General features: G+C 37.0%; 4 protein-coding genes across 6 annotated transcripts; all 4 read right to left on the bottom strand.

Moving 5' to 3' along the window:
• Nucleotides 1-2,959: 2,959 nt before the first annotated feature.
• LOC104225291 (flowering-promoting factor 1-like) lies at nucleotides 2,960-3,295 on the bottom strand. The gene has a single exon (XM_009777061.1). The coding sequence runs from the start codon at nucleotides 3,293-3,295 to the stop codon at nucleotides 2,960-2,962; it is 336 nt and encodes a 111-aa protein (XP_009775363.1).
• A 9,415-nt stretch (nucleotides 3,296-12,710) lies between these two features.
• LOC104220186 (uncharacterized) lies at nucleotides 12,711-15,452 on the bottom strand. 2 transcript variants are annotated; one of them, XM_009771007.2, is made up of 3 exons: nucleotides 15,227-15,452; nucleotides 15,007-15,125; nucleotides 12,711-14,512 (listed from the first exon to the last, which is right to left on the bottom strand). In XM_009771007.2, the coding sequence occupies exons 2-3, from the start codon at nucleotides 15,103-15,105 to the stop codon at nucleotides 13,259-13,261; spliced, it is 1,353 nt and encodes a 450-aa protein (XP_009769309.1). In that variant the 5' UTR covers nucleotides 15,106-15,125; nucleotides 15,227-15,452; the 3' UTR covers nucleotides 12,711-13,258. The 2 variants fall into 2 exon arrangements, with proteins under 2 accessions (XP_009769309.1, XP_009769307.1); XM_009771005.2 differs by having other exon boundaries at nucleotides 15,007-15,452.
• Nucleotides 15,453-16,581: 1,129 nt separating this feature from the next.
• Nucleotides 16,582-65,110, bottom strand: LOC104220187 (callose synthase 9). 2 transcript variants are annotated; one of them, XM_009771008.2, is made up of 52 exons: nucleotides 64,941-65,110; nucleotides 64,160-64,355; nucleotides 63,440-63,537; nucleotides 62,872-63,035; nucleotides 60,867-60,990; nucleotides 58,457-58,564; nucleotides 58,266-58,391; nucleotides 50,596-50,685; nucleotides 49,569-49,666; nucleotides 49,272-49,389; nucleotides 48,806-48,931; nucleotides 47,921-47,997; nucleotides 47,772-47,847; nucleotides 46,868-46,990; nucleotides 46,182-46,284; nucleotides 45,966-46,089; nucleotides 45,636-45,825; nucleotides 45,480-45,532; nucleotides 44,689-44,749; nucleotides 44,526-44,607; nucleotides 44,291-44,340; nucleotides 42,875-42,961; nucleotides 42,635-42,720; nucleotides 42,508-42,532; nucleotides 41,519-41,613; nucleotides 41,328-41,409; nucleotides 41,033-41,205; nucleotides 40,796-40,916; nucleotides 39,656-39,753; nucleotides 39,487-39,577; nucleotides 39,217-39,377; nucleotides 39,030-39,139; nucleotides 34,027-34,161; nucleotides 33,668-33,736; nucleotides 33,406-33,583; nucleotides 33,185-33,299; nucleotides 30,715-30,834; nucleotides 28,712-28,827; nucleotides 28,548-28,631; nucleotides 28,359-28,471; nucleotides 22,795-22,847; nucleotides 22,548-22,724; nucleotides 22,345-22,392; nucleotides 21,806-21,964; nucleotides 20,866-20,979; nucleotides 20,656-20,786; nucleotides 20,391-20,546; nucleotides 20,210-20,312; nucleotides 19,305-19,424; nucleotides 17,924-17,974; nucleotides 17,654-17,836; nucleotides 16,582-17,059 (listed from the first exon to the last, which is right to left on the bottom strand). In XM_009771008.2, exons 2-52 carry the CDS (start codon nucleotides 64,350-64,352, stop codon nucleotides 16,823-16,825), a joined length of 5,775 nt encoding a protein of 1,924 aa, XP_009769310.1. In that variant the 5' UTR covers nucleotides 64,353-64,355; nucleotides 64,941-65,110; the 3' UTR covers nucleotides 16,582-16,822. The 2 variants fall into 2 exon arrangements, with proteins under 2 accessions (XP_009769310.1, XP_009769311.1); XM_009771009.2 differs by having other exon boundaries at nucleotides 20,698-20,786.
• LOC104220189 (non-functional pseudokinase ZED1-like) lies at nucleotides 26,406-28,336 on the bottom strand. The gene is made up of 2 exons (XM_009771010.2): nucleotides 26,929-28,336; nucleotides 26,406-26,847 (listed from the first exon to the last, which is right to left on the bottom strand). The coding sequence occupies exons 1-2, from the start codon at nucleotides 27,393-27,395 to the stop codon at nucleotides 26,622-26,624; spliced, it is 693 nt and encodes a 230-aa protein (XP_009769312.2). The 5' UTR covers nucleotides 27,396-28,336; the 3' UTR covers nucleotides 26,406-26,621.
• Nucleotides 65,111-72,089: the final 6,979 nt, after the last annotated feature.

Genomic DNA, 72,089 nt, shown 5'->3' with positions numbered 1-72,089 from the left:
AACTCACCCGCGGTCCGCACAAAAAGAAGTGTGGCCGCGGTATGTGCTGTTCGGACCGCACAAAATGAAGTGCAGCCGCGGTAGGTGTTGTGCGGACCGCACAAAATGGTGTGCGGCCGCGGTGAAGAACATTCTGTTGGTCCTACTTCGGAAGCTCATATCTTTTGATCTACAAGAAATTTTGAGGTTATTCAAAAACTATAATTGTAGCCCTTCGTATCTAGTTTCAAGAAAAATAAAGATATCGTAATTTGGACATCTGTAGCAAAGGTTATGGCCAAAATACTAAAGTCTGTCATTGCAGAGGAAAGCTTGCGCGGCCGCGGTCGTTTTTGTGCGGACCGCACTGGTTTTGTGCGGACCGCGGTCACTTTTTTTGTATGGCTTGCGGAGGTGGAAATCTGTGGGGTACTCTATAAATACGAGGTTTTGGGTTTTATTTGATATTTTGACCTAGAGAGCTCGGATTTTTGAGATTTTTCGAAGGTTTTTCAAGAAATTCATCGGGGTAAGTGATTCTAACTCAAATCATTGAATTCATTATTTAATTCGTGATTTGGGATGGAATTTGGGAAGAAAATTGTGAAATCTTTCAAAAATATAAAATGATGATTTGAAGGACCAAATGGTATTGGAATTGGATAATTTTCGTATGGATAGACTCGTGAGAGTATAAAGATTCTAGTTTTGTGAATTTTGTCAAATTCCGAGATATGGGTCCGGGGTCAGGTTTGACCAATTTCTGGAATTTTGTGGTAATTCGATTGTTTTCGCTTGGGCTTTGTTCTCTTAGCATATTGTGACGTATTCGTTCTGATTTTGGATATATTCGACGCACGTGGAGGCCAATTCGAGAGGCAAAGGCGTCGCGAGCTAGAGAATTAGCCGGTTCGAAGTGAGTAATGGTTGTAAATGATGTTATGAGGGTTTGAAACCCCGGATTGCACATCGTAGTGCTGTATTGAGGTGAGACACGCGCATGTGTGATGAGCGTGAGGTCTTTTACTACTGGGGATTGTGACTTGGTCCGTCCCGATTGATAATTTTACCACGTATTGACTGAAACTTATTTGTTATCATCATGATTTGGGCTGATTGCCATATTTGGGCTTCGTGCCAATTATTTGAACCCTCCGGGGATTTTTATCACTAATTCCTCATTGTTTGACTTATTACTTGAACTCAGTCATGTTGATATTTACTGCTTTACAAACTCAGCCACTTTTATTCGTATTTGAACTTAAATGATATTTCTAAATGATGTTTTGGGCTGAGAACTATTGTTTTACTAATGCCCGAGGGGCTTGTGATGATTTTCGGACTGAGTGAGGATGAGGGCTATATGTGAGGATATACTGAGTGATATGAGCCCAAGGGCTTGAGATACTTTTTATTGCCACGAGATGGCTTGATATTGCGCTTGGGCCGTAAGGGGAACCTACGGAGTCTGCACCCCCACAGTGAGCGCGGGTACCCATCATGATTTGAGGGTGAGCCCGAGGGGTTGATACTGTACTAAGAGTGAGCCCGAGGGGCTGATATTGTACCGAGAGTGAGCCCGAGGGGATGATACTATTCTGAGTGATTGTTACTGTGCCCGAGGTGCGGATTTCTACTTGTTATTCACCTGCTAAATTATCTGTTTTACGTGGTTTAAAGGAACTTCATTGGATTTCTTCATGGATTTACTGCCTTAAGTGATTTTACTGAATTACTTTGTGCCTTTACGTGTTTTCTTGCTTTCAGCCATTATTTATAATTATTACTCACTGAGTCGGAGTACTCACATTACTCCATGCACCGTGTGTGCAGATTCAGGCGTCGCAGAGCCCGCTCTTGAGTGCTGATCCTCCCAGTCTAGGCAGTGTTTTCGGAGATCACGAGGTAGTTGTTGGCGTCCACAGCCCCCGTGCCTTCCTTATCTTACTATTTTCATGTTCTTGAACTTCTGTAACGGATTTCGTATCTAGTAGATTGGTATCCGGAACTATTAGTTGTTCATGACTTGTAACACCCCGGTTTGAGTTGTGTCGGGATGGTTTCTATTGTTGTTATCGTTAATTCCGCAAATTATAGTTATTATATCATGTTTTAGAACTACTTATGGTATTTAACCCTTTAAAAGAGGTGGTCTGTTTTGGTGTGGCTGGCCTTGTCTTCACGAGAGACGCCATCATGACCGGGTTCGAGGAATTGGGTCGTGACAATTAGGCCCCTCATAAAGTTTCCTTTAGATCACAAAATTCGTTGGCATGCCCCTGAATACATATATATAATATCAACTATCAAGTGATACATCAATATATACAAAAATACATGTCGGGTAGAAGGAACAGGATAAAAAATATGTATTTTCAATAATCTTTGTTGACAATTAAAAAGAGAATAATTGAAATCAAGTTGAAAATATGTCATTCAATATGATTTGGTCAGATAATGTTAGATCCTGCTTAATTGAGGTTTCATTGAGTAACTTTTATGACAAAGTTTTCTTATATCTGCCGCCTTTGTGCAATATCTTTTTGTTGCTAACACAGATTATCTCATGGAATTAATTAAAAATAATAGAGAGAATAATAAAGTAATCAAAACGCGAAAAAATAAAGTATAAAATTGTCTCTTGGAATAGTTCGACTTAGTCATGCTTTCTTTCACTAACTAAAACTAATTTAGAGATACACGTGCATCGCACGTGTCCAGAAGCTAGTGAACTCAAAAAAACACAAGGCATTCACATAGGATATTTATTATACATCGCATCTAGAAGCGGATGCAGAGCATAAATTTATGCATAAAAATTCATTAAAATATAATAAATTATAATTATGAACCTGTAACTTCAAAAATACAACGGGTTCAATGATAAGAACCTTAAAGATTGAACCATAAAACTTAATTCGCCTCTGATCACATCAACTTCGACTGAGGCATAATTATTGGTGTTGTTGTTATATAATATTTAGATGTAGCGAACATGAAATATATGACGCGTTTTAAAGACGATGTCGTACATTTGAACTGTGTTAAACTTGGCAAAGTCCTTTGGAAGAGAGATTGATAAGTCAGTGGGAGTTTTCTTGTGGAATTGATAAAAGTCAGGATCATCTCCACAATCATACTTTTCCCATCCCAAATCAGTGAGAATTTTCTCAAGAGAGTTATAAGATGAGACAATTTCTTGTGTTGGTAAATGTACCAAAACCTTTCTTTTTCTCCCAATTGATTGCTCTTCTTCACTTGGATTTTCGACCAAACGAATAACCCCAGTATTCTTGGAAAACCAAACTCCTGACATTTTCTTTTAAAAGATTCAAATATATGTATGTGAAAAATTGAGTTTTGGGTTGGTGAAGGGATCGATAAAGGGTATTTATACAAGTGATCATAAGCTTGTTAATATATAAATACACACGTTTAAGACAAGACTTATTAATACTCCCTTTGTCCAGTGTATCTAGCATCCTTCGGATTTCGAAAGTCAAATGAGTATTTTGTTATCGGTAACTTTTTTATGTCTTTTATATATTTTTAAATTGTTAATTATTATGACTTATAGTACGTTTTACGAAATTTCTAAATAAGTAAATTTTATTTTTAAAAAAATTATTTTAAATTTCTAAATGTATTGTCTTGCTATTACTGTTATCGGTACTTCTTTCATGTTTTTTATTGATATCTTCAATTTAGTTTTTCTAAATATATTGTCTTACTATGAATTGCTATCAACATTTCTTCCATCTTCTTTAGCCGAGGGTCTATTGAAATTAGTCTTTCTGCCCTCCTAGGGTAGGGATAAGGCTACGTACATTCTATCCTCCCCAGACCTCACTCGTGAAATTTTTACTGTATTGTTATTGTTGTTATTTTATTTTAAAAAACTTTCAATGTATGAATTTATATGTCGAAATTAAAATACTTGGCGCTAAAAATCCGAATGGTGGCACAAAATTTAGAAAAAGTGGGAGTAATATTTAAAGGTAGGTGATGATAAGTTTGTTTTATACTCCATGTATTTGGAGTAGAGATTTAAATATTGGGGGAAATCATGAAGAGATAACGAATCTTTAGGATATGAATTTTTTTAAGCCATAAAATTATAAATACCATTTTTGTATGTTTGGTGAAAGCTGTTATTAGTAAAATTATCTAGTCAACAACGTGCTTAACGAGATCACTTTGGGTATTATTTATAAGAGAAAATGATCTGTTCCCAACTCCTTTTCTCTAATAAAGCTAATCACTTTAATTTCCTCAAATTCATATTCTATTACCTTATGCACATTTAACTAATAAAATATTCCCGACAAAGTGGAATGTTAAATTCTATTCACCACCCTTTTGCTTAAGAAAGTTAATCACATTAAGTACTGCAAGTATTCCTCCACACCACCAAAAGATGTGGTGCGCTCGTATGGGACTGTTCTTCTCTTAACTAAAGATCTCGAGTTCGAGCTTTGAGTATAAAAAATCATTGTTAGGAAGCACTTTCCTCGAATAAGACCCTACGCGTCGCAAATTCAAATGTAATCGAGCTCCAATATGGATACCGAACACTAGGTGAAAACAAAAAGGCATTCCTCCACATGGCAATGTGAATTTGAAAAAACACAGTAGATACAAGCGGCTCTGAACTTGGCTTAGTTTTCTTCTCTTTGTTTTTTTCCCTCAACTCTATGTACCCTTACTTTTATTTTTGTACTTTCCTCTTCTTTTTTTTTTTTTTTTGCTTTTTTCTTTTTGCGGCTGCCTTATTCAAACACATTGAAATATTAAATCCACGATTGTTTTGCCACAAGGCAGCTTAACAAACATTAAAGTTAAACCCGAATAAGGAGGTTCCCTAAGCAGTAGTCGCAGAAAATAGCACGACCTAGTCAGTTTTTGGATTGGTAACTAAAAATAGTCAGCGTCTGCAAAGTCATAAAAAATAGTCGTTATTTTGCTGAAACACAAAAAGTTCTAATATAATATGCTAGATTATGTAGCTCCTGCGCAGGGGCGGACCTATGACACAGTCTGAGGAGTCACGGGCACTCGTAAGTAATAACATAAATGCAAATTTTGGTAGAATATAAAAGTGCACCCGTGACCTTTAAATCTTGGGTCCGTCTCTGCTCCTGCGTATAAACTTCCAACATATTATGTTGGAACTTCAGCACGGAAAATTCCAGCATAGTATACTGGATTATGGAGCTCCTCCATTTAAACTTCACGCATATTATGTTGGAATTCTAGGACATGATGAAATTCCAGTATGTTCTACTCGAATCTCATATGTAAAAAATTTGAACTCCGACATATTATGATGGAATTTTTTCGAATTTTTAAGGGTATTTTTGTTCAGATTATAACTTTACATGAAAAAATGGCTAAATTTCGATTACTTTTAAAACTGTGACTATTTTTTAATTACCAGCCGTAAATCTGGCTATTTTTTATTTTTTTCCTAGCTACAACTGATTCTCCCAAAGAAATACATGTATCAATTTTAGAAAAAGAAAAAAAGTCAAATATGTTATGAATAGTTTGTACATTGGATACTACATTAGATGCTACATTGGATGCTCATGTTGTGAATAACTTAAAGATTAAATTTCCTATATTATGTCCATCATCTTTACATTTTACTGCATTGCTTTTATTTTATAACACGTTATCAGCACGAAGCTCTAATTTTATTCTTAACTCCCGCTAAATTGAGCCATATTTTATTAAGGTATGTATCATTATAATCATTTTATTTATGGCAGTACATATCATATGCTCATTGTTTGCAGATTACTTGTGCGCTTGGGCATCTTAAATAGTTTAAGTACATTGCAGTGATAAAATAACTATTTCCTTCCGTGCTCAACTCTTAGAGGACCTCAAAGTCATCAAACTAGCTATGCACTAATGTCATACTTATAATATTCATGGACTCCCTAGATCAAAACATATCTTTAAGGCATTTTGAAGAACTGTGAGAAATAAATTGACAAGCAATAATTTTATAGTTTAATTACTTTATATTTATTGGAACATATAAATAATGTTAGTCACGTTCAGTTCTATTAACACATATATATCAATAATATAAAGTGAAATGAAACAAGTATGTAATTTCTACTTTATGGCAAGAATAAAATGAAATAGTAGATTGTTAACATGATATAGCTCTATTTTCATTTCTTTTACCTTAATCGTTTTGTTTTCATTAATTGTTTATTATTATAATTATTTCTCTAACTTATTCATCTTTTATGATAGTTTTCACTATGTCAAATTTATCAAAACTTGAATTTGTGGCACTTGACATCACCGGGAGGAACTATTTATCATGGGTTCTTGATGCTGAAATTCACCTTGACGCTAAAGGTCTTGGAAATACTATTATACAAGGAAATGAAGCATCAAATCAGGATAAAGCGAAGGCCATGATTTTCCTTCGTCATCATCTACATGAAGGGTTAAAAACTGAATATTTAACCGTAAAAGATCCACTTGAATTATGGATTAATTTGAAGGATCGATATGACCACCTAAAACTTACGGTATTACCGAAAGCTCGGTATGAGTGGATACATTTAAGGTTGCAAGACTTTAAAACCGTAAGTGAGTATAATTCTGCTATCTTTAAAGTAAGTTCTCTATTAAAATTATGTGGAGACACTATCACAGATGAGGACTTATTGGAAAAAATATTTTCTACTTTTCACGCTTCAAATGTGGTGCTACAACAACAATACCGTGAAAAAGGTTTTAAGAAATATTCTGAGTTAATCACATGCCTACTTGTGGCTGAGCAGAATAATACTCTATTAATGAAAAATCATGAAGCCCGTCCCACTGGGTCAGCTCCATTTCCGGAAGTGAATGCTGTAGCAACATATGATAAGTTTGAAAGAAAACAAAATAATTACCGTGGTCGTGGACATGGTCGTAAACGTGGACGTGGCAGGGGGCGAAACAATTATCGTCATTATGGTGGAAATAAATTGGAGAACAATAAGGGTTCTCAAATTAATCATTCAAAAGGTAAAACTAGTATGTGTCACCGATGTGGTATGAGAGGTCATTGGGCACGCATTTGTCGTACGCCAGAACATTTTGTCAAACTTTATCAAGCCTCCCTCAAGAAAAAAGAAAATAATGTGGAGGCACACTTGACCTTTCAAAATAATGATGATGAAGCAGGTCCCTCAAATAAATATGATTCTAAGGCACATCTTGCATATAAAGATGATGATTTTGAAGGCCTAACAAATATTACTCATTTAGAAGTTGGGGACTTCTTTGAGGATATTGACTGAAGAACTAATCATCTTACTGGGGAATGAAGCTATAAAAGTTGTTATGTTTATGTTTGCAACTAGTTTATTTTTCTTGAGTGTATTTTCCTAATGCATCATGTGTTGCTAGTTTCTACATTTCTAATGTATTTCTTAATGTTTTTTTTCCTGCTTGTCTTTCATATTTCTTATGATGTATTATTTGTCTTTTTTATGAAGAATATGAAAATTCCCCAGTCTTCAGTTGGACTCAAGATTAATAAAGATGATATATGTCTTCTGGATAGTGCTACAACACACACTATTTTACAAGATAAGAGATATTTCTCTTATTTGGTAATGAAAGAAGTGAATGTTAATACAATATCCGGTAGTACAAGATTAATTGAAGGTTCTGGAAGAGCCAATTTATTACTACCAGGAGGAACAAATTTGGCTATTGATGAAGCACTGTATTGTAGTAAATCTCAAAGAAACTTATTAAGTTTCAAAGATATTCGCCAAAATGACTATCATATTGCGACCACAAATAATGAAAAGATTGAATATCTTTATATTACTACAATAATGTCCGGTAAGAAATATGTGCTTGAAATGTTACCTGCTCTTTCCTCCGGCTTATACTACACAAGTATTAGCAGGATTGAAACACATGCCGTAGTAAACGAGAAGTTTACTAATCAAGATAATTTTATTATTTGGCATGACCGGTTGGGCCATCCTGGTTCTAATATGATGCGTAAAATAATTGAGAATTCACATGGACATGCAATGAAGAATCAGAAGATTCTTCAATTTAAGGAATTCTCTTGTGCTGCGTGTTCTCAAGGAAAATTAATTATTAGACCATCAACTTATTAAAGTTAGGATGGAATCCCCTGCATTTCTGGAACGTATACAGGGTGATATATGTGGGCTCATTCACCCTCCATGTGGACCATTCAAATATTATATGGTTTTGGTAGATGCATCTACAAGATGGTCACATGTGTTCTTACTATCAACTCGCAATATGGCATTTGCGAGATTGTTGGCTCAAATAATAAAGCTAAGAGCACAATTTCCAGATTATGCAATTAAGACAATTCGTCTTGATAATGCCGGTGAGTTTACATCCCAAGCCTTTAATGATTATTGTATTTCAACTGGGATAACAATTGAGCATCCGGTTGCTCATGTTCATACACAAAATGGTCTAGCAGAATCATTGATCAAACGCCTCCAATTAATTGCTAGACCAATGCTTATGAGAACAAAACTTCCCATTTCAGTATGGGGTCATGCTATTTTGCACGCAGCAGCACTTGTGCGGATAAGGCCCACAAGTTATCATAAAGTCTCCCCATTGCAATTGGCTTTTGGTCAGGAGCCAAATATTTCCCATCTTAGGATCTTTGGTTGTGCGATATATGTTCCAATTGCTCCACCACAACGCACAAAGATGGGTCCTCAAAGAAGGTTGGGGATATATGTTGGATATGAATCTCCTTCTATTATAAAATATCTAGAGCCGATGACTGGAGATTTATTTACGGCAAGATTTTCTGATTGCCATTTTGATGAATCAGTATATCCAACATTAGGGGGAGAAAATAAGCAGCTGAAAAAGAAGATAGATTGGAATGCATTATCACTGTCTCATTTAGATCCTCGAACAAATCAATGTGAACAAGAGGTTCAAAAGATTATTCATTTACAAAATATTGCAAATCAATTGCCAGATGCATTCACTAACCTACCAAGGGTGACTAAGTCACATATTCCAGCTGCTAATGCTCCAATTCGAGTTGATATCCCGACAGAACAATTAATTAAAGCAAATGAGTCTAAGCCATGCTTGAAACGTGGTAGACCAATCGGTTCTAAAGATAAAAATCCTCGAAGAAGAAAAGGAGCAAGTGATCAAAGTGAACATAACACAGAGGTAGTGGCTCAAGAAGAGCCCCAAGACGTAACAAATGATAAGACCTTAGGGGAGGTCCAGGTACCTAAAAATAATGAAAATGAAGAGATATCAATAAGTTACATCTCAACCGGGAAAAGATGAAACCGAAATAATATTGTTATCGATAACATTTTTGCTTATAATGTTGCTGTTGAAATAATGCAACAAGATGAGGATCTTGAACCAAAATCTGTCAATGAATGTAGACAGAGAAATGATTGGCCAAAATGGAAAGACGCTATCCAGGCAGAGTTAACTTCACTTGGAAAACGTGAAGTCTTCGGACCCATAGTTCGAACACCTGAAGGCATAAAGCCAGTAGGGTATAAATGGGTTTTTGTGCGAAAACGAAATGATAAAAATGAAGTCGTTAGATATAAAGCACGACTTGTGGCACAAGGGTTTTCCCAAAGGCCTGGAATTGATTATATGGAGACATATTCTCCTGTAGTGGATGCTATCACCTTCAGGTATCTCATAAATATGGCAGTGCAAGAAAAACTTGATATGCATCTAATGGATGTTGTTACAGCCTATTTGTATGGATCATTAGACAACGAAATTTTTATGAAAGTACCTGAGGGATTTAAAGTGCCAGAAGCATATAAAAATTTTCGAGAAACTTGTTCAATAAAGCTTCAGAAATCTTTATACGGATTGAAACAATCAGGACGTATGTGGTACAATCGCCTGAGTGAATACCTGTTGAAAGAAGGGTACAAGAATGATCCAATTTGTCCCTGTGTCTTTATAAAAAGGTCTGGATCTGAATTTGTTATAATCGCCGTGTATGTTGATGATTTAAATATCATTGGAACTCCTGGGGAGCTTCCAAAAACAGTAGACTGTTTGAAGAAAGAATTTGAAATGAAAGATCTTGGAAAGACAAAATTTTGTCTTGGTCTACAAATTGAGTATATGAAAGATGGAATATTTGTCCATCAATCAACATACACCGAAAAGATTTTAAAGCGATTCTATATGGATAAAGCACATCCATTGAGTACCCCCGATGGTTGTGAGATCACTTGATATAAAGAAAGATTCATTCCGACCTCATGAAAATGATGAAGAGCTTCTTGGTGCCGAAGTACCATATCTTAGTGCAATTGGGGCATTAATGTATCTTGTCAATAATTCCCGACCAGATATAGCTTTCTCAGTAAGCTTATTGGCAAGATTTAGTACTTCGCCAACACAAAGACACTGGAATGGTATTAAACATATATTCAGATACCTCCAAGGGACCATTGATATGAGTTTATTTTATTCAAATGAATCCAAGCCATCATTGATTGGTTATGCAGATGCAGGATATTTGTCTGATCCACACAAAGGTCGATCTCAGACAGGCTATTTATTTACAAGTGGAGGTACAGCCATATCATGGCGTTCGACAAAACAAACTATGGTTGCTACTTCTTCAAATCATGCAGAGATAATAGCCATTCACGAAGCAAGTCGAGAATGCGTTTGGTTAAGATCTATAACTCAACACATTCAGCAAACATGTGGTCTTTCTTCGAAAGAGAATATTCCAACAATATTGTATGAAGACAATGCTGCATGCATAGCTCAATTGAAAGGAGGATATATCAAAGGAGATAGAACAAAACACATTTCACCGAAATTCTTTTTCACTCATGATCTTCAGAAGAATGGTGAAATAGATGTACAACAAGTTCGTTCAAGTGATAATTTGGCTGATCTGTTCACTAAGGCATTACCAACCTCAATATTTGAAAAGCTGATATATAAGATTGGAATGCGTCGTCTTCGAGACATTAAGTGATTTTTCATCAGGGGGAGTAACTACACGCTGCACTCTTTTCCTTAACCAAGGTTTTGTCCCACTGGGTTTTCCTGGTAAGGTTTTTAATGAGGCACAGCAAGCAATGCATATTATAAATAACTATGTACATCCCAATATTTTTTTTGTAAGTTTTAATGAGGCACATTATCTTACATGGACATCCAAGGGGGGTGTTATGAATAGTTTGTACATTGGATACTACATTGGATACTACATTGGATGCTACATTGGATGCTCATGTTGTGAATAACTTAAAAGATTAAATTTCCTATTTTATGTCCATCATCTTTACTTTTTATGCCTATAAAAGGCCATGTAATTGCAATGAAAAATTACACCAAAGTGAAAGAAGAAAACACTTCTTCATTCTCTCTATCTCTTCTTGTTTACATTTTACTGCATTGCTTTTATTTTATAACAAAATACAATATATTAGCACTGCACTAAAGATTGAGAAAATATCTGACAACACAGAAATTGCTCAAAACTTCATCAAGAATCCGCTATACCAGCAATGCATTTCCTCTAACATCAACAATCTTTTATCTCTTCGGAGAATCCAAGAACTAACCAAATTGAGCACTTGTTCGTCCACATCAAAGAGGCCATCCTTGGGACAAAAGCATATGCCCCTGAGACGGGAAAGCAAATGAACTCGCATGGGATACGACATGAATGCTAAAGAAATACTGCAAAAAAATGTATGTATCACTACAGAATTAGAGACACATACACATGCTAATTACAGACTTAGCATTGTAGTAAAAGACTTATTAACTTAAAACAAAATAGATTCGACTTACCCTCAAACTTTAGACATGGATATCTTGATAATCACAGATTTTTCATCAGGACTTCACTGTTGATAAAAAGTCATCCCGGGGTATACTCACAAACTCTTTCACGAGCTGGACTCGAACCAGCATCTCTGGGAGCAAAAGAGAGGCCCAGAGAACAACCTTTCATTTTGATCGTGACCAAAAAAAAAAAAAGAAGAGAGGGAACTTGGAGTAGCTGCTGAAGTACATTGATTTTTGCTATGTTGTCGGATGCGTGTCGGATCCTTCAAAAGTAGTATAGTTTTGGAGGATTCGACACGGGTGCGGCAACATTTTGGAAAGTCAGCGCAACATAGGATTTTTGTCACCTACTCTAACCATCAAAGTAACCCGAGGAAGCTAATTACTTTCACTTCTGGTAGAAGGGATGTTCAAATTCTCATCTGAAGCAAGTTGCCAGATATAGCTGCGTAGAACACTTGTAACTATCCACGGGCTCCTGTAGATTGATCTTGCTCCATCTTTAATCATTGATTTCTTACTTTTCAAACAGAACTTCGTGGTAGTCAGTTAGAGAGCTAGAAAACAGCAAATATTTCTAGTGTAACTATTAACAGTAATTACACTACAAAAAAGAAGTATTTTTTTGTCGGAACTACTAAGAGAAGTTTAAGACAGGCAGCAAATTTAGGTTACAGCAAAGACAATCTATTCTCCTGTGAGAGAAGCTGCCAACCATCTCAAGGGCCTGAAGGCAAGTAAAGGTTGACTTCCTCGAGCAAAGAAGCACAGACCTGCAAAACTTAAACTGATACGCAAGCACTGCAACTCGCACTTTAAAAATTCATAAGATGCACGGTTGAAATTACCCAGAAGAGACACATCTTTGCCAGACGCCCAGGTTAAAGATATGCAGAATGATTAACAGCATATGAAACAGTTTATATGAAAAACTCCAAAGTCACTTCAACGATTATTACAGTCTGATATGATGTAATGAGGAAGACTCAAAACTAATTTACTTCATACAAACAGCTCCAAAAAAACATAATTTTGGAAAAAAGAAAATATAAAAAAAAAAAAAAAGCAGAAAATGACAAATTACGCAATAATGCTACATCCTGTGCACTTGTAGAAGGTCTGCAATCACAGCATACAGAACATTATTTCTCTAGATGTTGCCAAAAGGAAGGCTAAAGTTTATGTACTCTAACTCCAGATGAAATGTCAGCGAAATTGCAAGAAAGAACACAGAAAAGAGACTTACATTACTGAGGTAAACTTAGACAAGTCACCATAGTAAATACTCTTCTCTGATCATTCATTTCCTGGTTCTTCATCTTCTGTATTTGTCTGCACAACAGCTTCAGCATCAGGTAGAGAAGCTTCCTCCATAGTTTCATCTCCTACGCCTGCATTATCTGATGACTCAATGTTGTTTTTATCATCTTCATTTCTTTTGAGTAACCTCAACCTTGTTCTCATCCCTCACATCCGCATCCTCGTTTCTTTCACACTTAATACCAGCATGTGCAATGCTTTCGTTTTTAGGAGGTTCATCATGCAGAGTAAGAATAAATTCTTCATGTCCCTCCACTTTCTCCTCCTGTGCAGATTCAATATCCCCATCATTTGCCTTGTCTTCCTCCGCTTTCACATCCCTGTCTCCTCCTTCCATGTTCTGTTCAAGGAATTCCACATTATGTTCTTCTGCAGAATCGGACTCTCCATGGCTTTCACTCTCCTCAGACTCATTCTCCACTACCTCCTCATTAATCTCGTCAAATCCACAGCCCTGCCTCTCAAGACTTTGCAGCCTCCTCTTCAAATCACCAAACTCTCTCTCCATCAAGAACAGCCTCTCCTTCAATATCAAATTCTCTTCCTCCAACTGAGCAATATGTGAATCCTGATCATCCACACGGTTCTCCAAAACATTGTTATACTCCACACCACTAGAATTCGGGTAAATCATCTCGAACCGGCTCAAGTCATGATCCAATCGCCTTTCTACCTCCACATGTTCTTCCACATCACTCTCGCTTGATCCTCCACCCTCTTCTTCCTCTTCTTCCTCGTGCAATTCCATCTCATGTCCTAGTGATCTCAATCTAATCAAACCCTTCATCGATCCATACCCATCAACCCCCCACTCCTCCTTCGCCATATCCACCAATACCTCCCTCGACGGAGAGAAATTTGGGGTTGGCAACACTGCCGGAGTCACGGGACAGGGTGACACCAATGAGGCAATACCACCACTCTTCTTTGCCCTAATAATAAATGACGTCGTGTTCCTGGGAGCAAAAGGGGCACCCATATTATTGTTATTATTATTATGATAAAATTTCTTCTTAGGGAAAAATCTCCTGGCCTTTAATCTATTCTGATTTTGCAATTCATTAAGTGTTGGTGGCTTATATCCACCACCAAATCCTCCAACATTTCCATCACCATTCAGATACCCAGAAGCCATTATAGCCTTTTCTTTTCTCCTCCCACTATCCATCCTCTTATCATTCTTATTTCCCTTTTTACCCTTCCAATTGTTCCTAGGTCCTAAGTTTTTCAACTGCTTTCCTCCAGCAACAAATCCATGGCCCTTCATAACATTAGGGTTCTGAAACTTCATCTGATCAATTGTCATTGTCGGCGGCCAAATCCCATAGCTCCGATTCATCATTGATGGTTGCTGCTGTTGCATCTGTGAATGAAACTGAGGGTTTTAGATTGCGTTTAAGCTGTGCACTGACGATGTAATAAAATATTTACACAATCAGGTAATTGCAGATAATTTATTTAATAAAACTCTATTTAATGCTGGAATTTTCATGAATGCTAGGATTATACTTTACTTGATACAAATATCGGAAACAACCTCTCTACCTTCAAGGCAGGGTAATGTCTGCGTATTGTTGTTGATTGGTTAATCTTTAATAAATGGTAAGTAACACTAATGGTGTACAAAATTCATTTTTAAGTTGTGCGCAATGATGCTGTATAAAATATTTAAACAATTAGGTAATTGAAAGTACACTCTATCTAATAGCATTGATTGGTAACCTTTAACAAAATGGTAAGTACTTAATACTGACGGCATAAATTTCATTACAATATTAGTGCATATAACTAATCTAACCGACGCAGTATTCATATAATAAGAAGTAAATTAAAATTAATCAATTTGATTAATGATACCAGTTGTTGTTGTTGAAGATGTGGATTCATGATCTGAGATTGACTCATACTCATCATCACTTGTTGTTGTTGATTCATCATCAATCCTTTTTCGTTCATAATCGACCAAAATCAAAATCCTAGCCCCAGAAAACCAAACTGAAGATCAAAATCAGAACCTCAAAATTCCCAAAAGGTATAAAAACCGCTAAACCAACGACAAAATAATCCAAACCCTCACCTTTCAAAATTATTGATTAAAAATCCAAAAAAAACGAAAGTCGAAATAATTCAGAAAAAGTTATAGAGATCTATAGATTTTTTTTCTGAATTATATATATCAGGGAACAAATTTAGAATATTTTTTAGAAATTTGAGGATTAACTTTGTTGAGATTTATTCTTTCGGATTCTTCAATTATAGAGATTATTACAATCGCGTTTAGATGATGTGGTGAGGAAGAAAGTGGGAAATTATAGGTGGGAGGGTATATATATAGGGAGTTAGGATGATGATGGACGGTTAAGATTTCCTGGTGATAGAGGACTAGTTGGATGAATGCCACGTGGCTATAAAATAGAAAACGATTCTCTTATTACAAGGAAGTCCAACTAGATATAAATATGACAAATGACTTCAATGAAGTTTCACAAGCTTAACTCTAACCCCCCACACCCACCCCCCTCTTTATAGTAATAAACTCTATCTTAAAATTGTTTTGGGAGTCAAAAAAATTATTTATAAATATTTGATTTATATTTACTACTCTCTCTGGTCCACTGTAAGTGATTTTTTGGCTCTTTTCACACATATTAAAGAATTCACTTTTTAGCATTAATTAACAATAAAATTAACCATATTAACCTTAATTTGCTCATTAGAAATATAACAAACTACTCTTATGCTCTTCACTCCAAGGGCAACTTTGGAAAGAAGAAATATTCCTTCTTGATATCTGAAAAAAATCAAATATCGTGGACCACAAAAAAAATCAAAAAATTACTTAAAGTGAACCGGAGGGAGTATTATTTTTAATTGATATGATGATAATATGAGTTAAAGCTTAAATGAAGAAGTCAGGACTCATATATCCGATCCCAATTTGTTGGAACAAAAGCATAGTTGTTGCTGTTGTTGGGAGTCGAACTAAATAATCTTTAACAAGTATTTTTAATTATATTATATCATCAGTGTACATTTTGTTGAATTTTATCTTATTGAGCACCCAAAAAAAAAGGTTAACCCTTGCTACCATGTCTAGATTCCTTGCAAATTTATTAGTGCAGAGTTGTAATGAATACGTTGTAATCGTGACTTTTGGTAATCAAATTGATTAGTGCAGAGTGTCCTGTTCTGCTTTATTACCTTCCACCTTAAGTTGTAAATTTGATATTGCTGGAGAATTCGACCAGTCTACATGAAGTTTTTGTTCCAAAAGGCCAAATTTTGCACTAAAATTATTTCGATTCTGCTCAATCCGACGAATATCATGCTACTACTAATCCTAAAACAAATCCAATTTCATATTACTAATCGGTGAAAACAGATAACTGTAAAGCAAGAAAAATCCCGCTACTCGTATATGTGCAATAATCATCGGGGGAAAGAAATTCTGTTGCTCACTAAATAATAGATTACTATGCCAAAAATAGTCAATGACAAAATCACTTATCTGGTATACCTAAACATATCTGAAAACTATACACAATAACTTTACAACGTATGTAAATGAACAAAAGACGCAGCTCAATAATAACTTACTCTAACAAAAACTCCTAAAAGTGATACAACAATATGAACTACTCTTCTCTGTACAAGATCAGAGGAATATGAGATATTATAAACCAGTGTTCGGATTGTTTCCAGCAAGGATGAGAGATATCTCCAGCCCTCGACTGAACGCTTGGTTGAACATAAGCCGGGTTTGAAATGTTGAAATGAAGGGGAACCAAGAAAACAGTGCAATTGGGATGAAGATGAGCATCCCCATACCAGCATCGTACAAACGAGCAACTGAACGGAAAGACTTCCACATCCCCATTTTCTTGATTAGAGGCTTCCATGCTGTAGCAATCTGTCAAATGATGAAACATGCATTTGCCGGAAATTAATACAGTCCAGAAGGGATAAAGAAAGATGTGCACAATCAAAAACAAGATTTGTATACAAGGTATAATGTCCTGTTCTCAGTGAACATCAATGTATATTGTTTACCACTTGGCAGGGAAGCTTGACTTTATCCTACTTGTAACTTTTAAGGAAGTTCCTTCGTGAGAGCAGGGCCAGAATGGGGTTCTTCACATTTTTTTTTGGGGGGGGGGGGGGAGTGATGATAAATCCCAAGGATGAAAGGGTAATGTGTACGCACACCTTACCCTTAAGATAGAGAAGCTGTTTCTGAAGACTCCTGGTAACAAAAGAAAATAAAAATACCATGCCCTACACTTTGACACACACAAATATACCACACTATGCTCTTGACCGGTACTAATTGTATAAATGATGCAACTGAAACCAAGGGCAAGTTACTACTGATGTGGCATTAGATTTTGAAATTTATTTGCTTATTTGACAGTAAGAGATGAAATTCTAATATCAGTGATTTCCCTCTCTCTAACAAACATGCACGCAAACTGTCATCAATGTAGTGGAACAAAAGAAGACCTACCGAGAGAATTCCCCAGCCAGTGGGTATGAATGCTAAGATGCATGCGAAAACATCTGTGACAGTAAGATCGGTAACTACAATCGCAGCTGCTAAACCAGCAACGGCAAGCAAAAACGATAGGCCTTGGATGAAACGCAGCAGCAACTGAAAATTAACTGATATTTTCTGGCTGAAAGTGAACACCTGTGGCATCCCAAAATAATAGATCTCGTTTGAATATCCTCAAACTCAATTTTAGAAACTAAAACAGATTAAAAACTTGGTTCAAACCTTGAAGAGGACTAAGATGACAGCAAACGCAATCCATGAAAAACCATACACCTGAGAAACAATAAAGACACAAGGACCAGCAGTCAGCCTCACTCAATAGACAGCTAATACTTGTCATATCAAAATTGATTGTACATGAAAACAGAACACCGAGAGCAAACGTGGCAGAGGGTAACGTCAAAAACCAAGTTTTCTCCAGCTCATCATACCTCACTACTACGACCTCTAATCAACTGTATGTGGTTCACAGTTGAATCTATATACTTCATTAGATACGCATCTTGTGCTTAAGATTGTAAGACCTAACAATGAACTTTGTTCTCTCATCACCAATTGAGTGGTAAAAAAACTTGTTTCCTCACAACATCAAAGTTCATGCATAGAAACTTGTTCATGCATAGAAACATCAAAGTTTCCTCACAACATCAAACTGACTTGGGTTCTTCAAACACGTGGTAGATGCAAATTCGACCTGTGCATACTGAACGTTTTACAATTTGATGAAAACTAGGCACGTAGGCTTCAAAAGATGGCCCCCAAAAGACAACTACATTTATCGAGTCTTTTAAGACCAAATTAAGACAGATATGGAACAATATTAACAGGAAATGTGTAGCAAATGTAGTGGACTACAGGAGGGTGAAGATACACTCAGATGGCAAAATCATAGTAATGGGATGTATTCAGTCAGCTCAGCATACAAAGATATGAACCGGGAGGGATCTCAATTCAGTTTATGGCCTTGGAAACACATATGGAAAGTAAAAGTGCCTTATAAAGTGGCATGTTTTACCTGGTTGGTAATTAGGGAGGCTGTCCTCACTCAGGATAATCTAAGAAAGAGTATACCAATTGTTTCAAGATGTTATTTGTGTGGACAGCCATCTGTTTCTTCATTGTAGAGTGACCAGCCAATTATGGGATTTGTTCATTAATCTCAGAGGTGCTAGATGGGTAATGCCAGGGAGAACCTCTGATCCTTTATTATGCTGGAACACAGAGATAGACTTTACCACAGACAAAAACAGATGGAAAATTGTCCCAGCAACTAATTGATGGACAATTTGGAAAGAAAGGAACCTGAGATGCTTTGAAGATAAAACCAACTCTCTATAAAAGATTAAGATGAAGTGTATTCTTCTTTTTTGTTTTTGGTGTAAATCAGAATACGTAGAGGATCCTGATTCAATCCTAGATGTTTTGAGTTCCTTATAAGAAGAACAAGGGCTATATTTTTGCTTTTCCATATTGTAATTGCCTATTTTGGCTTCCAGCACAAAGTTTGTGCTGATGATTTTTTGAATATACTGGACAGTTTACCTTCTCAAAAAAAAGTGTAGCAAAGAAAGGAGAAAAGTTAGATAAAGAGTAACAATAGTACCGTTAAAGATGTATTTGTTCCCTGAACATCTAACTTGTAGACAATGCCATATTGGAATATAAAAAATCGTAAGCTAAGAATGGTCTCCATCACCCTCCCTCCAAAGGTTCGAATATGAGCCTGTCAAAAAACACAAAGGTGACGTCAAATTCTTTTAGAAGAATATGAGTGAAATCAGGAATTGTCAATAGACTCTAACGCAGCTACACATCAACAGTTAAGGAAAGAAGCATAGTTATTTAGTTAATGCACTCATCTCATATCGAAGAAATTATAAAGGAGAATTCACATAAACAATATATAAAACCTGCTTACAGTAACTAATTCAGAAAAGTGTAGCTTAGCTCACATGTCTCGAGTAGATATACAATACGCTTATACATTATAAGCATCCCAACATCTAATTCTGATAATCCATATGCAGGGCCAAAAGCAAGAAAGGCACACATAAATATGATCACAAAGAGTGGGTAAGTCAATCCACTGTAAGTAAGTTTTTCGGTAAGTAGTAAAAGCAAAAAATAGAAAATGAAAAAGAAGAGTAACGACAAAACTCCACCCCTTTGAACTTCTTATAATCAGTTGTGTACCCTTACATTTTCACCAATTCATAATAAACCAATACAAAGTGTAGAAAGCACTTGCATTTTTGTAACTTTTGGGATGAACTAGAAAAGATGTTATGACAGCGAAATTGACTCATCAGTTGAATTCAACACCAAGAGGAAATTGACATATGTGGTGACGACCCATTTTAAAGCATCTATGTCAGTAGTTTAGCACAAAACCACACAATTTCTCAGGCTCAGAGAATTGATTACCCCTATTTTATTTCTCATTAGTAAACTGATGGAGATTAATAGTGAAGGTCAATAACCACATTCTTATCAAAGTAGAGATCATACCAGTTCCTCATCCCACCAGGCTTCCCAACTTTCTTCCCCTTTAACACCAATTCCACCTCTATAAAGGAGCCAGTTGGTCCAGTCACGGAAGTCTTCCACTGTCCTATAGAGGAACACAAGAATGATGACAAGAAACAAGTAAAAATATATGAACGTCCAAACATAATAAAGCATTACTTACTTCTGCCATTCAAATCCCGCTGGATTAAACAAATATGGAGCAAAAAGCCAAGAAACAGCTAAGAACCAACTGCTAACAGTGAGAAGTATGTAGGATAAAGCACCATCGTTGTAGCCATAAGCAGCATAAACCACCAACAGAAGCACAATTTCCATGCTGAAGAAGGTCAAAGATTGGTAAACTATTTGATATTCCCACAAGAACAGAAAAGAGCTATGACAAAATGACCACATAGATGTGCGCACATGCGTGTGCATGCACTCACACTGACAGACACACACACACAGAGAGACAGAGAGAGAGAGACCCCTTTACGAAATGACTGCGGGAGTAGAGCCTGTAATTCTCAGTAAACTTGATGTGTTTAACGACAAACCCCCTACCAGTTGCATGATACTGTTAAGAAAAAGATTTTCTGATTAGTTCTATGCCAAGATATAAGAATATTTGAGTAGCGAGGAGGAGATGGACCTACTTTTGCACCACCATGGAGGATAGTCCGACCGAAGTAATGTGTCCTAGTGCCCAGGGAGAACGTGAAGAAGACAGTGCAAAGCTGAAACTGCATAGTGACAAAACTAACAACAGCCTGCAGCGACAAGAATGATGTCAGTCAAAGCAGAGAATAGACAGGCAGTTAGAGGCCAGACAAGAAGGTTATGCACCATGAAAAAAAAAACACAAGATTTGAAATGTGAAAGACCACCCAAAAAATAAAGTAGCAAAGCATTTGATGAGTTCTCCATAGAGATTAGCGGCGTTCTCCAGGAATTTTTTTGGAGCTATTGCAAAAAGTTTTAGCATGAGCTATGTTGCTCGGATTCTTCGACAATGTAGCTGGGTGCGTGTCGGATCCTCCAAAAATAGTTTTTTTAAGGATCCGGCACGAGTGCGGCAGAATTTTGGAGAGTTCGTGCAACATAGAGCATGAGACATTGTCTGCTTAGATCTTCAAGAAGTTTGTTTTGAAAAAAACAGTTCTGTGAAGAAATGGTTTGACAGTGCTTCTTCAAAGAACAAGCATTTTCCACTCACGGAACACTTAGAGATCTTCAGAAGTAATACAGCTAACAAAACACATTTTTTCGCACAAACTTCTTTTTCAAAATAATTTTTTTCAAAAGTTGTCCAAACTGTATATCTTTTGTGAGGATTGCTAACAACAAAGATACTACAATCTAAAGCTAAGAAGGTAAAACAGAGAAATTATTTCCAAAAGATTGAGAAGAAGCTCAAAAGGCGAAAATATAAGCATCATTTCTCAAGGATAAGAAAAACATGCTCATTGGTCGCTCAATTAAGATTTTGTAAGCAATTCAAGTAATTGCTCAATTATTAGTCAATCATGTTTGGTAAAAGAAGAGAACTTCTTTAGCATAACAGATTAAACTATGAGAAGGACCTAAGAAACATACCCTTAGGAAACCTTGTTCCAGAATGAAACCCAGAATCATGGGAACCGCTGTAAAGACACCAATCTGAAAAAGAAATTGTGCATTGAGAGCAGCACTGAGTGCATCATTGTCTGATATATCAGCTCTATCCTCAATAGTGGCACCAACACCAGATAACGCCTGAAAAAAATTTGCAGATATTCAAAAAGAGGCAGGCCATGAATATTACATATAGTTCTTGAATAGTCTGACAAACAGCACGCGAAGAATAACATTGACAAATCAAAAAGGTGTGAATGGAAACTGAATTGCGAGTCCCGTGCAGAATCTTTCCACAGAATCCACAATTTGGAAGCAGAAGTTTGCTTGCTCATAGAATTATCGAAATGCTAACTGCACCATGAGAATAACACTGGTGCAAAGATATAGGTCAACTAAATGAGCAATCCTAACTTACTTTGAAAGGTCAAACTGTACACCCTATCTGTAATAGCTTAAGCATCTGGAGTTATAACTGATACCCAAAGTACCCAAAAGCAAAAAATTGTCTGAGTATTTACCAGATATGCCTTGCCATAGAGAAAAGCATAAACACTTAGCACTGTCAACTGCACAAAAGTTTAAAAGGATCTGTCAGAAACATCACCATATACCTGGCAGTTGAAAGCTGCAATAAGCATACAAAGCACAACCCATATTATAGCTAAAGCCTAAGGAGATCACAACTAACACAAGGGATAGCATTTAGAATGCGAAATTATACCATTGTGCAGAAGTAGAATCCGACAGTTGTAAAGTAGAATGATAACATTCTAAAGAAATCAAAGAGCTGGCCGAGCCTGTAAACATCTCTACTGAGAACTTGTTCACCATTACCACCAGCAACTTTGCCTTCAAATAATGCAATCTGGTTGAGCCCGACATCTCGTCCCTTGCCGACCTGTATGATCTTAGTTTAGGCACTGCCATCATATATACATTCAAACACAGAACGGCTGGTAAATATTTACCTGAATATATTCATGGTGAGTAATATTTCCCTGCCGTAGAGTTGAACCAAACCCTGCATTTATACTTGAAAAATTGAGCACTACGAGCATGCTTGCCCAAGGTTCCAAAATCTACTTATTCTGAGTACTTTTTTGAGTTTTTGAAAGAAAAAAAAAGGGACTTTGGGGCTGCAATTTATGCTTACCCATATCATTTGAGAAGAGCTTTTGTTAATAGTATAAAACAGCTTGTGTTTGGTCAATCTTTCAAAATAGTGCTTTTGAGCGCCAAATTATATAAAAAGACATGTAAAGATATACTTTACAATTATCATAATTTAAATATATTAATGATTTTAAATATTTATTATGAGAGATTTTCAGTAAGATTCTTAAGTTCATTTTTACAATGTAAAGAAAAAATCACGAGAGAGAGAGAGCAGGTTTATCAGTCTTTGGCCAAAGATGTAATGGCAACAATGCATAATTCTTTGTCTGTACTATGGGAAAGTTTGATAAATATAAATTTTTGGTAAGCATATTTTTCGCCTTGGAAGTTTTATATGGAAAAGGGTTAAATTTACCCCTCTACTTTAAAATGATCAAATTTACTCTATGTTATACTATTGGTCTAAAAATACTCCTAACGTTACACAAGTGGCTCAAATATATCCCTCCTCCGTTAAAGCTGTCCAAGGTGGACACTCAATCCCACGTGGCACTGACACCTTGGTGAGGCGGACACCACGTGGCATACCACCTCATCACCCCAACCCATTTTACCCCCTCCCTCTACTTCTCCCACCAAAACTTGGCCAGAGTAATTTCTGCAGCATTACTACAGTAAAGAATTAGTTGCTTCAAGATTCAAAAGTAGCACATACAAGGTGATCAGAATTCGGCGTAACCAATTCATCAAGTGGTCACGCGTTAATCCGGTTGAATGAGACCTTCTTAGACTATGGGAGAAGAAAAAAGAATCCCGAAGATGAGGGGATCATGACTGCCATATCAAATCCAGGATCTATCTATTTAAGGTAATAAGGCCAATAATCCCTCTTTAGCACCAAAAGAAGCTTAATCATAGTATGCTTCATTCCTTCCGCACCCATCAAGCTCCACAAAAAATAAGGCGTAATATTTGCTTCTCCATAGGCTTAAAATTGTAGTTTCAATCTTCGTAATTTGCTTGAGAAAGAGTAAATTATCGCAGATCCTCATGAAACTTTGCAAAGAAATTCATTACTGGGCTGATTTCTAAGATAAAAACTTTTTATTCCTCAAAAATCACGTATTGATGGTGGAGTGGTGGTGGTAGAGAGGGAGGAGGTGCTAATGGTGGAAGAAGAAATGAAGATGAGAGGGTAAAATGGGTTTAGGTGATGAGGTGGTTGCCATGTGGTGTTCACCTCACCAAGATGTCGGTGCCACATAGGATTGGATGTCCACCTTGGACTGCTTTAACGGATGAGCCATTTGTGTAACGTTAAGGGTATTTTTAGATTGATAGTATAACGGAGCGTAAACTTGATCCTTTTCTTATAGTAGAGGGACAAATTTGACCCTTTTCCCAAAAAATAACTTCTCCAGCATCTGCTTATGCTTTCAAGAAGAAGCTACATTTTTCAGTTTCTTCCCCACAGCAAAAGAAGAAAAAAAACTTCTGCCACTACTCAAAAGAACTTATTTCTTTTCGGAAACTTGGTCAAGCACCTAACTATTCGAATTAAATACTTCTTTTCGTAAAAATAAGCACTTCTAGTTTTACAAAAGCTTGGTCAAACAAAATACTACTCACTAGTCATGACACAATAAAACTCATAACGAGGACACTGATTAATTATACAAGCAGCAGAATATCAGGTCACTAACTTTTTCATGTCGATTAACCGGTTGAAGATTTAAGAGAAATGAACCAAAAGAACTAGGTTGCAATCAAAATTGGAGAAGACACAAGCTGGGAATAAACATACTAGCTGGGCAGAGGGCAGAGAAATCATATGAACCTATGGTAATATTATTAATCTAGGGGACATCATCGTATATGAGTTTTAGAATAATTATGTGAATGTATGTAATTAGTCCTAGTCCCTTATGTAATAGGAGTATGTTATGTGTTAGGTATACAAATAAATAGGGCTTATTGTAACATAGAATTTTAATCATCAATAATATTTTCTCTTGTGCTTTCTCACATGGTATCAGAGCACCAGTGAGAAGAGATCGTTGCGCGTCATTCCAGCGATATCCGGGAAGAAACAACTCAGTCACCGTGCGATTTTCCGGTGACCTAAGTGACTATTTGAGTCAAAGTCACTAATTATCAGTTTTGTGCGAAATCCAACACCACCAAAAGGTTCCCAAGAGATAGGCGACCAAACCCCAGAAAAGAACACCTGGAAACACACCCCCACGCGCCCCCATGCGCCTGCCGGAGTTCTGTCGCCGCCGGCGTGTGAGGGATGTTCCGGCCAACATTTGAAAAAATTTCTTTTAGACAGTGTAATTGTCTTGCAATTCCGAGCCTACCCATCCAATTTAAACCTAATTCTGACAATTTTATATTTTCCGGTGTGAACAGTGATTTCCGCTTTGAACAGTGATTTTCAGAAAATTTTCTGATTTTTCTGGCGTTAATAGTAATTTCCATAAGGGATTTCTGATTTTTTTTCCGGTGTGAACATTATAATGTCATTCTTATTAGAAGCCTTAGACACATAATCCGTTGGATCGAATGCATTGAATCCAATCCAGATGGTTTCTTTACCGGATTATATTGAGTTCCTTCAGGACAAAGCACGGAAACAGACATCTTCAGGATTAGCCTCCGTTGTTCCAACAAATAGTAGCATGACTTGTGTCTCCCAATCTTCACCTTCTGAGTCTTGGGTCATTGATTCAAGTGCATCTGATCATATTTCTGGTAACAAATCTCTTTTCACTAGTATTTCATATTCTCAATCTTTTCCAACGGTCACAATGGCCAATGAGTCTCAAATCATGGCAACTGCAATAGGACAAGCAAGCCCACTTCCTTCCTTACCTTTAGACTCAGTTCTTTATGTTCCCGTAGTCCTTTTAATCTCATAGCCGTTAGTCGCTTAGCCAAATCACTTAAATCTGTTGTTCTATTTCTTGATGACCTTGTTTTTATACAGGAACGCAGTACAAGGCGGAATATTGGTACCGAACGTGATCAGATGGACTTTATTACCTTATCCTTTCAAAATCACATGGACTCGTATCTTGTCTTCCTTCAATAACTTGTCCCGTTACTGATTCACCAGATTTATTACATAAACGGTTGGGACATCCCAGTTTGTCAAAACTTCAGAAAATGGTACCTAGCTTATCTCACTTGTCCACTCTAGAGTGTGAGTCATGTCAGCTCGGTAAGCATACCCGCTCCCATTTCCCGCGGCGTCTTGATAATCGAGCAGAGTCACCTTTTACTTTAGTCCATTCAGATGTTTGGGGTCCTAGTCGGGTCAGTTCTACCTTGGGATTCCGCTACTTTGTCAGTTTCATTGATGATTATTCCAGGTGCACTTGGATATTTTTGATGAAAAATCAATCTGATTTGTTTTCTATTTTCCAGACCTTCCATGCTGAAATTCAAAATCAATTTGGGGTTTCTTTTTTTTTTTTTTTGCGAAACTGATTATGTTTGGCATGTCTTGTGGGACAAGTATATGATGAATTTCAACAAGAAAACAATTAATTTGACTCTTGCACTTCTAGAAATATGCAATGTTCTCAACTACATACGACATTCTAAATTGTAACACTGCATAACCATAGATTCAAGAAGAAATCTTTCTAGAGCCTATGAATCAGTTGTACACACATTACTCAAATTGCAGGATCTTTCTTGCAATATCGAGCATATCTGGTCTATTTTCTCCCTTAGCCTGGACACATCTTAAAGCGATATTAATGAAAGCTTGTAGCTGTTGATGATTTACATTCGATTCGTTCAAGATTTTAGGGTATACAATCTGCTTGAATTGATCGTCCTTGTGAATATGGTCATTTACATAATTCACAATGTGTTCTGGATCATCTTCATTGGCCCTGCATATAGGACCTTGTCCATTTAAGAGCACAAGTAGAAGCACACCAAAACTATAGACGTCGGTCTTTTGAGTGACAAACCTTGAAGATTGGTACTCTGGATCGAAATAGCCAGGAATCCAAATCAAGTCATCTTCCACTTGCAACTCTCCAGGAGGAAGAGAAATAACAAATGAGAAATCAAACAGTTTGGGAACACAATGATGGTCCAAGATAATGTTATGGGGGTTCAAGATCCTGTAGATAATGGGAGTTGGAAATGCAGTGTGTAGATAAAGAATTGCACTGGCAATGCTTTTGGCAATCTTCAATCTACTTTTCCAACTTAACAATTTATCGCAATTGGGGTCAAGGAAATTAGCTAGAATCTCGAATCTGGCATCCTCATACACTAGTGCTGGATATCTGAATTCCAAACAACAACCTATAATCTTTAAAACATTCTTATTTCTGCTCATTAGTGATGTGACTGCAATGTCACGTACAGCTCCAGCAAGAATGTCAAAGTTGGAATGTGAGGCCGGGTTACCTGGAATATTTATGAACATTTTGACCAAGATAGAGCGGCCTTGCAGAGTTCCTCTACAGATGTAACCGTAGGTGCTAGCATGGACACGTCCAGCGAAGTTGTTTGTGGCCTTAACTAGTTGTTGAGCACTGTAACTACGGATAGGAATGTCATATGTTCCACTAGAAAAAGAAATAAGCTCTTCCAACAGTGCACTTCCATTTTGTAGGAACAGATTTGGTACATCTTCTTCCTTCCTTCCTAAATTTCTTCCAATTTGGGGTTTCTATCCGCACATTTCGTAGTGATAATGCCCTAGAGTACGTCTTCCCCATTTCAGCAGTTTATGAACTCTCATGGGATTATTCATCAAACATCTTGTCTGTACAGAGTAAGAAACAGAATGTGGTTGCTCGGTCTAGTGCAGAAGCAGAATATCGAGCAATGGCTATGGCGACATGTGAGCTAATTTGGATCAAACAGTTGCTCAAGGAGTTGAAATTTGGTGAGATTAGTCAGATGGGACTTGTGTGTGATAATCAAGTTGCTCTTCATATTGCGTCAAATCCAGTGTTCCATGATAGAACTAAACACATTGAGATTGACTATCACTTTGTTAGAGAAAAGATACTCTCGGGAGATATTGCTACAATGTTTGTGAAGTCGAATGATCAGCTTGCAGATATTTTCACCAAGTTTCTCACTGGTCCTCGTATTAACTACATATGTAACAAGCTCGGTACATATGATTTATATGCACCAGCTTGAGGGGGAGTGTTAGAATAGTTATGTGAATGTATGTAATTAGTCCTAGTCCCTTATGTAATAGGAGTAGGTTATGTGTTAGGTATACATATAAATAGGGCTTATTGTAACATAGAATTTTAATCATCAATAATATTTTCTCCCGTGCTTTCTCACAATGAGCAAGCTTCCAACTAAATAGATGTAAATGGAGAGTACAACGTGTATGCTGGTGGAGTGCTTGGCAGCAAACCATTACCTGCATAGATGTCTTCACTGATATTAATCACACGCGAGGCTTTGCTGATACCACCTCGAGTAATATGGAAAATTCTGTCAAAGACATCTGGATGTCCATAGTGCATACGAACTCTGAGGAATTTTACAACCTGTCATAAACTGACTCCCTGGTGCAATATAAATATCAAAGTAATGAACATGCACTCACTTCAAAGGATTTGCCAGAACACGCTGGCCCATAGTCACAAAGCTTGCTTCTTGGTTAGACATGAAGGATGCCAACGAAGAAACACTGAAACACAAAAACCCATATCAGATGACTGACAGGAAATACAATGACAAGAAATAATATATCATTAGATCCATAATCACCTGCCAGTAAACACATGCTCCCTAACACCAAGAATTGTAGCGGGATGAATGCCATGATTAAGGAAGAACTCCTCAAGAAGATTTCTCACCTTCAGAGCCTCTTCAAAATAGTTATCCTATGTTTGATAAATACATAGAGATAGGTCGAGGTAAGCAAGGTATGAACGAAAGCCTAATGACAATGAAACTGACAAAGATATTATCTTTGAAAAAGAAATACACGAGTACAGCAGGCACTTCCCCTTCCTAAATCCACTTCAATTTCACCAGTCTCGTGAAATGCGCCCTTCCCTTTCCTAATCTACTTCCATTTCACCAGGCCCATGCAATGATTTGACTTAAGATTGGGCATCTCAAAAGAAAGAGAGCCTCACTAATTCTTCCATCGGGTATCTCAAAAAAAAAAAAGGGAGCCCCGCAAATTCTTCCATTTCACCTAGACTATCACGTAGCAAAATCACCCAGGAATTCTAGAATTTATCTGTAAAAGCATAAGAGATTGCCCAGCATGTATGATGTCTATCCTGCCAAGGATGAAATCATTGTCGCTTAAACCTCTACTTACCTTTGAAAATGGGTAAGAATTATGTATATTAAAAAGAAAAAGAAAGTTAGAAAATTAGATGGTTCCCAGATGACAAAGGGCCAAACTATCTACTTCAAAGTACTGCTAAAATGATTATTCTCTGTAGAACTACTAGAAAAACTTCACACTTGAATTGAGGTTTTTTTTTATTCTATCATGATGAAGATGGGATTTGCGGGGAGCATAGGATATGGATCAGATTTTGTATCACAACGGTCAGGTTCTCTATCTTGGTAAATGGAAGTCCTTATGGTTTCCTCGGTAGCCCAAGGGGATTGAGACAAGGGGGTCCATTATCCTCCATGTTATTTATATTGGTGATGGAAGAGCTAAGCAAAATGACGGATAGAGCAGTGACTTGAGGTTTCTTGATGGGTTTCACGGCACTGATTGGGCAACAGAGTAATGTGAAGGTCACGCATTTATTGTTTCCAAATGATACTCACAAATCTCAGCTGACATACTTGAGAGAGGTTCTGAATTGGTTCCAATTTATATCATGTTAGAAGATTAGCCTCAGGAAAGGTGAGACCATACCAAGTGGGCGAGGTGGATAACTTTGACACCCTTCCACAGGTATTAAGCTTTAAGGTAGGTGTTCTACCTACTACTTACCTTGGGTTTGCCGTCGGGTGCTTCAAACAAGGATCTTGCAATGTGGAATTCGGTGATTGAAAGAGTTGACAAGAGATTAGCAGGTTACCAAAAGAGGTACTTGTTAATACGGGGGAAGGAAGTACTCATCAAGAGTACACTTTCAAGCTTTCCTTTATATTGCATGTCACTAAATGCAGGCACCGGTGATTGTACCGGACAAACTAGAGAGACTTCAAAGGAACACCCTTTGGGACGCTGCTGATGGTTCCATGGCATGGGATGTTGTGCCTCTAGCCCTCATGTGGGTAATTTGGAAAGGAAGAATAGGGGAGCATTCGAAGGGGTCGAAAATGACATTGTACAATTGAGAGATAACCTCGTGTTTTAAATTTCTTTTTGGTGCACCCACGAGGTTCCCACTTGTATAGATGATTGGGTTCTTTTGTGGAGAATCATGTGTTGGTGTAGAGTCTCTATTTTTTGGAGTACTACTTGTATACTTGAGCTGTTTTACTCCCACAATCAATAAAATTACTTTACCTTATCAAACTGGAGTTGGCAAATTGCTTGGAACAGAGGCATAGTTGTTGTTATTAAAAAAACAAAAAAAAAATCACACTTTATTTCACCAGTATACATACTACTGTAGGTTTTTCTTCAACCTGATCCCAAAGTATCACCTAGTTATTGATGCAGATTTTGTCTACTATCTATTGGACGCTAAAGGAACTCAAAAGGGGAAATCCACTTCGCATGCTGTTCTATACACAAGGAATAGAGCACAGACTAACAGTCAACAAAAAATTAGATACTTGGCTACCTGATTCATGTCAATTGTTTGCACTGCATTTCCACGTGTAAAGATAATTGCATGATTTTGATTTTCCGGTTTTCCTTCACCAAGTTTAGGATTTCCAGGCAGTTTAATTGAGTAGATTTCCTGCAATCATGTAGAGAAAAAAGCATGTAGAAGCATTACTATTTTGAATCTACAAGGCAAAAAGTTAAATCACTGAAAATGATATCTTATCAATATAAATTCAGTATATTATATTACTCTAGATAAGATTGCTGCAGAAAAAGAGGATAACACCAATCAGAAAATAGCACCTCTCATCTTACTTTTGTTGTGTTATTACCAGAAATAACAAAGACAGGTAACAGCTGTAGCAAATTCTTACAATGTCCCTGGGCCTAACCGGTAAAGGAATACTTACTAAAGGCAGAATACCTAATCCCCCACCCCCTCAACAAAAAAAAAAAGAAGAAAAAAAAATTGGCAAGGATTATTAGTTGCACACCTAAACTATGAGGAGTCCTACTTACACCCTGCACTTGGATATTTGATAGCTTTTAGCCCCTAAACTTGGAACTGTAAGTTGCACATCTAAACTATGAGGAGTCCTAATTACCCGCGCTACCTTGGATATTTGATAGCCCTTACCCCCGGGATGATCTCCTCACAAGGAAGTGACATACATGCGCCTGCTATGTGGGTTTTGTTGTCTACGAGGGATCTTTTTAAATAAAATATAATTTTTTACCTTTTTAAATTCATTAATTTTATTAGATCATTTTTTCCGTGTCAAGTTAGTAGAAAGCTTGGCTGAACTCCATTATTTTGGCAAAACTCTTTTTATTTGGCTAAGAAAAATGGAGCTCTAGCCAAGTTATTTTTACTGATTTGGCCCCAAAAAATGCATTTGAAATAAATAGTCATTGCATCTAAAGAAAAAAGATATACACAATTGGTACGCCATTATTTTGGCTAAAAGCTAATTTTATTTGGCTAAAATGATGGAGTTCTAGCCAAGTTTTTTACAAATTTGGCTGGAAAATGAAAAAATACACAGTTCGAACAAATAGACAATTGCATCTACAGAAGAGACTACAAAAATGCAAATTTCCGGTAAAATTGCATTGTATATGATTATGCGGCAATTAACTGTTGAAAGTATCCCAACAGGAAGTTGAGTTTTCGATTTTCTTCACTCCCGTCTGCCTAAAAAAGAGTGTATCCACTCTCTTTGCCACACCAGCATCTAGGGGGTAAAGGCAATCAAATAACCAAACCGAAGGGGTAACTAAGACTACGAATAGTTTAGCTGTGCAACTAATAATACGTGCCAAGTTTAAGAGGCTTTTAGGTATTCTGCCTTACTAAACATCGTAGACCACTTGGTCCAAAAAGATATGACATTATGACTTACTTTAATGTTTGAGCGCCAATGACCATGCCAACGAATCCATTTTGCGTCGCTTCTACCACTAACGCGGACTTGTTTGGTTTAGGGTCCAAAATCACCGGTAAAGAAGCAATATCCTTGTGGTAGGTCCAGAAGCTGATGAAAGACTCTAGAGGTAAGCTTATGTGGTGTCTACTGGCAACTACCATTTAATAGCATGAACATCCAATTAGCTCCCACTTAGTTGCTCATTGCTTCCAACTAGCTCCTACTTGTGTCACCATTTGGAACAACTTGAGTCCAAAAGGTATAAGGCAATACTTAAAGAACTTTTTTTTCATTAGTAAGACAATACTTCAAGAGCTTGACAGACACAAGCTGGGATTTACTCCATTTAGGATCTTGCAAGTTGCAATAAGAAAAGATATCTAGCACTAATTAACCCCAGGTCCCAACTTACAATACCATTTTCTTTCCTTTTTCACCGATAGAAGTGGGAATTCTTTGGTTTGAGCTGCAACAACATAGAACCATTATCCGTGTTGTTTCCCCATGTTGATGTTCAACAGCCTTATCACAAACTAGGTTAATTGCAAACATAGCAAAAGCTGAACACGAAAAGAACTCACAAATCAACACCACCAAAAGCAGACCCAGCTTCGTTCAGATAATGCTTCACTCTCTAAAGAGCTGATGTGACCATTTATTAATTTTCTGAAATTCAAATCACAGATAAGTCGCATATGTGTGTACTATAATTACGCATATTACATGCTAAAACACAAACAACAACAACAACCAAACAACAGCAGCAGCAACAACTACAACCAAAAAAAAAAACTACTACTACTATTACATGCTAAAACACAAACAACAACAACAAAACAACAGCAACAACAACAATAACTACTACTACTACTACCATCACCAAGATCAAGTGGGGGTTCGCTATATGAATTCTCGTTGACCATGTTTCTTCATTTAAGCTCTACCCATAATGTTAAAACACATAGAACGAATTCAAATTAAAGAGTAAATAGAACAAGTGTAATGGAAATGACATGGACGCCTTAAGCAGATTTTAGAGCAGAAAAAGAATGACACCTTATCTTTGCCGTTGATGTCAGCCTTTACAAGCTTTGAGATGTATTCTTTATTCACCTTTCCATCTTTAAGAGTTTCAACCTCATCAATGAAAGCAACTCGGAGAGCCTCATTTCTACATGAAAGTATAACCCAAGTCAGCGGAGAGGTTATGACGTCAATTCTAAGACCAGAATCTATCCTGTACATTCATTACAATCCAAATGAATAAATTAATTCACCTTTGCATTAGTAATGCAATATCTGCAGCCTCAGGTTTTTGCTCTTCTTTCTGTTTTCCATATATCTGGCATGTGACAACATATGTAAATTTCAGATCTGCCTGTGCTCTTGATTCAGGAGACAAGTGAAATCCTTGAGTATCCGTTGTTCCATTTGGTGGGATTCCTGCTTCAGAATCTAACAACGTACAGAAGATTGAATTGGTGAAGAAAGAGAAAATCAACAAAATCATACATTGTTTTAGGTTCTCAGAAAGCAAACCTCCAGTCATCATCCGTTCCAAATATGATTGCAGCATTAGCGCTTTCCTGTAGTACATCATTCCACGAACTGCAAAACTCCAGAAGGGTTGTGTTAAAGGTAAGAAATTCATCAGAAAAACAAGCAGGTAAGCAACTTTCTCCAGGAGATAACAGACATGATCCTAGATATTTTCCGTCCAAAGAAACAAAGATAACACACATGATCTATTCGAAACCTAAAACAGGAGAAGAATCAATTAATGTAAGTAACCCTAAACATAATTTCACAGGTACATGATGCAGTCAAGTGTAGCATTAAACATCCAAGGAGACAACATATACTGCAAATTCAAAAGAAAACAGAGAATTAAGAAGTACCAGTTCTGGCCAATGTTTGCCCACGGTATGATGCCCAAAACCTAAGTTCAAGAATGTCATTTGGGTTATCATTAAGTTCTGTCTCTGAGGCATTCTCATCACGGCCGATTCGAGCAAGAAAGTTTTTCCATTCATCTGCATCAAATAATTTCTATTTCCTCTTAATGAAACGACAGCAAAGAGGAGACTTACCTTCAAGTGTAATTTCTCATGAAAATGAGATGACTAATCAAACAAATACAAGCTATAAAGAAAATTTTCCTCTGTTTTGGACACTTTTTTTATAAGGTTCCTCTGTTTTGACACTTCAATGCATTCTGAAGACAACATTCTGAATACATGTATCCTAATCAGTTATCGAGTTGTAGATATTAATTGAAGATGTTTGCTTACAACTTTTAGACCTCAAAGATTTCCAGCTATAACAGTTGGGAAATAAAAAATGGAAGAATTAAAAATAACAAAAGAGTGATTAAGTATTATTTAGAAAACAAAACCACAGAAAAAATAAATAGAGATAATACATTGCTGAACAAGTTTTAATTAAGACACCAACAACAAAAGCAACAAAAACAGGATAACCATTAACCAACCTTGGGCACTAATAAGGCATCAGATTTCCACTTTCATCTTTTTATGCAAAACAACAGAAAAAATAGCTTTCTTCTCTTTTCTTTCTAGTGTCTAAAGAAATCTTCTTTGGAATGTCAAAACTTAGAATTTTAATACTAAAATTATCATAAGTGTCTATATTTCACACTCAGAAATATGTTTCTCTTTATTTGAATGTCCACAAAGTTATTAAGAAAACTCTTTTCTATCTTTTTATCATAAGGATAATATTTTCATTTATTTGAAAAACACATGTATACAAGCAGTATATCAAAAAGTAAAAGGCTTACAAAATAGTAATATTTTTAGTCGTGCATCTCGTTTTTGCAACTAAATATTATGTGATCATCACACTCCACAAAACCTGTTCTAAGTACCAAATTTTCATAACTATTACCCTTGGTTATGTGAACACTCTTAAGGTCTTTCACCCCAAGTCTTCCTCGTTTATTTCGGCTCATCACGGGCTTCCAACGATCCAACTGTGAAGCTCCATATAGTCCCATGAGCTAAATCCCAGAAGCATGTAACAAAAAAATGCAATATGTGGGACACTTGATAGTATGCTCTTGATAAGCATATCCTTTCCTCCTTTTGACAAATAACTTTTTCCGCCATCCTACTAAGTTTTTCTCAACACTTCCGATCACCTGTTCCAGACAGCCTGGCCCAAATTCAAAGCACCCTAAAGACAGGCTGAGATAAGCAGTTGAAAATGCTTCAATGCTGTCCATCATATCCACTGGCATTATCTCACAGTTTAATGAGATTTATTTCTAGTTCTGACATGGTTTGAAAACACATAAGGATCTATCTGATGAATATTAACTAGGAAATATCTGCATCACAAGATGGGGTAGGTAGGCAAATCCTGGATGTCGCTTTGGTGGCAAATGAACTTGTAGACTCCAGAAGGAAAAATAGAGATCCCGGCTTACTATGCAAGTTGGACCTTGAGAAGGCTTTTGACCATGTCAATTGGGAGTTGCTGGATTTCATTATGATGCGGATAGGGTTTGGGGAAAGATGGAGGGGATGGATCAAGTTTTGCATTTCCTCAGTCAGATTCTCTGTCCTGGTTAATGGTAGCCCGTATGGTTTCTTTAGCAGCTCCAGGGGTCTCAGGCAAGGAGACCCCCTATTCCGCATGCTATTCATTCTAGTGATGGATGCTTTGAGTAAAATGATGGATCGAGCGGCGGGCGGAGGCTTCTTGAGAGGATTCCCAGCTCTGATCGGGGTGCTCAGTGCCCGAAGAGTCTCTCATTTGCTTTTTGCGGATGACACCCTGATTTTCTGTAATGCCGATATGGAACAGTTGACCTACCTGAAGCAGGTCCTGCAGTGGTTTCAGATAGTATCAGGTCTCAAAATCAACCTCGGCAAATGTGAGATTTTCCCGGTGGGTGAGGTTGCTAACATCAATGCTTTGTCTTATGTTCTCAGATGTAAGGTGGGCTCCCTTCCCACTACTTATCTGGGTCTCACAATGGGCGCTTCGCATAAGGATACTACGGTTTGGAATCCAGTGATCGAAAGGGTTGAAAAAAGATTAGCAGACCGGCAGAAACGGTACTTGTCAAAAGGCGAAAAGGAAGTTCTCATTAAAACCACTTTATCGAGTATACCCACCTATTACTTGTCCCTGTTGCAAGCTCCTGTGAGCATCACAGAAAAACTGGAGCGGCTTCATAGGAATTTTCTTTGGGATGCAGCGGATGGAACTAGAAAGTATCATCTAGTGAATTGCGAGACAGTCACTTCTCCAAAGAAGTGGGGTGGACTTGGAGTAATAGATCTTAGTAACAGAGCTTTGTTGGGGAAATGGTTGTGGAGATTCGGGGTAGAAGAGCATGCTCTATGGAGGGAGGTCATAGTAGAAAAGTACAATTCCACGGGAGGGGGTTGGAGGACTAAGGCAATCACAACACCTTTCGGGTGTAGCATATGGAGGAGCATCATGAAGAATTGGGAATCCTTCAGTGGCAACATCTCTTACAGGATGGGAGATGGAGGGAGAATCAGTTTTTGGAATCATAGGTGATGTGGAGAGGATACTCTGAGGGTCTCCTTCCCCACGTCTTCAGAGTTTCAAACCAGAAGGAATTGATGGTCCAACAGATTCGTAAGGAGCATGTATGGGGGTGGTATGGGACCTCTCATTTAGAAGGAACATGCAAGATTGGGAGATTGCAGAGCTCCAAGATTTATTGACACTACTATATGGGCAAGACAGGTCTCAGCCATCTTGTGATTCTTGGAGATAGGGTTGGCATGGCGATGGTCTATTTACCGTAAAGTCCTTTTACCAGAATATATTGGTGAGAGAGGAGGTCTCTTTTCCATACTCCTCGATCTGGATTCCTAAGGCGCCCTCGAAGGTGTGCTTTTTTGCATGGCTAGTGGCGAGGGGAGTTATTTTGACTACTGAGAATCTGCAAAAGAAGGGAATTACTCTTGTTAGTTGGTGCTATGTGTAAAAGCTCAGGGGAAGAAATTAATCATCTTTTGTTGCATTGCCTTGTGTCCTTGGCTTTGTGGAGGGCGATCCTGAACCTTTATGGTGTTCAATGGGTGATGCCAAGCACTGTAAAGGAAATGCTATATAGTTGGGCCGGTTTCCGTAGAAGAAGAAAGCAAAAGGCGTGGAAGTTCGCCCCGTTAGCTCTCATGTGGATAGTTTGGGGGAGAGAAATAGGAGAGCTTTTGAGGGGATTGAGTCTCATTTTTCACATCTTAAGAATAGTCTTTTATCTTTGATCGCTTTTTGGTGTACTAATATAGCCCCTATTTGTATAGAAGATTGGTGTGTTTTGTAGAGAATCATGTTCTGATGTAAATTCTCTACTTTTTAGTATACTTCTTGTATACGGGAGTTCTCTCCCTTTTGATTAATACAATTTACCTTATCAAAAAAAAATATCTACATCACAAGACATAAGCATGTCGTCCAACAAAAGTAGACCAGTCCCCTTGCCTCAAACTCATCGAGCTACCAAAGAATACATATGGCTCCCATTCACAAGAGCCAAGTATCTTACTTTTGAATAACAGAAATTGACTCACTTCCTTCACCTATTGTAGAAACTTTATCTTTGTCATTAAAAAACCAAGAACTCCCAATTCAATTGTCATAACACTTTTCAAGGTCCACTTGCAAAGAACCCCGAGCTCTCCTTTTTTCCTCCTTGAATCTATCACATCGTTTGCCACCAAAGCAGCATCTAGGATTTGTTTCTCCCGAGGACACGCTTTTAGAAGTAGATAATGTATCGTCCAGTACCTTCTTTAGTCTACTAGAAAGCACCAAAAAGATGAACGAGACAGAAATCAATGATGATACACGATGAGCACCAATTAGTGTTTTAGCCTATATTGGATGTGTCTTTCATAACCTTTTCATTGAACCCCCTCAAAAGTGCAAATGGAAAAAAGTAAGGAAAAAGAGTGGTAACATGTTGAGTAAAGATAAAGTGCAAACACTCACTCCCATCAATATCAATAAGAATTCATCTTCTTCCCAAACTACCACTCACTCGTTCAAAACCTAGACTCAGAGCAACTACGGAAGTCCCTAATTTTTCTATAACTGGACTAGATGAAATCAACAAATTACCTACCTCCCATGTTGACACGCTCTTTTTGCTTTGTGAAATATGACAATGAGAACGTAAGCTCTTTTTCTATAATTGGACTAGATGAAATCAACAAATTACCTACCGCTCTCTTTGCTTTGTGAAATATGACAATGAGAACATAAGCTCTATTTTAATCGAAATACATGTACTTCTGCTTTATTTCTCCGTATGAGTATTTGCATGGTTGTAGCATGGAAATAACCTAATTGTACTCAGATTCTTCTACTTCTTGCAAATTTTGACCTGGTTTACCATATGCCCGAACGGTTGGAGCACGCTCCCCACGAAATATGCGCTGCCCACTTCCCAAGGCAATTTTCGACCGCCTAGTCCTAGTATGTGTTCCCTGCTAATGACTGGACACCGAATGATGGTGTCGGACCTCTGCATTGGTTTTCTAACCATCACGTGATCTAGGTACAGAGTTTAAGAATAAGAAAGACTTTTGAAACTTGCGGTCTAAGACATGTCATAGACATTTCTGTAGCTATAAAACAATGTCTTTAAGGGTAAAACTAGAAGTTAAAGTGAATTTGTTTTTAAATATAGAAAGGTGTCATCTTTTTTAGATAGACTAAAAAGGAAAGTGTGTGACATAAAATGGGACAGATAAAATAACAGTTTAAAAGCTCACATGTTCATTTAACTGAGTACATTTTTTGTTCTGAGCAGCATTTTGGAGAGTCCGCGCAATATAGATGCAAAATACCAGCTATTTCTATTTACCGCTTTGCACAAAGAAACAAAGATTACCTGGATATATTTTCTGAAGGTAAAATAGAATAGAAATTCCATCTTCATTTTTCTTTAGGAGTTCCGACATGCTGTAAAGAACAGTTTCCGAATAATATGGCGTGAACACACTGCAAGAGAAGAAAATTATTACAGAATAGGTCAATGAAGATGGTAAAATGAACAGTAGCAATGTGATAGAACATACCTGAAGGATAACATCTCACGGACAGGTTTTGTTACAGGCATATCCATGAAAAGAGAATTGGTGAAAAACTCTAACCGGCGTCTAGCCTCAAGATTCTTAGGTACGGTGGCAGCAGATTCTTTAATAGTTAGAAGCGAATGGAGTCTTTTAATCAGTTCCTTCTGCAAATATTTCATGCATTTTATGTACCAAATTCAAAAAAACAAGGAGCAAACAGGTGCCGAAAAAAATTAAGAACAAAACGTAAAAGGAAACCAGATACAAGCGTACCAACTCAGGATCTCTAGGCCACTTTAATTTTGAGAACAACCGGCCTTCATTCCTTGCCTTTGATAAAATGTTCCATGTCTCAATGTGTTCTCTAAAACGATATGATAGTAATTATACTCCGCATTCAAAGAGTATAATAATCCCAAAAATGATAAGTCATCCGAAGTACCTCATATTAAAGCGAAGAACATCAAGTCGCAGAACATCATACAGATCTTGAATAGCTTTAACAGCCCCACTTTCAAGCTCCGGTGTATGCTCCTTTTTCTACGTGAAAGTATTCAAGAGACCATAAGCAGAAAGGCAGAAAAAGATAAATACCCATTCAGACATTTGAAAACTGACAACGAAAGAGAAATCCTCTCAACAATCTCAATTGAAATAAGAAAGACAATGAGGAAACATAATGTGTGTTGACCAATGCAGCTTCCCGTCATGGAATTGGAGGGGAAAAAATATGCATCACCTATATCTGAAAGGTTTCCATGCCTGTGCTGGCCACCAAGTATAACAAGACATACTGTGAAACATGTGAAAATGGGAGTGGTGAAACTCAAAAAACTTATCTTACTACAGTAAAGAAAGAGGACGTTGTGTGGGGGAAGGGGGTCAGGTGTGGAAAGGTAGAACTTGATGAGAGCAGCAGAGATTCGGAAGGCCACAGAGTATGTGCAAGGGAAGATTCGTAGATTTGCTAAATCTGTGGAGAAAGGTTATGATAATTTGAGGGGCATCAGATGGACTATGCCAAGAAGAATATCGGAGGTACTAGCATGCTGGAGCAACGAGGGTATCTCTTCTGGAGAGAAAGAGAGATGGAGGATGATCCCTGCTTGCATTTGGAGGACAATTTGGGAAGAAAGAAATCGCAGATGTTTTGAGGACAAGGCCAGTAGCATCGAAAAATTGAAAATGAAATGTCTTGTCCTGTTCTATTTTTGGTGTAAACAAGAAGTCTTAGAAGAACCTGAATCTATTTTTGATGTTTTAGAATCCTTATGAGAAGAATAAGGGCTAGGAGTTTGTTTTGGTTCTTGTAAATATGGGGGACTACACACCCTTTGTGTAGTGTATTTTTAATATACAAATATGTTACCTTCTAAACAAAATAAAAGATAGTTGTGCCGCTTCTTAGGTAGCACCAACATGAATTGCTGATTTTCAAACTTATTCCTAGGGTAAGTACAATACTATCTTATCGTCAGTGTTAATGATGGTAAAGACACCAGGAAATAGGAAATGCTCGAACGGACGCAGAGAACCTATGTGTCTTCAGTATAATCATTATGAAGCCTGAAAGAATATGTACCAGTATTCCCATCAGTGCAGTAACTTTCTGAATCACCAGTGGCAGCTTATTCAGTTCAACATCCACATTAATACTCCTTTTAGCTATGCTCCCACGAATGTCCTCATATACTCTTTCAACCCTAACATAGTACAGAAAGAAAGCAAAGAACATAACTGACTATGCATAGTTCTAATAACAGATATTTGATGCGAGTTAATTCAAAACAGACGGACACAGAAGACTATGACATCTTACCATGTCTTTCCTTCATCATTTCCTTCATCATCTAATATGGATGTAAGAACAAACTTGATGGCGTAATAGCACTCTTCAACCGCGTATTGCATGTAATCATCCCTTGAAATCCTATCCCATAACTCATCTTGGGAGTCTTTACTCTCCACAGCAATATCTTTTGCGAGAAATATCTGCACAGTCAGCAAAAATGTATAGATGTGGCTTTTCAACATGACAATACATAGAGGGAACAAATTACATTTTGTGTAAAAAGTGAAAACAAAAAGAACTGTCAGCACTGTAACTGCTCTACCTTGCTAGCTAATAGGAAAAGCGGCCATTGGACCAAGGGCAGACTCCCAGAATTCTTAGGCATCAAAAGCAGTTCCATCTCCCTGTAGGTTGAAATCAATCCATCAAAAATATGAGAGGTCGAAGCATATCAATTTAGCTAGTAGCAAATAGAAAATGTGGTTAGTGAAATAACGAAAAACAAACACTCACAAATTAGTAATATAATCTTCTTCCCTCAGATTCTTGATGATTTCATTCCAGAAAGGTGCAAATCGAGCAGCATCAGCTTTGTTTCTTTCCAAAACCTGCTTTTTACAACAATATAATATTAAAAAACAAAATATAAGATTTTGAATAAATTAGCACTACAAATATGTTACAGTCAAAAAACCAGGAAACATTTTCTGTTATAACCAAGAAATCCCCTATGAGTTAGTTGGCCAACTCCTATTATGCTCGCAGGCTCAAAATTCGGGGAGTATGAGAGTGCCACCCCTCTACCATGCTCCCACTTACATACCAAGCTTTGTCGTGACAAAGTTCAAACTCGTAATGTATGCCTAACCACACTTCACACGCTACGTCCTTACCATTTAACCACAGCCCTGGAGGCAAGCTCCACATAAGTTGAGATAAAATGCAAAACCATAATATCAGTGCTTCATCTTTAGTTAAACCATAAAATATAAGACAGAAGAATCCAGAAATAGAAACTACTTTAATGTACTTTGAGCTAACACCTTATTGGTGACAATAACAATTATATCAGAAAACTGTGTTTTAGAAGTAACGTGATGCACCTAAAGCAAACAAGGAGCTTCAGAATGTGATATAAAGACAAATGTTAAGTTGCAGCAAGAAATTGATTAGAAGACGCAGCAGCCGGGGTAAAAATCAAATTAAAATGTCCAATATTTGGTGAGATCTCCACATGGCAGGAAAATCGGTAGTTTATGGACATCCCAATAACCATTCACGATTCACCAAAACCTCTTGGAGAAATTGAGTGGCATATACCTTATAAAAATATACAGTAAAAGTACACTAAAATGGTTAGCGAAGTGAACAGGATACTAATTGCAACTATTTCAAATGCAGCACTCGTGCTGTCATTCACTTATAAGACAGTAATTAGGCCAAGTGTCAACATCAGACATCAGTAGACAGATTAATTAGAAACAGAAAATGAATAAACTCACCAGACCAGAAGACAGAAGCGACACCCTACAAAACAGGTGGGCATTTGGACACAGTGAGAAAAAGGTATACGAATCAAATTGACTTTGTCATTCATAAATGTTTAATTGGTAAAATAAATGGAGACACCTATTTCGAAGAGGCACATGAAGACTGTCCATAAAAGCCTCGGGAAATTCCTCAAAACGTTTATGCATAGCATCCAACGATTGTATCTGATATCATTGTTAAGAATATTGTTAGAAAGGGGCTGACATCTGGAATACATCCACAAATTGTCAGACAATAAACCAAGGATTTGAATGGTAGCATCCATTATCAAGGAGAACTATAGACACAATATATAAGTAAAATAAAAAACCAGCTTGCCTCCCCAAGGCGATCTCGTGCTCCCAGAAGAAAGCCCCATATAGCCGATAAAACAGTGTAAAATAGATGAGTATCGAACAGGTAAACCTGCATTAGTAATAACAACAATAAGATGTTGACAAAAAACACTTCACAAGCACCTTTTGTACCAATACATTATCTGGTTGATTGCTAATTCGCAATTAGAGGAGTGACCAAAGCGTAAGTGCAAAAAAGTCATATGACCAACATACAAGCTGTTTATGTCACAAAGCCTCAATAATCCAGCTCAAACATTGTTAAAGCAAGACACCTCCATGAATTACTAAGCGAAAAGTGACTTAAAGGGTACAACATAGAGTGCACCAGCCCAGGCACTCATCTTTGTTTGACATAATTCAACTGGGGGAGAAAAATTACATTTTGGACAGGTCACTTATTTACTTGCATGTGCATCCGCTCACAAGCATTTAGAAGTATCACCCCACAGGATCATGGATAAGTTGATGTTAGGAACCCCTGCCATTAGAATGAAATATCCAAAAGCAGAGAATTCATCCGAGGAAACAAATTCTAATCAATAACCAATGAAAGTATAGTGTGTCAAATTGGCGCTCAAGCCCAACACCACACTCAACTTCACCCAGCATTTGCAGGATGCAATTCTAACCTCACAAAAAGTCCACTAGACACAACACAATTGGAAAAGTACCTATAACATACCATTAGTGAAAAAGCACCTGAGGATTGACACTCGAGCCTAAAAAGTAGCACCTCATGCCCAAACAAGGGCATGGCATTCACCAAGGTGGACAAATATTTCTCATTATTAGTGCGCTTACCAGTTCTCATAGCAAAATAAAGATACTACCAATGAGGAATCCAAATAAATGCCGAAACTACAGTGTAAACTAGCACTACTTTTCCATCTGACAAGTATAACACAAAGCATACTTGAGGAATATCTCATTATCTAAAAATCTTAAGGTACTGTACGAGGCAACTCAGATCATCGCTATTGGCCCTCATAGGATTGTCCAGTAACATCCTCTTAAGATGAAGATATTACTTCCCTATGAACAAATAAGTCAATCAGGCTCCCAGCAAATGCCGACGTGTATACTAGATGCATCTTAACTGAAAGTTAAAAACATGTCCAACTACAAACGTACATGCTCAAACGTATCATCTGAGATAAACAAGCATATGGCCAACGTCTTTCAATCAAGTTCAATGGAAACAACACAGTAAGCAATATCCAAAGAAGCAAAGCATAGGTGATTAAGGTAACTGCATTTAAGATCATAAGGATTCCACAGCTTGGTGCAGACATCCCTAGTCTACTACTTAAGAAAAATAATCAGTGATCAGAATTAATCAACCAACAATGGAAAATATCTGATCTGCATTTACACATCAGAAGAGATTAAAACTTACGATAAAAACCGGTGCCCATAAGCTTGCAACCGTCAGTGCATTATGATTATCTGCCAAAAGAGTAAGTAATACTTAATGGAAGTTGAGACCCTGATTAAACTCTCACTAAACCTTGACCATACCACAGAGACTGCAGAGGTTATTGGTATACATATAAATACTGAAAACGACAAAGAATACCAGAATGAATTTCAATTCAACCATAAAGGCATGTAACAACAACAGGGTTGCCTACTTTTAGAAACAAAATCATGCCAAGAGTACTGCTGAATATCCATATCCAGTATAGATCTCGTCGGCTCAACCAACGGCCTAATCTGCAACATAATATCAAGGCAAAATCAATACCTTACCACTAAAAGCTATAGATCGATATCAAAAGAAAAACCAACACATACCAGAAGAAAATAGGCAAAAGCAAATTTTCCTCCCAAGACGACAAGCCAAAAAACCATATACCTACATTCAATGAAATTTGTCAGATGAGATTTCAGCACAGGCAGATAAACTGGATAAATCAGCTAAAATAGCTACCATCCACCAAACAATGTGGAGAACCCAGAAAAAAGAGTTCCACAGTAATTTACTAAACCAGAACACCTGACTAATAACCAAGATTCACAAGAAAAAGTTGGAAAAAAAAACAAGATTCACATCACAAAGGAGTCTACTGCATAAAAGAGAGGGCCGCCTGTTCATAACAAAAGCATAAATTGGAAAGGCATGTAATTATACGAGCAAATTTTCTTTGAAACCCGATTACAAAAATAAAACTCACTCCTAGGAGATAGGAGTGGAACAGTGAAGAGACAGGAAGGTCATGCATTATTCTCATGCCAATTCACAAGAACAAAAAGAACTAAGGTAATGTCACATAAATACAAAATTAGCTCATGTAACCAAGAAACAAAGGATCATAGACAAATTCATGAACTTCAAGGGCCAATTTAGCCAAAAGCGATCATTGAGTTAATAATATAATTCACAACTCTACAGGAAAGTAGACTTCCAGAAGTGCTTGTACCATTCAGATGGCCACCCCTACTCACAAACATAAAGTTTGTCTTGATTAAGGTAAACTTAAATTCGGCAAAAAAAATTGTACCACCATTTGGCAAAGCTCTCCCTCTCGCTCTCTACTTTTGGCACTAGATAGTTATACATAAGGCAGTAAAGATAAATGGATTACTTGATGAAGTCGAAAGTTCCCTCATACATGCCCCGGCCAACGTAATAGTGTTCCTTAGGACAAAAAAGGATAGCAAAATTATTACTAGAACATCTCAATCAAAGGGCAGTAAGGAATGATCATCCTTCAAAAAAAAATCTGATAAAAATGTGAAACCTGGTGCATCCACTTGATGAAACGAACCACGGGCCAACTATCACATCGATTTGTTAAACGATGACAAGCTGGAAACCGCAGCAGAAAGCTGACAAAAAACTGAACTCCAGCATAGATTGCAAGGACAACAACATAAATTTTGAAGACAGTTGAGTTGGAATTTTGGTTGCTATTGTCTTCAAGAGCTTTCCTGTCATAAAATTCATGACCAAACGTTATTGCGCAATACAAAACGGGTGGGTTGCCACAAGAAGAAGAATAGAAAGAAAGGATAAGGAAGAATCAAAGTAAGAAGCTCTGTGAAGCCATAAAGAACAATAAGCTACATACACGTAAAGGAAACATATGAATACAGAAGCTATGCTGAACCAAATAAAACGAAGGAAAATCCGACTGACAGCTACGCGTCTTGATGTAGAGTATGCACCATACATCATGATAACATCCAAAACACCTGCAGATAGATAAATACTTCAGCTACAGTTAGAGTTCAATATAGGTAAATATGGACCACTTTTGGAGAAAAGAGATGCCAGAGAAACATACTCTCGATAAGCTTCATCACGACATACGTAGGTCCTAGACTCAAAACTTCCTTCAGTGTTTTAAAGTTGAATCGCTCATTATTAAAGGCAAAGATAGTCATTCCCTGAGGATATTGGAAAGGAGCGACAAATAAATGAGTTGGGTGAAAATAGGTACTGAAGATAATTTGTTGAAAGCAAAGAAATGCCAACAAACAAAAATTCCATATCAAGCAACCAAGCTCAAGTACAGCAAATTCAATTCCTTGCTCCCATAGACACAGCAAAGTAGTACATAGCTGCTCACAACAAAAAGGGCAGCCCGATGTACTAAGCTCCTGCTATGCGCGGGGTCCGGGGAAGAGCCCGACCATAAGAGTCTATTGTACGCAGCCTTACCCTACATTTCTGCAAGAGGTTGTTTCCACGGCTCGAACCCGTGACACCCTAGTCACATGGCAGCAACTTTACGAGTTACGCCAAGGCTCCCCTTCTAGCTGCTCACAACATGATATAAAAAAACAGAAGAAAGAATTGATAGAATGCATTTTTTTCCTTTTGAAAAGAGTAAGTGCGTTGATAGAGTGCACTCTTAATCCTCAAACAAAACCTCAAAAAGGGATGAGACAAAGTAACCTGAAAAATAACAAGAAATAGCAGATTAAAGAAAAGAGGAAATATCATGGCTATCAGTGATGAGTAGCAGACCTGGAAAAACATGAAAAGAAACATCCAAAGACGATGAAAACTGTGATAAAGATGGAGAAATGTCCGGTGCTCAACAAAAGAAGTTTTTCCCCTGCGCTTGCCACCTCCAGATTTAAGAATATTCTGTAGCAGATAGGAAACGGAAGTTACAAGCTAAAAAAACTGAAACCTAAAAAATTATAAAGCAGAACTTAGCAAGAAACAAGAGGACAATGTTCCAAACTAGAGATTGGAAATACACATGAAAATCAGTAACAAATGCTTTATGTCCGCCTGTAAGTGTATTATAAGAAATTCATGGTAACCAGATTGATACTAAATTATCCAACCTAGATCTAAGACCGACTAATGCTGAGCACCGGTAACTGTAAAAAGATAATGAAAAATGATGCAAATTTTCACTCAATTGAAGATTGCAGTCAAAGATACTACACATGGAAGCAGAAATGCTGCCTTACAGAAAGAGTCAAGAGAGCTACCGAAACAGAATCAAATGTATGCAATTTCTCTTTTCAAAAAAGGGTTATATCCTGATTTATTAAAAAGGGTCAATGTGTTTCAAGAATTCTTTAAGTGAAGGTTGCATGAGCTCTGATAATGGGTAATTTAATTCACCACATTGCAGGGCTTTCAATTGAAACTACCATCCTTAATACAATTATTATTAACTATATTACTTTCTTGCGTGGCATTGCGTGGAGCAATGCCACTTTCTTCCTTCCAAGAAACATGAACTATATTACTTTGCAGCAGAAGGGATACAACACTTTTAAATTGTGAACATGAAGCTCTTCATTTTCATGTTATAACCTGCAAAATGATACAAATATACCTCTAGCGAGATTTTATAAAATGGGATATCACAATGTAATATGCAAAACGATACCAAGAGAAACTTTCAAACCTTTGAGGGCGTTGGATGCAGGAAGAAGGAAGAATTCTTCCGCCATGGCCAGCCAAGCTTAAAGCAATGACGGGACCTGCAGAGCAGTGGAAGGGTCAGTGAGAAGATTGCAGAAGTGGGAGTCCTACAACCTTGGGAGTAAAGCTTACCAGAAATACTCATTAAAATCATCATAGTTTCTCCAAGCAGAATGAGGTGCTCTTCCATTCTCATTGTTTCCAGCCTCCTGTAAGCTAACAAATCAATAAGCATCCCAAAGTACACGAAAATTTTGTTTTAATCATTATTTCTGCCCATCTCCACCCTCCAATGCCCACAATTTCGAAAGAGTAAGAGTGTGAATTATTGAAAGTTAATATTAGCTGGTTCTAGTTGTTAATGTCCAGGAGGGAGAAATTGTTAAGAGTCTTAAGAATTCCACAGTATTTTGAAGCTCGTAAATATGACATGTCTGCACTATAGATCTATTATTCTGGAAGATGCTTATTGATTAGATTCTTCAACATACAGATGGAAAGAGTAAGAAGCAGCTGAACTTGGTGAAAGATCAAATCCAAAGATTTATTGATGTGTTCCAACAGCATCTTCCAAGAAAAAAAAACAGTGGAGGTGGAAAGGACTGCCATAGCTTGTTATAGTAAGGGAGGTGGCAGTTTTAACCGATACACAAAGATGGTTAAAAATAAGTAGGGATGACAAAACTGCATAGCCAGTCAAGAATATCAGGAAAAGATGATGGAGAAAGTGATAAGTGGGATCTGTCAAAACACACAGTACCATAAGTCAACCATTAGCATGTCAACAGAGATTTCACAACAGCAATAAATGTCCAAAAGAGTCTGTGATGCCTTTATATGTACACTGATGATAATGTCACCACATACTATAATAATAATCAAAATCAAAAACAGGTTCGACAAGTAAGAGTATGCGTATGTATGCACATACATATTTAGTCATATGTTACATGTATGAGTGTCTCTGTAAATGATCTTTAGAAACAGAAAGTAGGCTACAACGGGGAAAAAACATACCGCCGCAATGACATCATAAACAAGACATATTACTTGATCAAGAAATGACACGCCATTATCAGACATGCAGCTCTTAGCAGGCTGTGCAACCTGCTGTCGTAGTATCTCCTCCAGTTCCCTTCCCATCTGTCATGAAATTAATGTTTCCAAGCAAAGCAAAAGTAAGATCAAAACACTTGGGATGAAGTAATCATAATTATGGCTTCTCTCTTCTGGCTTTTGCCCTTTCATTTTAAGAAATTTATAGTGCACCCTCTTATCCGACAATCCCACACCCTCACACCAAAGAGAACACCCTGGAGACAAAGGGCAAATTACACTTAAAGAGCAAACTTAGAACATACTGACAGGTCAGCCAGAGAGTACTTTAATTATCACAAGAAGACGACAAAGGAGAATGGAGATCATCAAATTGAGAGGATTTCTAAAATGGTCAAGAGACAAAAGATACACCAAATTGACATACATGATGGAATATGTAGCACAAGCATTCTGGAACGAATCGAATGTTAGCAGCTTCACCCCAGATTAAGAAATACAAAGAAATGAATAACAACTTCTTCTCCTTGCTAACTACATCCAAACTGCAAAAGCAAAAGCAAAGTATCAGAAACTCAGAGCATAAAAATACCAGCTACAGTGTCAATGGTAGTTTTTCACTATACTAAGATGAAAATATTTTCCAAGTAGAAAAATTACAGTTCTATTAAGACGAAATAATTTTACAGTGCACGCTCAAAACACGCTGAACATGAAACCTTACTTGCTCCACACAGGTGGGATGTCCAAATAGTTGCACCACTTGATATAGTTATCAAGGGACTTCAAGAAGACCTTCTGTACAGCAGCCTCATCCAATATCTGGAAGTTAGAGATACACAGATCTGGACTTAGAAATAAATTAATGAAGGTATCGATAATGTGTCACCTCTCACATCGTCTAAATAAATAAAACAGCTGAATATTATCTCATAAAGAAGAAGAATTCTTATTTCTCCAGTTCTTCCCAACCTTTGCTAAAAGACAAAGAAACAATTGGCAAGAGTTCTACACATGGCATTCAAAAGTTCAAGATAATATAAGATCATCAATTGCCAATATTATCTTGGATATTGAAATTTATCCCAGATATCGTGGTTCATTAGAGTGCCATCATTTAGTTATCAGCAGCCATACCAAGACAATGAAACTACAACGTATAACAGTATCAATTGTTCTAGTTCTGTAAATAAGATAAAAGCACATGAGCAGAAAAGCAGTCCTAAACTGAATGAAAACAAACTAATCCAACAAAATTGACAAATCTCATCAGGATCATCAAGGGAACAACTTTCAAGAGACACAGATGAGAACCTTGTTACTTTTAAGCTGCCTTTAAGAATAAGGTATGATTTGCAGAAAGTAGACGATAAAATGTTCTCGAGCTACACTACAGCCAAACACCACCAAATCACACAGCCTACACAGCACCTTTATGTAAATTTACCATTTTAATTACAACCAAAACTACGACTTCTCACAGCTAAAACCCAGTGACCAACTACAACAACAAAGATTTCTCAAATAAGATAAAAGAAGCATAACCAACATAGGATATGATATCAGCTCCGATTTTTACAAGTGCATTACATCTTTCCATTTAGACAAATGACTTTCTTCAATACAGCCATAAAGGGAAAATAAAACTTCTTACTGGTATAAGGTTTAACAACATGAGAAAGCAAAATCATGAGATGCATCCATATCCAAATATAACTTCTATTAAAGGTATAACATGATATAAAACCTACTGGTTCAGGTTCTTCAGGAATACTAAGCCGGGTCTGCTCATTTGCAAGGAGGAGAACAATATGTTCGCGCTGATTGGAAACATTGTCTTGCTGCCAAATTAACAGAAATGTGATCACCAAAGCCATAATAGAACTGATAAAAATGAAACAAGCAACGGAAGGAAATTACAGGAAATAATAAAAAGATGGGACAAAAGAAAAACAAAGATTAACATGTCTGTATTGTGAAATTGAAAGAAAGCAAAGAGAAATAAGAAGCAAGCAAGTATGCACCACAAAATCAAGCACACATATCATGAGCTGAAAGATATTATAGTTGCGTAAACAATAAGTATTTTTCTCCAATATGACGGTTACTTCTCAAACAAAATAATGGAGAGAAACTAAGACCACTACTGAAATGTGAGGCAAGGATTAAGAAGACAAAAACTTGCTAAAATTATAGTTTCTTTTTTTTTCTTCAAAAAGCGCTAAAATGATATAGTTAGTTCAGCATTCAATCCAAATGACAATCCCCCAAGAACAAAATACTCCGTACACCTATATCTAATTCCTCAGTAGTATAATCCCATAAATGATCAGATTCACTATTAGTTTTTTTTTTTTTTTTTGACAAGGTAAATTCAGATTAGTCTTTTACAGGAAGAAATTTTGATTCTTGTGGATAAGACCTATACAAATCCAGAAAATCTTGTAAAAACACTATCCTGAAGCACCAAAAGATCTATAGCGATATAGGTGCTCCTATCTGTACAAAACCAATGTTTCCAAAAGCGAAAAGTACAAAAAGGGTCAATGCGTTTTAAGAAAATTTCCTTAAGAAATGAAGGTTGTATAAAGCTATGATACTGGGTGATTCAATATGATGAGATGCTAGATATATTCCTTTAAATTAATAACACCTTCCTCCTTTGGGGAAACATCTCTTGTACCATCCTGTGATCTCTTGCCTGCCATCCTACCGTCTCTTGTATCATCCTGCTAATCTTTTATTAACCCTCTCTACGAAATGGATAATTTTACAGTATTGCTACCCCTATAGGCCTATGAATTTTGTAAGTTACAAGAATCACTATTCAATAACAATTGTCACTACATTTGTTTCTTATCTCAGACTAGAATTAATGAATTACCCTTTGAATTTGACTTTGACCATTCCCATCCCCATGGAAGCAACTTCAATCTAGATATTGACAGATCTAATTGCTCATTTTCTACGACAGTAATTTTTCAAATTATGAAGAACTTTTTACGGATGAAGAAAGATATGACCAAAAAAAGGAGTAAATGCCATCATGATTCGAAACTCGGCGGATAATGAGTCTACTTCTCTATCCTTCTACACTTAAATACCAAGTAGAGTCTGAACTCGTAACGTGCGCCTAACCCGCATCTCACAAGCTATGCTCTTACCACTAGAGCAATGCCTTCATAGCTGGCAATACCAATTAGTTGGGGTTATGTTTTAGCCATGTTCATATGTTTGCTTTGGCTCCTATGTTTTCTAGGAGACTTTTAATCCTGTCAGAGATATATATATCAATAGAAAATATATAGAACCTCTAGAACTTTTATTTTTTATTTCTATTTTGCAAAACATTGGTCTAATCTAAGGTTAATTGCAGCGACATGAACAGTGAGGATTCATATAACCGACCCAACTTATTTGTGGTTGAAGTGCATTGTTATTGTTGTTGTTATTGTATATGCTTAAGAAAAATAAATAATGCAGCTGCAGTCCCGGAAAAGCGAGGAGTTATATGCATTTCAGGAGAGAGTAATCACACCCAGAATGAATTGTTTTCATTCTTAGCAGGAGTATAGCCTGAAGGAATTATTGATATCCCTACTCTCTCAGAAATCCGTCGTTGGACTAGTAATTCTTGGAAGCAAGCACATGGAGTCAATATTTATGAGATGGGCCAGAATCGGTTTCTCTTTGAATTCTCTTCGAAGATAAGTGCTGAGCACGTCCTGAAAGATGAATGGTTCTAGAAAATGCACAAGGTCCATCTACAATTGTGGACACCGACAGTGGGCTCTATTCCAAGTAGTGAAAAATTAAACCATGTGTGAATAAGGCTCGTTGGCCTGCCTATCCAGTTATGGTCTCATAAAGTCTTCAAGGAAGTGGGTGATTATTGCGGTGGTTGGTTACAAACAGAAGAGGAGGCAGAGCTCAGAAATCACTTAAAATGGGCAAGGGTAAAGGTGAGAGGGGATGGGGAATCAGTTCCGAAATCAGTGAAGGTGGGTTTCGAAGGGTTAATTTATCAGATTCAGGTGTGGTGTGAGGCACCAGTGAGAACTTTCGCCGGAGAAGGAGGAGGAGAGAAGGCTTCGGGTTGCTAGGCTATAGAGGATGAGTATGCGTCAGGGAAGGGGGGCACTAGGTAAAGATGTGACAGGGCATGTGGCTTCTTCTACAGTGGCAGAGATACAGGCTGTTTCACAAATCAAAATTCTGGAATCCACACGTGACTTCTCACGTGGAGAAAAGCTCAAGAATTGGTCCCAGTTCAGTTAAGTCAGTTAAAAAGCTCCTTGGACCCAGATTTTATTGGCCCAAAGCTTTCCAGATTTTTTAACACGAGGGCCTCCAATATGAGCCCAGGCCCGATTCCTTTATGGAAGAGTTAAATGCAAATTCTGCTGCTACAATATCAGTCTCTTTAATGATACAGAATGTAACAGATACTAGAGATGAAGAGAGAGAAAAAGATTCAGAAAAAGAAGGGGATGAAGAAGAACCAAATTGTACGCCCGATGAAGAAAGAAAAAAAGCTACAGAAAAAGAAGGGGATGAAGAAGAACAAAATATCAAGTCCAATGAAGAAAATTCCATGATAGTTTTTGAAGAATGTGGTAATTCTCTCGAAACTCCAGAAGGAGAGAACATGCAGACAAGTGAAGGAAGCAAAGAAGTGGGCCGGGTAATTGAAGATGCACAACGAACTTACAACATGCAGAGATAGAAAAGGATCCAGAATTCGAAGCATCACTATGGGTTCATCAGAATATAATCCGGCTTGGCAAAGAATTTGGAGTGGATTTCCGAGGATGCGAGAAAGAAGCTTTAGAGTTATTCATGAAGATTGATGAGAAGAGGCAAGCAAACAAAAAAAAAATCAAACATGCAGATGATAGAAACTCCAAAAAGAAAAATTTCTAAAGAAGTAAAGAATCTAGATATTCCAAGAGCGATGGTACCAGAAGTAGGGAGAAGTATTATTATTCATGATCAATGAAGGTGAATATTGTCTCATGGAATGTGAGGGGGCTAAATCGATACAGGAAAAGATTGATGATCAAGAGTTTGATTCACAGCTGGAAAGTAGATGTTTATTGCTTCCAAGAATCCAAGGTAGAAAGGGATATTAGGGAAATTATTTAAGAACTTTGGGCAAATAGATGGGGAAAGTTTGCCCAATTGGAAGCTAGTGGGACTAGAGGGGGAATTGTTGTACTTTGGGATAGCAGAATTTGGGAAGGGGAGGTCAGTAATTTAGGTGCTTATTCAATTTCTTGTAAATTCTCTGGTAAATCTCAAGATTTTACTTGGCATTTATCTAGTGTGTATGCTCCAAATGATAGAAAAGAAAGAGAAAAAGTTTGGTGGGAGTTGGCTGGTGCTAGAGGTCTTTTTTCTGGGCCTTGGGTTGTTTGTGGGGATTTTAACACTGTTAGATTCTCATCAGAGAAGAAGAACTACAACACAATTAATACGGCTATGACTGAGTTCTAAGAGTTCATTGAGAACATGGAATTGGTGGATCTTCAACTGGCAAGAGGGACATACACATGGAGGAAAGGTGATATGCATGATATAGGAGCAAGATTGGATAGGTTTTTGATCTCAGTGGACTGGAATGAAGGCTTCAGAAACATCAAACAGATTACACTTCATAGAATCACATCTGATCATACACCCCTGATGCTTCAATGTGGAAATTGGGAACCTGTTAGGTCTTATTTCAAGTTTGAAAATTGGTGGCTGAAAACTGATGGTTTCAAAGATATAATTAAAGGATGGTGGGAGTCTTTTATCTGTGAAGGGAGGCCTGATTTTATTTTAGCTTTTAAATTGAAAGCTTTGAAGGAGAAGCTTAAAGAATAGAGCAAAACAAGCAAATATTGTCAATCAACTTGCAGAATTGGAAGAGTTACAGGATCAAAGGAACTTGAATGAGAAGAAATCTACACAAAAACTGCCTTATCAATGGAATTTGAGGAGATTGCTAAACAAGAGGAGGTGGCTTGGAGACAAAGATCCAGAGCTCTTTGGTTGAAACAAGGAGACAGGAACACAAAAAAATTTCACAGCAAATGCTCATAGAAGACATAATAATATTGACCAGCTGATAGCAGAAGGATTTGTTGTGGATAACGCTATAGACATCAAAAGAGAAATAGTAACATTCTACCAGAAGTTGTATACAAAATCAGAGGTGTAGAGACCACAATGTAATCTCAGGGACTGCCCTATGATTACTCGGAGGAGAATCAAATGCGGCAAAGTCCATTTGGTGAAAGGAGATATGGGAAAGTGTTAAGTCATGTGCAGGGGATAAAGCTCTTGGACCGGATGGCTACTCTATGGCTTTCTTTAGCCATTGCTGGGAAGTGATTCACAATGAAGTAGTAGCGGTTGTTCAAAATTTCCATGCTCAAGGAACATTTGAAAAAAGCTTCAATGCTACCTTCGTAGCATTGATACCTTAGAAGGTTGGAGCTAAGGAGCTAAGAGACTCCAGGCCTATCAGTCTTATTGGTAGCGTCTACAAAATCATCTCAAAGTTGCTAACACAGAGACACAAGAGGGTGGTGAATAAATTGGTGGATACACAACAGATGGCCTTCATAAGAGGCAGGCAAATTGTGGATGCTATTTTAATAGCAAATGAATGTGTAGATATAAGAACCTGGGATATTATGCAAATTGGATGTTGAGAAGGCAGATGATCATTTAAATTGGAAGTTCCTAATAGGTACTCTCATGAAAATGGGCTTCGGAGAGAGATGGATTAATTGGGTCAAATTTTGTATCAGCACGGTCAAATTCTCAATACTAGTCAATGGTTCTCCAGCTGGATTCTTTCCTTCTCAAAGAGGTTTGAGACAAGGGGATCCCTTGTCCCCCTTCCTCTTTATCATTGCCATGGAAGGTCTAAATCATATTTTAGAGACAACTCAAATCAACAACTGAATTAGGGGTTTCAAAGTGAGTTCCAGGGTCGGTAGCAATTTGGTGATATCTCATCTTCAATATGCGGATGATACACTGGTCTTTTGTGAAGCTGATAAGAACCAACTGATGTTGAGGGTGATCTTCATTCTCTTTGAAGCCACATCTGGATTACACATTAATTGGAACAAAAGTTTTATATTTCCGTTAATATGGTGGAAGATATATCTTAGCTAGAATTCTTGGAGGAAGGATTGGGGAGCTGCCAACAGTTTATTTGGGGATGCCTTTAGGGGCCAAGAGTAAGTCAAAGGGGATATGGAATGGGGTGTTAGAAAAGTGTGAGAAGAAGCTGGCAAATTGGAAAAATCAGTAGCTATCTTGGGGGGGTAGATTGATTCTAATTAATTCTGTGCTTGATGCAATGCCTACTTATATGATGTCTTACTTTCCCCTTCCAGCAAATGTATTGAAAAGAATAGATGCATTGCGAAGAAACTTCTTATGGCAAGGTAACAATGAAAATAGAAAAATTCATTTGGTTAAATGGGTGTCTCTTTTAGCTAGCAAAAAGGAAGGGGGTCTTGGCATCAAGAATTTTTTTTTTTTTTGATGAAGTAATATGTTTCATTAAGAAGGCATCAAGAAGATGCAAAGTTACAAGAAGCATAAGAGCTACATAAACAAAAAATTAAGGGAGAACATTGTTTGCCTCAAATCAAAGTCTCAAACTAGGACAAGTGAGCTAACAAAATCCAAAAGTTGTCCTGTACTATTTATTGGTAACAACTTTGTCCAGCAAAAAAGGTTGAGAAGGCATTTGGATTTGAGTAAGTGGTTCGGTGTTGATGTGTCATCAAAGCATCTTCTATTCCTCTCGTTCCATAAACACCAAAAAATAGTTGCAGGGATCATAAGCCAAATTTTCTTAATGATCTTATCAACCTCCCAAAGACTCCAGCTCAGATGTGCCTCTCTCAGGGTCTGTGGCATTACCCAGCTTAGACCAAAAATACAAAAGAACATGTTCCAGAGGTATGTTGCTATTGGGCAGTGTAGAAGTAGGTGATTAACTGTTTCCAGGTGTCCCTTGCACAGGTAGCATCTATTGACCAGCTAAAATCCCCTTCTGCATAGGTTATCTTGCGTTAGGCATGCTCCGTGAAGTGCAATCCAGTTGAAGCATTTCGCCTTCACAGGCATCAAGAATTTGAAAGTCCAAAACCAAAGCTTGATGATGAAATGGCTTTGGAGATTTGCAGCAGAAGATCAGCCACTATGGAAACTTGTGATTAAAGAAAAATATGAGATGGAAAGAGAATGGACAACCAAAGCAGTTAATAGTCCATATGAGATCAGTCTCTGGAGATCTATTAGAAATTTGTGGCCTAAAATGATGATCAAGTCTAGAGTCAGAGTTGGGGATGGAATGAAGATATCCGGGAAGACAATTGGCTAGGACAAGGAGCTTTGAAACAACTTTTTCAAGACATTCATTCCCTAAATCAACAGCAAGCAGCAACGGTTGGAGAGGTATGGGCAAACCAAGGTTGGAACCTAACCTTCAGAAGACTTCTGAATGATTGGGAGATTGGCAAGAGTAACATAGTTCTATAATACTCTGGAGCAATTTAAAGGGATCTCAACTAGGAAAGATTGCATGATATGGCAAGGGCATAGGCAAGGAAAGTTTTCAGTTAAATCTGCCTACAAGGAGTTCAATTTTTCAAAACATCAGATTGGGTGTTGGCCATGGAAGATGATATGAAAAGTTAAGGTTCCATACAAAGTTGCATGCTTTACATGATTATTGGCAAAAGAAGCAGTGTTGACTCGGGATAACCTTATCAAGAGAGGTTATCAACTTTGTTCCAAGTGTTACTTATGTGGACAAGAGGCAGAGACAATAAATCATTTATTTTTACATTGTAATTGGACAACTCAGTTATGGAGGATATTCATTAGTTGGAGGGGCATCAGATGGACTATGCCAAGAAGAATATTTGAGGTACTAGCATGCTGGAACAACGAGGGTATCTCTTCTGGAGAGAAGGAGAGATGGAGGATGTCCCTGCTTGCATTTGGTGGACAATTTGGGAAGAAAGAAATCAAAGATGTTTTGAGGACAACGCCAGTAGCATCCAACAATTGAAATGAAATGTCTTATCCTATTCTATTTTTGGTGTAAACAAGAAGTCTTAGAAGAACCTGAATCTATTTTTGATGTATTAGAATCCTTATGAGAAGACTAAGGACTAGAAGTTTGTTTTGGTTCTTGTAAATATGGGGGACTACACACCCTTTGTGTAGTGTGTTTTCAATATACAAATATGTTACCTTCTCAACAAAAAAATAATAATAATAATTACCAGAGCCAGCAGTATGAATTTCACTTGTTGATCAGAAAGGAGTGTGGATTATGGAGCATATAGAAAGAGACTTTGAGACAATAAAGTGAAGTTTAAAAAGCAGTCAGTAAACCAACCTGAAATCCAAAAGTGTAATGCAGAAAATCAAACAAATCAACGCTCCTTGTTGATGGTAAAGAAAAATTTCCAGGCAATTTTGGTAGGCCTCTGAAGTACTTCAGAGCTGATACTGCCGCACGTACCTGCTGAATCCCATCAGAACAAATATGCAAGAGTTTTTAAGAGTGATAGGAGAAGGATGATCAACCTCAGGGAAAGACACAATAGCATTTGTAGTCGAAGTGGTGTCAAGGGGAATAATATTGTAAGCAATGTCCTCAGTCATAGCAGCATCTGTTTCCATCATGCGTTTAAGCTGCAAAGAACAAAGACACAGCACCAAAATGAGCCTTTCAGATGCATGTGGAACAAAAAGAATAAAAAGAATGAATGACTACACAAGCATCGGGAGCAAGAGAAAACTATTTGAATATGCACATGCATGTGGAACTGCACTAGCACGTAGAAACATTTCGTGAAACGGCCCTGAGAAATTTCATAAAAAGTTTGAGCATGTGCTCTTTAGTCTTTACCACATTAATTTTCATGTACGGCGGGAATTTTTAAAAAATGATAATACTGACCAATAATTCCAAATAAGCAGCCTCGAGATTTTTTATTTTACACCCTCTTGTAGAATGAGGACTGTTAGCAACTTGCTACTATGAATAGGGAAGAAAAATTAAATGCCTTGCACGAGTGAAATGAATACTATCGTGCAGCAAGAACCAGAAAAAACTGAAATTGCGGAATAACAAAAAAAAAAGATCCAAAAAAAGGGAAAAAATTGAATGCAGAACCTATCCAGCTCATAGGCATTGGAACAAATAGATGATATACAAGTAGCTGAAAGGCTTGAAAACCTGCTTATGGTATGAGAAAATCCAAGTTTATAAATTAATTTGCCTTGTCAAAAGAACATATATAATCTTCACTAAAAAAGTTAAGTGTTTCCCAAATCTTCACTAAAAAAGTTAAGTGGTTCCCACTCAAAGCATGGAGAGAGTACTACTGATTACTTAAAAGAGGCAATTAGTAGTTGAGTTTAGGTGTGGACTGTGGATTATACTAAAGTAGATGCCTCTGTTTTTTCTTTTCTTTCTTGGTTCGTTTTTTTTTTTAAAAGAAAAAAAGGTAAAGTGTCCAGTATATTCAAAAAAACATCAGCACAAACTTTGTGCTGGAAGCCAAAATAGGCAATTACAATATGGAAAAGCAAAAATATAGTCCTTCATGTTAATCTTTTGTAGAGAGTTGGTTGTATCTTTAAAAGCATCTCAGGTTCCTTTCTTTCCAAATTATCCACCAAATAGTTGCTGGGACAATTTTCCATCTGTTTTTGTCTGTGGTAAAGTCTATCTCTGTGTTCCAGCATAATAAAAGATCAGAGGTTCTCCCTGGCATTACCCACCTAGCACCTCTGAGATTAATGAACAAATCCCATAACTGGCTGGTCACTCTACAATGAAGAAACGGATGGCTGATTGTCTCAGCACATTCCCACACAGATAACATCTTGAAACAATTGGCATACCCTTCTTCCTTAGATTATTCCCAGTGAGGACAGCCTCCCTAATTACCAACAAGGTAAAAAATGCCACTTTATAAGGCACTTTTACTTTCCATATGTGTTTCCAAGGCCATAAACTGAGTCGAAATCCCTCCCGGTTCAAATCATTGTATGCTGAGTTGACTGAATACATCCCATTACTATGTTTTTGCCATCTGAGTGTATCTTCACCCTCCTGTAGTCCACTACATTGTTCTAGTGTTCTATAAAATTCAATCATTCTAGGCACCTCCCAATCATGTAGGAATCTTCTTAAGGTCATATTCCAACCCTATGTAGACCATAGTTCCTTCATAGTAACCCCATGTTGTTGATTCAAAGTATAGATGTTAGGATATAGTTGTTTTAGACTTCCAATTCCCAACCAATTGTCCTCCCAAAACAATGTTTTCCTTCCATCTTTCACAATAAGATTCAGCTTATCTTTCAAGTTTGGCCACAAATTCCTAATCTTTCAGGATTAAGCACAAATTCTAGGGTAATATTGTCACCAAAACATATTAAGAAAGGTGGACTGTAGTTATCAAAGAGAATTGTGGGATTATCACCAAGTGTGCTTAATCCTTTTGTAACAGAACACATAAGTTACAGATGCACCAGCAATTTCACGTCATCCAAATGTTTCTTGGTAACATAACAGAAATACCTCCATCGATCGAGTATTTTATTGATAAGGCGATTCTAAGCAATTGCATGCGCAAAATGTCTATTTCAAGGAACGTTCCCCACACAAAACTCGAAGGTTGGAAGACTTTTTCAATGAAAAGGATCATAATGAGAAATCAATAAGCCAACAAAGAGGACTCGACCAGCTATTTAGGGTAGCCCGGTACACTAAGCTCCCGCTATGCGCGGGGTCCAGGGAAGGGCCAGACCACAAGGGTCTATCGTACGCAGCCTTACCCTACATTTCTGCAAGAGGCTGTTTCCACGGCTCGAACCCGTGACCTCCTGGTCACATGGCAGCTATTTAGGGATATAAAAGAAGTTGAACATCAAAGGCAAGCATGTGCACACTTAAATAAGTACAAGTACAGAGAAACCAAACCTCCTTGGGTATTAAGCGATCTGCTTCTTCGGGTGAAACCTCCTTAGTCAACTGTTCGAGGACATTTCCCAAAACCTTAAGAGTCGCTAAAACCTTTTTCCTTTTGACAGTCTTACGCTCCAATCTATTTCAAGAGGAAGTAGAAACATAACATGTCAACCAACTAAAATAACATCTCAACAAAAGGACAAATTAATATTTTTGATAAGGTAAGCAATTTTATTAATAATGGGAAAACATCCTCTATACCAGCAGTAAAAAGGGACAAAATATATTTAAGATCTACTAAAGAAAACTTATCAATTGGGTCCAAACACAGGTAAATTGCACTCTTGGCTCCAGTCCCCCAAGCCACCCCAGCTTAGCCAATAAATGAAAATAGCCATTTCTTATTTCTATCTGACGAAATTCATTCAAGGACTCTAACCTCCCGTGAAACTACATGCTATTGGATAGGAGGCTATCCCAAATTGTTAATCGTTCCACATAGGTTGAGGGAATGAAATGTTATCTCCTTATATGGCCTTGAGCAATTATCACCCGATGAGCTAACTTATCGGGGCGAGGTAGGTCCAACATCCATTTTTTTAACATGGTAGCCAAACCCATCCATAATCTTGGTTAACCCAATGTCAGGAATGTTATGTTATCCACGCTCTAAATTCTTAGCCAAGGACATGAAAGGGTGTTTTAAGTGTTTCACATTAGTTGAAGGAATGGATCGTTGTTTCCTTTTATAATTTTGTGCAGTACTTACTTCATGAGCTCGCTTTTGAGATTGAGTTAAACTCATGGTTTATTTTCTTAACACAATCCACGCTCAGTATTCTCCCAAATGGAACATGATAAAAGATTGGATGTGTGCACTATGAGATTTCTTTTCAGAGAATATGAAGAGTAATAGCTTAAGATTAGAGAACTAATAAGAATGATGCGTATTCTCGGAGAACTTTTCAAGCAAGTCACAGAAAAAACAGTAACTAAAAGATCGGCAATCAAAAATATCACAGAGACAAGTAGCTCCCTATTGTGACTTAGAAATGAAACAGAGATCAGAAAAATCTGTATCTCAAAAAACATACTACCTAGTAGACCATTCAGGCTTTTTGGCATGGTACCTAGACTAATCAGGCTTGTATACTTCCAGCATGTATGCATTATGACTATCTCCTGTAGTTCTAGACTTGCATGAGGATCCCATCCCTTTATAGTGGCGGAGTAAAGATCAAGTACTATCTTTTAATAATCCAGGTCACTGACAAAGTAACCAAGTGGGAGATACACAATAATGATATACACAAAAAGGCTCCGACAATTGATTTTGGTCATGCTATATGCTGTTAACACTACTTCATACTTGCAAATGCATTAATGGTGGATTAAAATACAGAACCCTAGACAAATAAAGTCTGACTTTGACATAACAAAAAGTTCTACTAACTTAAAGCATTAGAAAAGGGGTAAACAAAAGACACCGACCCTCAGCCCAAAAAAGCAGAAAAAGTAAGTTCCACTCTGACATAACAAAAATTGGCACATTATAAGCATTAGATGATGGGCGACCTAAGAGGTAAATTATAACATAGTGGGGAAGGAGAAACAGGGATCCTTTCAGCTTGACTAGACACGAGAAAGAGAAATCCTTGTACTTCTTATTTTATAGGTAAAAAGATATTTTATATATAAAAAAAAGAGATATTTTATTACGCCTTCTTTATTCTTCGTTGACTATGGACAGACTACAGAAGGTACAGGGACCTATCATGTCTTGCAAGCTCAAAAATGTTCCATTGTTTTTCAATTCAGAAGCATCAGGAGTATTTATGGGAAACAGAAATTTCATTTGCAAGGCAAGAAGAAATGCAATTCTAAGCAGAAAGATATCATAGCAAAAGATAAAGTTAAAAATGTACTTCTGACAGCTATGCAAGTGGGGTAAAATACAAGCATGGAGATCTTCTAGAGGATAACAACTAAAGAGAAAGCTGCAAGTAACTTCACTTACTCTCCCAGATTACCACTGAAGACACCAGATTCCCTCAATTTCAGTTCCTCCTCTCGTAACTTATCCACATTATGCCTTTCTCTGTACCGTTTGTAGAATTCTTGTAAGAGAGTAATATCCTGGCTTCTATCAATGGTGCCACCCTCCCGCTTCGCTAGCTTTTGCTATAAGATTAGGCAGGAGATGGGAAGGAAGTCAGAACTTAACCAATATCTAAATAACTGTAAACACACCCTAAAACATGTAAAATTCAACTGTCAGAACTAATTTATAATGCATCAGTTATGTGGAGTTCCTGCACATCTCTAAGATTAGAAGTCCTGACACCAGACATGGTACAATATAAAAAATGGAAGCAATAGAGAATTGTCCAGAACTCCAATGTTACCCGATAATAACCCAAATCAGTGAATCTCTTCAAATAAAGATACTGGCACTCAAAAGGACCAAATATTTTATGTATTCAACAGAAGAAATATTTGAATACTTTGTGAAAATCCATTTTTCCTTTTCCTCTAACAAAGTGATACATATCATGAGTACACAAAGGAAAAAATCACAGACATACCTTGATTACAGACATCAAACCAGTCTTGAACTGCAAGACACCCCTCCCCTCACTGTTAGGATCCAAACTTTGAGCCAAGGAATAGGCATGCTCACATACTGCAGAAAATTCACCAAATTGCCAACAGAGAGGCATGTTGATTAGTCCAAGCATCGGCAGACTGCATCTCAGCTTTCTATATCAATCAACCAACTATATCTCAATCCAAATTTAGATGAGGCCAACTATATTAACCCTTTGTATCCGTTCCACCCTATTCATGTTTCAATATTTAATAATCAAAGAATTCGTCATATTCTTACGTTGGTTACGAACCAACTACAACCCTCCTTTATCCATGCTTGGGACCCATCTATGCTTTGCGAAGCTCACATAGACTGAGTTTGCATATAGCTTTTCGAGAAAACGCATAATCAGAAAGTATCTATAGAAGTAAAACTGGGACAATCTAAAAGGTACTCCCGAAACTATAGCTATATAAATTACAAATACTACAAAAGAAAGAAGGTTTAAGCTGTCATAATTCGATGCCTTTACAAATGAGAGAATCTTGATCATATTTCCCCTCTAAACTTAGTGTTATATATTAACCAGTCATCTATCACCAAGTTGTGGATATTTTCTATTTTACTTCAACATAGCAACTAAAGAAATGAGCTCATTACATAATTTGCATGTCAAGCATGAAAAGTCAATAAGGCTCACGAGGAGATCACTTACATACTCTTGACACATTTGGGTCTTCGTCTTGAATCTCATCCGCAGCTCTTAGAATGTCATCTATGTCCCTGTTATTAGCGAGGGAAGATGGGACATTCGCAGAAATGCCTCCTGCCGGTCTCCCAGCGGCAGCCCTATGTCCACGTAGTGCTGCTCGCACCAACCGTTCCCACAAATCTTCCACTCGAGACATCTCCTACAAAAGCTCAAAGGTATGCAAGAATAAGACCATTGGTACCAGTGGAAATCACGGGGAAGAAAATACAAAGAAGAAATTCCAGCATATCTAGCATATAATCCAGAATGCAAAAGGCAAAGGGAATTAAGTAAAACTCCAACATCTAAAATTTCAAATATGAATCCATTAGCAATCTAACACCCCAAAAAAATATATAAACTCCATCATCAATTTAACACTAGCAAAGGTAACCAAAAATAAATTGAGATAAAACAAAAATTACAGTCACAGAGAATGTGCAGAAGCAGAAAAACAAAAGCCGGAGACTTTCAAATATAAAAACGTTTAGGCATTGCCAAAACTGGAAGAAGTAATTCGTTTACTAAACGAACTAGAACACAAATAGCTAAATCGTTCACTAAAATGCAATAAAATTCAAAAAATAAACTGTGCGAAGTATAAGTTTTTCTAACAGTAATATAACATTTTTCGAAAAAATTGCAAATACTGTGCACTAATTAAAAAAATAAATAAAAACACGTAAAAACTCATGTTTTAAGGAAAATTGACAATGTAAAATCAGAATTATCTATGGAGGCTGACCTGGTAGGAGATCTCGCCGGGAAATCACCGGAGATAAAACCCTAAAAAATTGAGCTGAAGAAGAAAATTGAGGAATATTGAAAGGGCTTTTGTGTAAAGAGAGAGAAAATCAGTGGGTTTTTTTGTTTTTTCGAAAAGAAAATTTTGAGAGAGGAAATCACAGGGAATATAGGAGAGTGGAAAGGTGATTGACCTGGGGATGAAAAAGAAAGGTGGTTGACCGGTTTACCGGCTATAGCCAGTAGGTTTTACTGAGTCTCCCTACGTTTGCTTATTTTGAATTGGAAAGTTTTGATTAGTATACTAACGCGGAGAAGAAATAACATACCTATTTTGAGATTTTTTTCGGGACCTTCGTGATTAAGGATCTGCTTTTCTGTCTTTTTTCCATTTCTCTTTTGCCATAAACCTTTGTTTCAAATAAGTGATTTTTTAGCTATTAAGAAGTTTACTTTTTAACATTAATTAGTAATAAAATTGATTATATTAATATTTACTATCTCTTCACATAAACATTCCTAACACATACTTCAATACTATTTACTCCAAGGACAGTGTAGAAAATAAATAATTATTTCATTCTTGAAATATGGAAAAATCACTTATTTTGGACCACAAAATAAAGGCCAAAAAATCACTTATTTTGGACCGGATGGAGTAAATCCGTACAAATTAGCTCGATATTATATTAGAGGTTAGCTAACTTTTAAATTGAATTAGGTAAAGTAATTATTCTTTAATACAATTATTATAAAATTTGAACAAAAATACTCTCGCCTAAAACATGAAATAACTTGAACAAACGATGCTGGAGCTCAAAACTTTTATAAGCAAAACTCAAGCATATTGTACTCTCTGTTTTAAAAGGCAGAATTGGGATTCGTCCGGGGCTCGCCCCGGGGCGGAGCGCTCGTAAAACGCCCCTGGGCTTATGTGTGGGGCTTAGTTCTGTGATACTTACGCCCCGGGCACACCCAACGCCTAGTGTACTGGGCTCGCCTAATAGAACTTTATGCAATTGTGTGTAACTAACCTTGTAAATCCTCAAATTTTCTTATTAAATCGTTGACTATTCAAAATTACTTTTTTGATAATCATATATCATTGAGTTGAAAGTATTTTATGTCATAATTGAAATAAAAATTATTGCACGTTATCCACTAAAACTGCTATGATAGTTAATTTTAAATAAATCTTCATTTAAAAAGTATTTATTTATTAACTTTTGTTATGTCTTTACTATATAATAGTCCATAATTTTTTTATAATTATTTTTCTAAATATTAGTTTTTCCACGTTTACGAGATACAAAACTTATTAATTTAATAGCTTAGTATTAGCTAATAACTACTTACAAGTAATTAGTTATCATGGTATTGTATGGTGACTTATGTGTCACTTTATTAACTTGTTGAAACTTAAAATAAATGATGCTAGAGAATCATATTTAAATTAAATTGTGAATTATGTTTTTATATAAATTCTCTTTCAAATATAAAGCATATTAAATAAAAGGAGTATTTTAAGAAAAATATCAAATTATATTATCGAAATTTTTTCAAGATTCATTACTCCTTAAGAGATGCATATAAGATTTCGTATCGAATACATTACTTTTGATGTTTGAGTTGTAATGACGTTGTAGCTAATTTGCATATTATGATATATGTCATACTTTTCGTATTATTCATAGTTGAATTATAATTTATAAATATTTTAAAGAGATTATTTGTTATAATTTTGTGATTTTAATGTAATTTTTATAATTATTTTTTATTTTATACTATCTTAAAATTCTTGAAATTAGTAAAATTTAATGATCCGTGGGACTTACGCCCCATGTCTCAGGGCTTACGCCTCGCCTCATCAGAGGTAAAACGTCTCGCCTCACGCCCCCGCCTTTTAAAACATTGATTGTACTGGAGTGAAAAATTCCTCTACAAAAATCCTTGTATGTTTATTGGAGTTCAAAACTCTTTGTATATGAAACTGCAATATAGAGCACTGGAATTTAAGCTTTTACAAGTATAAACTCCAGTCTCCAGCATAATATGCTGAATTTTGCCATAAAAAATACTTGTAGTAATCACGGGCGACTCAATGAAATTGGAGGCCTAAAACCAAAACTTTAGAAGGTGTAAGGAAATCATATTAGTAATGTGACAACGGTCGGACAAATAGACACGATTAATTTAGATATAAAGAAAAAATTGTATGGTCTTAACAAATTTCTTTCAAGGTTTTAAGTTTTCTTTTTATAGTGTTCCACACTATAACATTGTCTAATATTCTAAAATTTTGAGTTAAATTATTCAAATGTTCATATCTACTAAAAAAAATATTTGATAACTAGAATCAATGTCGTATAATAAAATAAAATATTAATGCTTTGTTAACTTAAAAAACTCTTGTTAATATAAATAATTATAGTTAATAAAAAATATTTTGGGGGTCTTTGTCTCTTGGGGACTGCGCCTAAAGCAGAAATTTTAATGGCCTTGCCATAGAGCCACCCGTGGTAGTAATGAATGTGAACGAACTAGAGGAAACCGATTGATACCAATCATTGCACTATATCACTCATCCCATTCCTAGGCACCATTGCTCGTGGAGTTTACATTTGTTGCCAATTTAACCATCTCACTCATACTATGTAATTTGTGTATGCCTGCTAGAAGAAAAAATGGATTTTTATCCAAATAGCCATTAATTGTTTACTTTTTCTAGCCATATACATAAATTATATATTGATTATACATAAGAATACATATGTAATACATATATTATGCATATATTATACATTCACAGGCTATTTTTAAGGTGGGCGGCTATTTGGTTTAATTCTTCAAAAATGAAATAATGAACTTGGTAAACTTATTTAACCTCAACACAGCCTCAGAAGACAACGCGGGCCTATCATCGGCCCATGCCGCAACAACCGGTCGAATCACCCCAACTGGATGGGTTGTTGGAGTATAATATTGAGGAGTCACCTACTATGGGGCGTAAGTAGCAGGAGTCTATGCTCATCTCCCAGCCCGAGAGATGGATGGTGTTACCGAGAATGTACCGATCTAGGCCACACTATCCATAAGGCGACGTGTCTACCTGGAAGAAAGCGGGAACGTTTAGTATTTTGATTCAATTACAATTAAATCCTTCTGACCCGCTTCCTAAGCGGACTAGTGAGGTTATGCCCGGGCTAAATCCGAGCCCGATGGCTATGTTAGGAATTTGCGTCTAAGTTTATACTTTGTGATGTTAGGCTAGAAACTCGTGTTTTAGCCATGGTATTACATTCCAATGATTGCATTTTTATGTGTGTTTGAGCTCAAATGACAGTGAATTACACCTAGTACGTGTTTTATGCCTTGTAGGAAGCGATCCGGAGCTCAAAAGTTAATTTGGAGCTAAATTGATCGATTTGGAGCTTTGAAGTCTGAGTAAAAGCCCAATACATTAAGCCGGGATTGTATTTGGAGGTCGTGTACCAAGTCTGGATGTTAAAAGAGGACGAAAAAAGTTCACTCTGAGAAAATTCCACTGCTGCGCTGCATGGGGCGCCGCAAGGCGCGACGCAACAGTGTAAAGTTGAGCTTGAATCAAAAATATGAGGCTGCATATAAAATGCACTACCCCGCCGCATGGTGCGACGCGGCTATGTAAATTCTACAAAGCCAGTCCTAGTTCGCGCAAAAAAGGTTTTTTTCCGTCTGGGCCCGACCCTACTTGGTATAAATACATGTAAAAACGACATTTTGAAGACTTTTGACATATCTTAGACTTAGAGAGGCTATTGCGAAAGGGAGAAAACGTTTGGGCAATTTCCGAAGGAGATTGGCATCAAATTCTTCATTCCTTCATATTTGCTTTGTAATTTAATTATGCAATTTATTTGGGAAATTATGAACATGATTATGAGTAGCTAAATATTTAGTCTAGGGTTTTGATGGAACCTATTGAATGATGAACTTCTTGTTATGTTAATATAGTGTGCCTGGTTTAATCTCTATTTGTTCAACTATGTGTCACACCTCCTTTTTCCGCACCCGAGAGGGTGCAAAGGAGTTTTTCCAATTAAAGGACAATCGAAAGGGGATTTATTTATTTATTTCAGAGTCGTCACTTGGGAGATTTAGGGTGTCCCAAGTCACCAATTTTAATCTCGAATCGAGGAAAAGAATGACTCCATATTACAGTCTGCGTACCAGAAATCTAGATAAGGAATTCTGTTAACCCGGGAGAAGGTGTTAGGCATTCCCGAGTTCCGTGGTTCTAGCACGGTCGCTCAACTGTTATATTCGGCTTGATTATCTGATTTTATACAAATGTGAACTTATGTGCCAATTTTATCTTTTAACCGCTTTTATCATTCATTGTTATTTTTATAGGACTTGCAACGTCGTGAAAACATATCTCGAACCACGTTACAATCAATGTACCCGTGGTCGTCGACACACTTTGACTCCGTTGAGATTTGGATTTGGGTCACATCAATGTGCACCCGAGTTTAAGGAAATTAAATTATTAAAGGCGCGCCTAAAGCGACTAGCGTATTTATTTTGGGTAGGACCGTGGAATTTTACTAAACGGTCCATCCCGAAGTCTAAACAATTTTTAAAGCAAATATTTACTGAGGGCCCCGCAATTTGTATTTTATTTGGCGAGGCTCATCTCATTCTTATTTTTTAAAATGAATTTGCAACGTCATGGACACGCATCTCGAACCACGTCACAATCAATGTACCCGTGATTAGAAACACATTTCGACTCCGTTGAGAATTGGATTTGGGTCACATAAATGTGCACCCGAGTTTAAGAAGGTAAGATTTATTAAGGCGCGTCCTAAAGAGTCTAACGTATTGTTATTTTAGGAAGAGGCCGTGAAGGTTCATTAAACGGCCAAATCCAAAGTCTAGTCAATGGTTATGTATTTTATTGAGGGCCCCGGCGGTTTGTGATTTATTTGGCGAGGCTCGTCTCATTTTTATTTTAAAGGATAAACCTATAGTGACTATATTTTCTATTAAGTTCGTCTCTAAAATAAAAGAAAATCTCTTAATTATTTACATGCTGAAAACGTAACTTATTAGTTATTAGTTTACGGCTAATGCGATTGGAAAATTGCGATCGAGTTTGTACAAAGAAAAACTGCTTTCATTTTTATATTCTATTATTTACTAATGCTAGAACATGAGAGGGATACACAATAATATCAAAGCAGATTAACTATTCTTCAAATAATTTAAACTAGCATTATTAGATGAAGAAATCATACATATGCAGCCTCATTACTCATTAATTAATCGACTACATTTTTATACAAAGAGAGGAAAATTAATATTCAAACACAGATCCAAACAAAAGAATTCAACAGGAACAGGAGCCTGATTAATATTTCATTTTTCGCTTCAAGCCAAGAGTGTACAAATGTGTACCTGGAAACAGCAGTACAAGAACAAAAGAAGTAGGAGTCAGCAACAGTAATAACGCGGCAACAGCAGGTTCAGCAACACCGCAAAACCAGTAACAACCAGTAGAATAACCCAGTAACAGATTGAAAACTCAGCAGTGCAAAAGTACAATCGCAGTCAAAGCAGAAGAGAGAAAAGATACGAGATGCAGTAGTTTCTGACTTTTGAATAACACTCGAAGAAAAGCAAACAGAATTGTTCGAGTGAAAGTTCAAATTGTCTTTCTCTTTTACTATCACAAACTCTCTCAAGTATAAAAGTATGTCAACTCTCAAGTGTAAAAGAATCTGTCAACTCTCTCTAAAAATCCTCTCAATAATATTCAACTCTTTTTCTCTCCCCCAAAAATCCTTCTTAAAACTCTCTAGTCTTCTCCTCAATGTCAAGAAATGACTCTATATTTATAGCAAGACCATATATATATAGCAAGACATTGTCTTGAATTCCCAACCCCAAATTATTCCCCCAATGGCATGCTTTGTCCTCACTATTAAATGTCTTCTTTATTTTAAATCTTGTCCCCCATGCCTACATTAAATAAATACCACATTCCCAATCCATTATAATTTGTCCCACATGCTTACATTAAATAAGTACAAGATTCCTCCCCATTATGTTTTGTCTTTTCCCCCATTATATTAAACAAGTACATCAAAAACCTCACCCCATTATATTTGTCCCCCATGCTTAACATAAAGAATCAAAAATAATGTTCAATTACCAAACTACCCCTCCGACCTTATTGCAATTACAAATCTACCCCCGAATGCAATGCAATTTACCAAATTACCCCCATCAACTCTAAACACTCAATTAATCATAACTTGACCAAAATATGATCAAGATGACCAATTTCTCAACAATCTTCAACAACAATTATATGAACACGATGAACAACACAACTCAAAATCAATGGAATGAATTAACCATATCGGGAACCAATCCTGGTTAATTTAGACCATGAATGTATGAGCAAGAACACAACAATACAAACAACAATATGCATGATTCAAATTAAATCAACAAATCACAAAACAAACATAAACTCACATTAAATCACTGGATTTAAACATGAACTTCAAACAAAGATGAACATGAATTAAATCTATTTTTAAGCAACAAACATGACGGATTCACATGACTCAAACAACATTAATAATTTCTGGAAAATACATAATAACATGAAACAAATTGAAGAAATAACCAATTAAATTTCAATTTGAATCTAACAAACATTAAACTAACAAATATTCCCTTAAACAACAATACAAACATGAAATAAACATGAAAAATAACTAATTAACTTCCATTTGAAAATCTGAAAATTAATTCAACAAAAATACATGAACATGAACAAAACAAAAGATCAAATATCTAACCATAGATATGAACAAAACAAACATTTTGCCGATTTTAGATTCGAAAATATCAAAACAAAATACGGCCAAAAATAAAACTCGAAAATCTACTAACCGGATCGAAACGACGAACAAACGACTAACCCAACAACGAACTTGACGAGCCTCGACCAAAGCTCGAACCAACGATGACGAACACGAGCAGACGTAACTGAAGAAGCTGAACGGGACAGTAGCAAAAAATCCGGACGATGAAGGAAGCAGAAGCAACTAATGACGATGAAGCAGAAACAGTTCGCAGGGGAAGAAGAAACAGT

This window comes from Nicotiana sylvestris, chromosome 11 (assembly GCF_000393655.2).
Source record: "Nicotiana sylvestris chromosome 11, ASM39365v2, whole genome shotgun sequence".
Classification (NCBI taxonomy): Eukaryota; Viridiplantae; Streptophyta; class Magnoliopsida; order Solanales; family Solanaceae; genus Nicotiana; species Nicotiana sylvestris.
The sequence above is the reverse complement of the archived record's forward strand: the minus strand, read 5'-3'. Positions and strand labels throughout refer to the sequence as shown.

Excerpts from the sequence above, each read along its gene's own strand:
- LOC104225291 (XM_009777061.1), bottom strand. The coding sequence starts at position 3,295 with ATGTCAGGAGTTTGGTTTTCCAAGAATACTGGGGTTATTCGTTTGGTC.
- LOC104220186 (XM_009771005.2), bottom strand. The coding sequence starts at position 15,105 with ATGAACGAAAAAGGATTGATGATGAATCAACAACAACAAGTGATGATG. Across the intron at positions 14,513-15,006 it reads ATCTTCAACAACAACAACTG|ATGCAACAGCAGCAACCATC; the intron begins GTATCATTAATC and ends TTTCATTCACAG.
- LOC104220189 (XM_009771010.2), bottom strand. The coding sequence starts at position 27,395 with ATGTTCATAAATATTCCAGGTAACCCGGCCTCACATTCCAACTTTGAC. Across the intron at positions 26,848-26,928 it reads CCAGAGTACCAATCTTCAAG|GGCCAATGAAGATGATCCAG; the intron begins GTTTGTCACTCA and ends TCCTATATGCAG.
- LOC104220187 (XM_009771008.2), bottom strand. The coding sequence starts at position 64,352 with ATGTCTCGAGTGGAAGATTTGTGGGAACGGTTGGTGCGAGCAGCACTA. Across the intron at positions 60,991-62,871 it reads TTCAGTGGTAATCTGGGAGA|ATTGGAGCGTAAGACTGTCA; the intron begins GTAAGTGAAGTT and ends CTCTTGAAATAG. Across the intron at positions 46,991-47,771 it reads TGCATCCAACGCCCTCAAAG|AATATTCTTAAATCTGGAGG; the intron begins GTTTGAAAGTTT and ends TATCTGCTACAG.